At 36.5% G+C, this 72089-nt stretch overlaps 1 protein-coding gene across 3 annotated transcripts; it reads right to left on the bottom strand.

Moving 5' to 3' along the window:
• Positions 1-23321: 23321 nt before the first annotated feature.
• Positions 23322-65025, bottom strand: DNAJC10 (DnaJ heat shock protein family (Hsp40) member C10). Of its 3 annotated transcripts, XM_058549373.1 has the most exons (24): positions 64840-65025; positions 64211-64436; positions 62755-63104; positions 61165-61330; positions 59538-59588; positions 54682-54764; positions 54303-54434; positions 53628-53721; positions 52439-52516; positions 50136-50179; positions 49316-49453; positions 46140-46229; positions 45266-45379; positions 43288-43402; positions 38725-38852; positions 38308-38424; positions 34862-34963; positions 33463-33618; positions 32352-32485; positions 31333-31386; positions 30917-31064; positions 27288-27407; positions 24888-24992; positions 23322-23898 (listed from the first exon to the last, which is right to left on the bottom strand). In XM_058549373.1, the coding sequence occupies exons 3-24, from the start codon at positions 62956-62958 to the stop codon at positions 23887-23889; spliced, it is 2385 nt and encodes a 794-aa protein (XP_058405356.1). In that variant the 5' UTR covers positions 62959-63104; positions 64211-64436; positions 64840-65025; the 3' UTR covers positions 23322-23886. The 3 variants fall into 3 exon arrangements, with proteins under 3 accessions (XP_058405356.1, XP_058405355.1, XP_058405357.1); XM_058549372.1 differs by lacking the exon at positions 64211-64436; XM_058549374.1 differs by lacking the exons at positions 64211-64436; positions 64840-65025 and adding an exon at positions 64066-64161.
• Between the last annotated feature and the right edge of the window lie 7064 nt (positions 65026-72089).

Raw genomic sequence — 72089 nt, 5'->3', positions numbered from 1 at the left:
TTAATTCAATAAAACATTTACTTCAGCTGATGCATTTAATTCTAATGAAAACTGTGAAAGATTACAGCATAGAGTTTAAAGAACAATTGTTCATTGATGGTTTATATACATTTGTGAGGATTGTTGTGCACCAATTTTTTCTTTCATTCATTTATTCTCCAGATATGTATTGAATGCTGAGCCCATGGGATCAAAAGTGAACAAGATACAGTCCTGGTCTTCAAGGTTCATGCAGTCTAGAGCAGGGAAACAGGCAAGTAAACAGGCCTAAACTTACAAGGTCAGTGTTAGAATCTAATTTTCTTATTCTCTAGAATATTGTTTAGAGTTTAATTTAAAATTCATATCTTCAACACTTTGTACAATGCAACATATAATTTACAAATACTTCAAATATCTATTGTTGAAATGTGAGATGCACTTTTGACTTTTAAACATCTATTTTATACCTACGTCACAATTAATTAAAACGTGATACTAAAAATTCTAACTAGAAATCTTATTGCATATTATAATGACTAAGTTCCTGTTTTTGAAGGATCCATATTACATTTGAATATATTTGAAATATTGTGTACAATTTGTATGCCTGGATGCTAGATTTATTAAGCAGAAAACAAATGAGAAGTAGAATAAATTAGTCATTTTTGGAGCCAGGTTTCACTTGTCAAGGAAAATTTCATGGAGGAAGCCAGTTTGAAGAGTATCTTGAAGATGAGACATGGAATTGATGCAGGTTTGGTCAATATTCTGCTAACAGCTATATAATCATTATGGACAAATCTGTTGTCCCCAGCCTAGTGTCAGGACACACGTTGACTTCTAGCTGGGATGAACTTCTAAAGTTCAAGACATTTATTTGCTTTTAAAATTTTACTTCACAGTAACTCATTTGATATTAATTTGGCCAAAATGATATTAAAAAATACTGTGTATAAATGGCCACCTGAATACACTTTTCCCTTAAATTCTAACTCTTGAGGCTGGGTGAGGAGTTTTTATGTTAAGGCTTATTCACACCAAGGCAAGCTGGCTTTTGTTGCCAACTAGTTATGATTCAGGAGGACTGACAGCTAGGCTCTAGAGTTTCTTTAATTGGAGAATTACCACTTGGATTCAATTTTCATGGCTTGATCCCATAATGGATGAATTGGCCTACTTCTGAGGGAACACATTTCATGCAGGATAGATCTCTGTGTGGGTATTTATCCACTGGATTTATATAGTGCATGTTCTATCCCAAATGAAGAATGTTAAAAATATTTACTTGAAAACAAGTCAAAGTTTAAATACCAGAATAGTGAACAAGAGGAGAAAGAGTAAGCATAGTTGGACAGGAAGGGAGAAGGGAATATGATTACTTGGAAGAAGCAAGATAGAGAATAAAGCAAAGGCAAGAAACACGGCAGCTTAGCAGGCGACGTAACCGATATATTAAGCAACTGGGGATATTTGATTTTTGGTGCTGGAAGACATGATTATGACTGTTGTAATTTATTTCAAGAAAAGGGAAAACATGCTTCATTAGATAATGGCTTTTACTTTTGACATTTTATGTACCAGATTTAAACACATCTAAGCATTGTTCAGTTCTATAAGGCCAAAGTCTTCACTTTGCAAACTTCTCAAATTTCACATGCAGAAAGTCATGCAAACTAAATGAATAAGCTACCTAGCACTTAGCACCCTAAAGCACTTCAGCGACTCTTAAAGGTTATAAATATAAAACAGATTTCTTTCTAACAGTGTACGTTGCAAGACAACATATGGGATAATTGGAGAATAATACAGGGCTGAATAAAAGCTTATGCTTTCTTATAAATAAATACTAAGTTATGTGGTAGAGAGTGAGATACTTTTAGAAACTCAGAAATCTATGTGGAGTAAAGAAGTCAGCAAAGGCTTGAAGGAGGAAGATGGAATTTGGGTTTAAAGGATGAGGTGAAGAATGAAAAAGGCATTCATTCAGGTGGGAAAATACTATGAAGCAACGTATGAAAATATACATTAGCAAACTTCCCACAAAATATTTTGTTATGAAAAAAGTAATAATTAAAAAACTTTAAAAGTGCGAATCAAAACCACAAGTTATCACCTCACATTCATTAGGATGGCTACTGTCAAACAGAAAATAGCAAGGGTTGGCGAGGATTTAGAGAAATTGAGACCCTTATGAACTGTTTGTGGGAATATAAAATGGTGCAGCCGCTATGGGAAACATTATGGGATTTCTCAAAAATTAAAAATAGAATTCCCGTCTGATCCAGTGGTTTCACATCTAGGTATATATCCAAAAGAACTGACAGCACAGTATTGGAGATATTTGTACACCCATGTTCATAGCAGATTATTGACAACAGCCAAAAGGTGCAAGCAACCCAAGTATCCCTTGATGGATGAATGGATATAAAAAAAATGTGGTATATATGTACAATTGAATATTATTCAGTCTTAAAAAGGAAGGAAATTCTGACATATGCTACAATATGGATGAACCTTGAGGGCATTACGCTAAGTGAAAGAAGCAAGCCATGAAAAGAAAAATACTGTATGATTCCACTTATATGAGATATCTAGAATGATCAAATTCATAGAAACAGAATGTTAGAATGGTTGCCAGGGGCTGGGGGCAGGGGGCAAATGGGGAGTTGTTTAATGGGTTGCTTAATGATGGGCTCTACTCAGTAACACAGGGTGATGGTAAGGAAGACTGTGTGCTCCAAGGAATATGGAAGCACATCTGAAGCCAGGGGAAAGTCTGTGCTCTGCCTTAGAACACAGAAGGAAGGAGTTGAGGGGGTGAGGGGTGTATATTCCAGACTAGAATCCATGTGAGTCCATTTCACGTATTAATTATACAACTACTTATTGTTGTATCTATATTGTCTTAGGTATACCATAAATGTTTCTTAAATGAGTAATATTATTCAAAAGTCTTCAGAATCATCTGGGATAGATGCTACACAATGCACAAAACTCTCTTAAAGAGCTGTTTATAGGAAAAATGTCTAGTTTCCTATAAACAAGTTTTTGTACAGAAGCAGTACTGAGAGACTAACACTGAGCTGTTGAGCAGCAGAGAGAGAGAGATTGATTGATCCAGGTAGGAAAGAGAGATTCAGTTCAAGAATGAGCAGCCCTGAAAGGAGCAACCACGGATGGTTGGCTATTCGAAGCTGTGGTATCCATCAAGGGCAAGGGCTAGGTGCTGACAGCCAAGGAATGGCCCTTGGGAATAGCAGAAAAGGTCGCATTAGGAAAATGATGTACCCTGCCCCTTCGGGCAGATTCAGGTAGGTCATCACCCTTACAGAAGTTTGGGTACCTCTGTACATTCTCAGTCTTTAGTTTTATTAGTCTGGTCTGACTAGACAACTTCTAGTCAATTCTTTCGGTTTGAGAATTCAGTCTTATGACCTGAGTGAGGAAACAGAATCATAATTTTCCAGCATTCTGATAGTTTGACCCATTCACATAGCCTCTAAATAGTGAACTGGCTCTTGGATTCCAAGCTGGGAGGGAGTAAAGACAGCAAAATGAATTGCACGTATTCTCTTCCAAAACAGTCCTCCTTAGTGCCAACCAACTCCATTTCTATCCTGTAATTTTCCTGCCTCTCCTAATTCAGGACACTGATTCATCTGGCAAACAGATGATTATGAATTTGTAACTTGGGGTTCTGCATAAAATTTCAATAATATCTTAGTTATAAAGACAACATTTTGCTTTTTTAGAATTAAACTTAGTTTTTATAAAAACTGTATTATGGAAATTTTCAAGTAGAAAAAATAGAATAGTATAATCAACCCCTATTTATTCATTATTCAGCTTCAATATGTAATATGATGTAGCCAATCTTGCTTCATTTAACAACCACCTCCAGCCCCGGGATTATTATCCCCACCCTCCCAAACACATACACATACATCCTAGTCACTGGATTATTTTAAAGCAAATCCCAGACAATGTTATCATTTTATGAATACCATTAGCACACCTGAAAACAGTTCCCGCTCCTCAAACAATACTTAGTTAATATCAAATACCCAGTCAGTATTCTAAATATCCCCAACTGTTTCATAAAATTTTTTGCAGTTTCTTCAAATCAAAATCCAAAGAAAGTCTACACATTGCCTTTGGTTGATATGACTCGAAAGCCTCTCTTTAATTTCTCTTTTAATCTGTAGATTACCCTTCCCTATTTTTTTCTTACCATTCTTTTTCAAGAAACCATGTCATTTGTCCTGTAAAATTTCTGACATACTTGATTTTTGTTGCCTGCATATATGTTTGTTTTTGTAAAAAACCACATGATCTCATTTTATCTACATGACTACCTGATGAAGAAGGTAGAAGAGATATTTTTACCTTTTAGCAAATGAGTTGATTAGGGTAAAGAGACGAAGTAAGCAGTTTGTCCAAACTTAGAGTTAGCAAGTAGTTGAACCAGGACTAGAATCCAGGAAACCCATTTCTTAGACCAGAGAGCTCTTTTTACCCAAACAGTGGGCCTCTCATTTCATAAATTAAAGCAGTACTAAAACACCAAAAATCCTAAGACTTTTGAATAAAATAAATAAGGTATTAGTAGTACAATTTAATGTTTTATGATTTCTTAAAAGTAATCGATGTACACTAAGTTATCTAGGCACTATTTTTCACAAATGAGAATTGGTCGAGCCTCAATATACGTATATCCGTTGACATGTCTATAGTAGTATGTGTGCCTGTATGACTTCCTTGAATTTATTCTTTCATATCATTCACATTTGAGGATTTCTTTGTCTTACTTGCTACACTAGATTATAAACTTTTGGATGCAAGATAGTGTTAGTTTCTTTGCAATTTCTCATAGTCAAATGTATGTGACTGATAATCAGCATGTTTTTAGTGAAAAACAAAGGCAAACTAGTCTGCCTGTGAATTCTCATTCACTCGTGAGGTAGAAATAGCATTTTCTAAGAGTAATGAAATAGCTTCTATGTCTCTGCTTATTTTTACTGCCATCTACTGGTGCCTGATGTTGTTTCTGATTAAAATCCTGCAGAGAAGTCCATCACAGGGACTTATATAGAGAAAAAAAGAAATTATGGTCATAAAAATCTTTTGAGAAAGTTCCTTTCAAAGGAATAGGTGCTTTCTTGATAGATAAAGCTTAGATACTTAAGTGTACAATAAAAATTACTAACTTCTAAAAAAGTTTCCATAATATCTATTATAATACCCCCTAAGCATTATAAGGTTGCTGATTAAACTTATAGACCATCAGCTACAACTTTTGACTCATAAAATAATTGTAAATTATAGGCAACAATTCTTATCACAATTGAATTACTAGCAAATCAATTTTAAACAAATATAATGATATAGTATAACACTTCTGGTTGTTAATTAGAATACGCATTATACACGTATGTGCTAGGTTCTGAAAACAGAGCAGAACATAAGACACGGCTTCTATCCTTAGAGAGGATAATTGTAAATATTGGGGGGAGGAGGTGAAAGAAATTTCTTTTCATTTAGATTTTTTCTAAGTTAGTACAAAACACATCAACAAAATGAATTCTAAAATTTACTTAATCTCTGTAGTAAAATATGTATTTTTTTGCGTTTTGAGTTTATTATAGTTAATACATATTAAATTAACTTTCCAAAGCCCTAATGTGGTGATTTAGATTTAGGCCTTTTGATATATCATGTTATTGAGTCTTGTGTTCTTTGCTGACTATTTGAGAAAGAGTGAATTGCTGAGATATTTTTAAAAATTGCAATATAGTTGATCTAGTAATATCCTCAGTTTTTATACTAAGCCATCTGAGATGTTGCTGATCCAAGCCTGAAAAATTTATTATATAAATACATATATTACTTTTACCAATCATAAAAAAAATTTTCCACTCCTTTAACAGTATAAAAAGTAAAAGATATTTAAAACACAAAACTAAGGCAAGCAAGGTTAGAGACTAGCATAAGTCTAAATTTACTCAAAAACAGAGGAAAGTTGGTACAGACTTTACCTTACCTTCATAATTTTCATGCTAGCTAGAGAAAGAGAAGATAGATGTTTTGTAAATTAACTATTTGTCCTAAATACATTAAAACCACTACATTGTTTTATTTTCTTGTATTCCTGACTTTCAGTTGGCAGTGGCTCTTGATAGATACACACATATTACATACATATATATAATATATGTTTAGTGTTTAGGCCAAATACTTTACCTAATGACCTGACACAGATACTTCAATGCGTAGGTGGAGCTCTACTGGTTAATGGGCTTCAGAATCATGTTTTATTAGCCAGAGTTTTACCATTTGGTAATATAAATAGTCACTAAGCATTTGAGTTTTCTAACTATCTGAATTCATATTTTCCAAAAACCAACACCTATTCATTCTTCTTTTTTAATTGTGATGTAATAACATATAACATCGTATTAGTTTTAGGTGTACAATATAATGATTTGATGTATGTATATCGTGAAATGGTTAAACATAATAAGTTTACTTAACATCCGTCACCCCACAGAGTTATAAATTTTTTTTATTGTGATGAGAACTTTTAAGATGTACTGTCTGAGCAACTTTCAAATATACAATACAGTATTGTTAACTATAGTCACCATGCTGTACATTGCATCTCCAAGACTTACTTATTTTATAACTGGAAGTTTGTACGTTTTGACCACCTTCGTCCATTTCACCTATCCCCACTCCCTAACTCTGGCAACCACCAATCTGTTCTCTGTATCTATGAGTTCCTTTTTTTTTAATTGAATAAATTTGACATACGACGTTGTGTAAATTCAAAGTTTTACTTTGGTACATTTCTATATTGTAATACGATTGCCATTGTAATGATATTTATCACATTACATTATTATAGTACAATATTGTTGTCTGTATTCATTATACTGTGCATTAGATCTCTATGGCTTGTTTACTACTTGTTGCAAGTTTGTACCCTTAAACAACATCAATCTTTTCCTCCCATCCCGCACCCCCTGGTAACCACCATTTTACTCTGTTTTTTACGGGTTTGCCTTTTTTAGATTCCACATATAAGTGATACCATACAGTACTTGTCTTTCTCTATGTGACTTATCTCACTTAACATGATGTGCTCAAGTTCCATCCATGTTGTCGTAAATGGCAGGATATCCTCCTTTCTCATGGCTGAATGATATTCCATTTTGTATTGTGTACCTGTTGTCTCTCGTCTTCTTTATGATAGCCTTTCTAACAGGTGTGAGGTGATATCTCATTGTGGTTTTTTTTTAATTGATGTTTTAATAGTTTATAACATTGTGAAATTTTGGGTTGTATATTTTTGCTTGTCCATCACCATATATATGTCTCCCTTCACCCCTTGTGCCCACCCCCTACCCCCATTGCCCCTGGTAACCACAATACAGTTTCCTCTGTCCATGTGTTGGTTTATATTCCACATGTGAGTGAGATCATACAGTGTTTGCCTTTCTCTCTCTGGCTTATTTCACTTAACATAATACCCTCCAGGCCCATCCATGTTGTAGCAAATGGGACGATTTTGTCTTTTTTTATGGCTGAGTAGTATTCCATTGTATATATATACCACATCTTCTTGATCCAATCATCAGTCGAGGGACACTTGGGTTGCTTCCACTTCTTGGCTATGGTGAATAATGCTGCAATGAACATAGGGGTGCATAAGCCACTTTGGATTGTTGATTTCAGGTTCGTTGGATAGGTTCCCAGTAATGGGATAGCTGGATCATAGCGTAGTTCTATTTTTAATTCTTTGAGGAATCTCCATACCATTTTCCATAGAGACTGCACCAATTTGCATTCCCACCAAGTGTATGAGGGTTTCTGTTTCTCCACATCCTCTCCAACATTTGTTGTTTTTTGTCTTGGTGATTATAGCCATTCTAGTGGACGTGAGGTGATATATTAGTGTTGTTTTGATTTGCAGTTCCTCTGATGATTAGTGATATTGAACAACTTTTCATGTGCCTATTGGCCATCTGTATATCTTTGGAGAAGTGTCTGTTCATTTTCTCTGCCCATTTTTTGATCGGGTTTTTGGTTTGTTTGTTGTTCAGTTGTGTGAGTTCTTTATATATTATGGAGATTAACCCCTTGTCAGATATATGTTTTGCAAATATTTTCTCCCAGCTGATGGGTTGTCTGGTCATCTTGATTCTGGTTTTATTTGTCTTGTAGAAGCTCTTTAATCTAATAAAGTCCCACTTGCTTATTTTTTCTTTAGTTTCCCTAGTCTGGGTAGGCATGGCATCCGAAAAGATTCCTTTATGACCAATGTCAAATAGAGTGTTGCCTATATTCTCTTCTATGAGTTTTATAGTTTCAGGTCTCACCTTCAGGTCTTTGATCCATTTTGAGTTAATTTTTGTGAATGGTGATAGCAGATGGTCCACTTTCATTCTTTTGCATGTGGCTGTCCAGTTTTTCCAACACCATTTATTGAAGAGACTTTCCTTTCTCCATTGTATGTTCTTAGCTCCTTTGTTGAAAATTAGCTGTCCGTATATGTGTGGTTTTATTTCTGGGCTTTCAGTCCTGTTCCATTGATCTGTGTGTCTGTTTTTGTACCAGTACCATGCTGTTTTGATTACTATTGCTTTGTAGTATGTTTTGAAGTCAGGGATTGTGATGCCTCCAGCTTTGTTCTTTTTTCTTAGGATTGCTTTAGCTATTTGGGGTCTTTTGTTGCCCCATATGAATTTTAGTATTCTTTTTCTATTTCCGAGAAGAATGTCATTGGGATTCTGATTGGGATTGCATTGAATCTGTAGATTGCTTTAGGTAATACAGACATTTTAACTATGTTTATTCTTCCAATTCATGTGCATGGGATGTCTTTCCATTTCTTTATGTCATCATCGATTTCTTTCAATAATGTCTTGTAGTTTTCATTGTATAGGTCTTTCATCTCCTTGGTAAGATTTATTCCTAGATATTTTATTCTTTTTGATGCAATTGTAAATGGTATTATCTTTTTGAGCTCTCTTTCTGTTAGTTCGTTATTAGCATACAGAAATGCAACTGATTTTTGTAGATTGATTTTGTACCCTGCGAATTTGCTGTAGTTGTTGATTATTTCTAATAGTTTTTCATTGGATTCTTTAGGGTTTTCTATATATAAAATCACGTCATCTGCAAATAGTAAGAGTTTCACTTCTTCGTTGCCTATTTGGATTCCTTTTATTCCTTTTTCTCACCTAATTTCTCTGGCCAAAACCTTCAGTATTATGTTGAATAAGAGTGGTGAGAGTGGGCAGCCCTGCCTCATTCCTGTTCTCAGAGGAATGGCTTTCAGCCTTTCCCTGTTGAGTATGATGTTGGCTGTGGGTTTGTCATAGATAGCCTTTATTATGTTGAGGTACTTTCCTTCTATACCTATTTTGTTGAGAGTCTTTATCATAAATAGATGTTGTATCTTGTCAAATGCCTTCTCTGCGTCTATTGAGATGACCATGTGGTTTTTGTTCTTTATTTTGTTGATGTGGTGTATCACGTTGATTGATTTGTGGATGTTGAACCATCCCTGGGTCCCTGGTATAAATCGGTTTGCCAATATTTTGTTGAGGATTTTTACATCTATGTTCATCAGTGAAATTGGCCTGTAATTTTCCTTCTTTGTATTGTCTTTGTCTGGCTTTGGTATCAGGGTGATGTTGGCCTCGTAGAATGATTTAGGAAATGTGCCATCTTCCTCTGTTTTTTGGAATAGTTTGAGAAGGATGGGTATTAAATCTTCTTTGAATGTTTGGTAAAATTCACCGGAGAAGCCGTCTGGTCCTGGACTTTTATTTTTTGGGAGGTTTTGATTACTATTTCAATATCTTTACTTGTGATTGGTCTTTTCAGATTCTCCATTTCTTCTTGGTTCAGTTTTGGGAGGTTGTATGAGTCTAAGAATTTATCCATTTCTTCTAGATTGTCCAATTTGTTGGCATATAATTTCTCATAGTATTCTCTTATAATCCTTTGTATTTCCATGGTATCCATTGTAATTTCTCCTCTTTCATTTCTAATTTTATTTACTTGAGTCTTTTCTCTTTTTTTCTTAGTAAGCCTGGCTAAGAGTTTGTCAATTTTGTTTATCTTCTCAAAGAACCAACTCTTTGTTTCATTAATCCTTTCTACTGTTTTTTTGGTCTCCATTTCATTTATTTCTGCTCTGATTTTTATTATTTCTCTCCTTCTGCTGACTTTGGGCTTTGTTTGTTCTTTTTCTAGTTCTGTTAGGTGTAATTTTAGGTTGCTTATTTGGGCTTTTTTTTGTTTGTTAAGGTGGACTTGTATCGCTATGAGTTTCCCTCTCAGGATCGCTTTTGCTGCATCCCATATGATTTGGTATGGCATATTTTCATTCTCATTTGTTTCCAGATAGTTTTTGATTTCTGCTTTAATTTCATCAATGATCCATTGGTTGTTCAGTAGGATGTTGTTTAATTGCCACATTTTTGTCACTTTCCCAGTTTTTTTTTTGTGGTTGATTTCCAGTTTCATAGCATTATGGTCTGAAAAGATGCTTGTTATGATTTCAATCTTAAATTTATTGAGGCTTGCTTTGTTTGCCAACATATGGTCTATCCTGGAGAATGTTCCATGCGTGCTTGAGAAGAATGTGTAGTCAGCTGTTTTTGGATGGAGTGCTCTGTATATGTCTACCAGGTCCATCTCATCCAGTTTTTCATTTAAGTCTGCTGTTTCTTTATTGCCTTTTTGTCTGGATGATCTATCCATCGGTGTAAGTGGGGTATTAAGATCCCCTACTATTATTGTGTTGTTGTTAATGTCTCCTTTTAGGTTTGTTAATAGTTGCTTTATTGTACTTTGGTGCTCCTATGTTGGGTGCATATATATTTATAATTGATATGTCTTCTTGGTGGAGTGTCTCTTTTATCATTATATATTGCCCTTCTTTATCTCTCTTAACCTGTTTTATCTTGAAGTCTACTTTGTCTGATATGAGTATGGCAACACCTACTTTCTTTTGTTTGCCATTAGCTTGGCGTATTTTCTTCCATCCTTTCACTCTGAGCCTGTGCTTGTCTTTAGAGCTGAGATGTGTTTCCTGGAGGCAGCATATTGTTGGGTCTTGCTTTTTAATCCACCCTGCCACTCTGTATCTTTTGATTGGAGAGTTCAATCCATTTACATTTAGGGTAATTATTGATATATGAGGGCTTAATGTTGCTGTTTTGTCACTTATTTTCCGGTTCTTTTGCATTTCCTTTGTTTCTTGTCCCATTTGTTTCGGACTGCCAATTCAGTTTGGTTGTTCTGTCTTATGACTCTTCTAGTTTTCTCTTTGTTTATCATATGTGATTTTGTTTTGATTATTTGTTTAGTGGTTACCTTGAGGTTTGTATAAAAAATCTTGTGTATGAGATAGTCCATTATCTGATGGCCTCTTATTTTCTTAAACTAAGTCAATTCAATCACTTTCCTCTTCCCCTTCTAAGTTGTTCTTGTTATACCTTATTCTGTCTTGTGTTGTGGGTGTGTGTTTACAGTGATGAGGTTATATTTATTTTTGGTGAATTCCTTCCTTTGATCTTTGATTTTGGTATTTAAGTGGTTGCTAACCTATTCCGGTAAAGATCTACTATTTTTCTGAATTCATCTACCTATTTTTCTCCTTGCTCTAAGCTTTCTATTCCTTTTCTTTTTTTTTTTTCAGGCCTGAGGGCCTTCTTGAGTATTCTTGTAGTGGGGGTCTCATGGCCATGAACTCCCTTAGCTTTTGTTTATCTGGGAAAGTTACTATTTCTCCATCATATGTGAAGGAAATTTTTGCTGGATATAGTATTCTTGGCTGAAAGTTTTTGTCTTTCAGTATTTTGAATATATCATTCCAGTCTCTCCTAGCCTGTAAAGTTTCTGTTGAGAAATCCGCTGAGAGCCTGCTGGGAGTTCCTTTGTACCTTATTATTATTATTTTTTTTGTCTAGCTGCCCTTAATATTGTTTCTTTATCATTGACTTTGGCCAGCCTTACCACTACATGTCATGGAGTGGGCCTTTGCCTGTTGATGTATTTAGGCGACCTTTTGGCTTCACTTACTGGTATTTCCTCCTCCTTCCCTAGATTTGGGGAGTTCTCAGCTATTATTTCCTTGAATAGGCTCTCTGTTCCTCTTTCCCTCTCTTCGTCCTCAGCAATACCTATAATTCTTATGTTACTTTTCCTAATAGAGTCAGATATTTCTCGGAGACTTTCTTCATTTCTTTGTAGTCTTAATTCTCTCTCCTCTTCCAGCTGGAGCATATCTGTATTCCTATCCTCTATACTGCTAATTCTTTCCTCCATATTGTCAACTCTGTTCTTTAAAGATTCCAGATTCTCCTTTATCTTCTCCATTGTGTTCCTCATCTCCATCAGTACTGATTGGTTTTTCTTTATGATTTCAATCTCTTTTGTGAAAAAACTCCTAATCTCATTGAATTGTTTGTTTTATCTCGTATTTCACTGAGTTTTTTTATGATAGCTATTTTGAAATCTCTGTCATTTAGGTTATGGATTTCTGTGTCTTCAGGGTTGGTTTCTGGGTGCTTGTCATTTTCCTTCTGGTCTGGTGATTTCATGTACCTTTGCATTGTGGTTCCTGTACTGGCTTTATTTTTCCTCATCCTGGAAATATGTGGTTGTAATTTCCACCAGCCACCACTGTGTGGGGGTTAAGGGCTGTGTAATCTGAGGCCCCTGCGCTCTGCCCTGGCTGTTCGCTGCGATCTGTCAGCCACTTGGTCTGGTCTGGTCGGCTGAGCTGCAGTGTCTGGCATGCGGGGAGTGGGGGGTCTCTCTCTTTTGCCCGCTGGGTCCCTGGCGTGGGGGGCTTCTCACTCACCCCTCGTTATCTGCTCTCCTGGGGTGCTCAGATGTTGATGGTAGCCCTGTAGCTGTTCTGAGTCCTCTGTGTGGGAGTTTCCCACTGGCTGAGAGAGCCCGAAGAGCTACGGTTTCCCTTAAGAGGGCTGCCCCTCCTCGCTCTCTGGGAGCCCCGTGGACTGGGATTGCTGATCTGAAGGGGAGGGAGAGGAGTTCTCCTTACCTCTCCCCACTTCCTCCGGGGGCCCAGCACACTCCTCTCTCAGATGTGCGGCAGTGTGGATCTTTCTGATCTTGCTTTTCACTGTCTAGGAGTCTGTTGTTGGTCTGTGATTGTTCCTTTTGTTGTATCTTATCAGGGGAAGAGTTTACAGGAAAGTTCACTCTGCCATGACGCTGACATCACCTCATTGTGGTTTTGATTTGCTTTTCCCTGATGATTAGTGATTTCAAACACCTGTTCATGTACCTGTTGGCCAATTGTATGTCTTTGGAAAAATGTCTATTCAGACCCTCCGCCATTTTTTAATTGGCTTCTTTGTGGTTTTTGCTATTGAGTTGCATGAGATTTTTATATATATTGGATATTAGCCCCTTATGAGATAAATGATTTGCAAATATTTTCTCCCATTCCATAGACTGCCTTTTTATTTTGTTGATGGTTTCCTATGCTGTGTGGAAGCTTTTTAGTTTGAAATCTCACTTGTTTATTTTTGGTTTTGTTGCCTTTGCTTTTGATGTCAAATCCAAAAAATCATTGTCAAGATGGATGTGAAGGAGCTTACCACCTATGAATTCTTCTAGGAGTTTTATGGTTTCAGGTCTTACATTCAAGTCGTTAATCCATTTTGAGATAATTTTTGTGTATGCTGTAAGAAAATGGTCTACTTTTATTCTTTTGCATGTGGCTGTCTGGTTTTCCCAATGCCATTTATTAAAGAGATTTTCCTTTCTCCATTGTATGTTCTTGGCTCCTTTGTTGTGAATTAATTGACCATATATGTGTGGATTTATTGCTGGGGTCTCTATTCTGTTCCATTGATCTGTGTGTTTGTTATTATGCCAATACCATACTGTTTTGATTGCTACAACTTTGTAATAAAGTTTGAAATCAGGAAATGTGATGCCCCAGTTTTGTTCTTTCTCAAAATTGCTTTGGCTATTTGGGGCCTTTTGTGGTTCCATACAAATTTTAGGATTGTTATATTTCTGTGAAAAATTCCATTGGAATTTTGATAGGGAGTGCATTGAACCCATAGATTGTATTGTGTAGTATGGACTTTTTAACAATGTTAATTCTTCCATTACATAAGCATGAAATATGTTTCCATTTATTTGTGTTTTTTCAATTTCTTTTATCACTGTCTTATAGTTTTCAGTGTACAGGTCTTTCACCTCCTGGTTAAATTTATTCCTATTCTTTTTGATGCAATTATAAATAGGATTGTTTTTTTAAATTTCTCTTTCTGATAGTTTGTTATTACTGTATAGAAATGCAGCTGATTTTTGTATTGATTTTGTATCCTGAAAATTTACTGAATTTATTAGTTCTAAGTTTTTTGGTGGAGTCTTCAGGGTTTTCTATATATAATATCATGTCATCTGCAAATAGAGACAGTTTTACTTCTTGCTTTCCAATTTGGAAGCCATTTATTTCTTTTTCTTGCCTAATTGCTCTGGCTAGGGCTTCCTACTATGCTGATGAAAAATGGTGAGTAGACATTGTTGTCTTTTTCCTGTTATTAGAGGAAAAGCTTTCAACTTTTCACCATTGAATATGATGTTAGCTTGGGATTGCCATATATGGCCTTTTTTATGTTGAGATTTGTTCCCTCTATGCTGACTTGTTCAGAGTTTGTATCATGAATGGATGTTGAATTTTGTCAAATGTTCTTTTTACATCTATTAAGATGATCATATAATTTTAATCTTTCATTTAGTTAATGTGGTGTAGCACATTGATTGATTTTGCAGATGTTGAACCATCCTTGCATCCCTGGAATAAATTCCACTTGATCATGGTATATGATCCTTTTAATGTATTGTTGAATTCAGTTTGATAATATTTTACTGAGGATTTCTGCATCTATGTTCATCAGGGATAGTGGCCTGTAATTTTCTTTTCTTTTGTAGTGTCCTGCAGGGTAATGCTGGCCTCCTAAAATGGGTTTGGAAGTATTCCCTCCTCAACTATTTTTTGGAAGAGATTGAGAAGAATTGGTATAAATTCTTCTTTAATTGTTTGGTAGTATTCACCAGTGAAGCCATCTGGTCCTGGACTTTTGTTTGTTGAGAGGTTTTTTATTACTGATTCAATCTTCTTACTAGTAATGGGTCTGTTCAAATTTTCTATTTCTTTCCTATTCGGTCTTTGTAGGTTGTATGTTTCTAGGAATTTACTTATTTCTTCTTGGTTGTCCAATTTGTTGGCACATAATGTTTATAGTAGTCACTTGTGATCCTTTATATTTCTCTGGTATCAGTTGTAATGTCTCCTCTTTCATTTCTGATTTTGAGTTCTCTTTATTTCTTGGTGAGTCTAGCTAACGGCTTGTCAATTTTGTTTATCTTTTCAAAAAACCAGCTCTTTGCTTCAGTGTTCTTTTCTATTGTCTTTTTAGTCTCTATTTCATTTATTTCTGCTCTGCTCTTTGTTATTTCCTTCCTTCTACTAACTTTGGGCTTCGATGGGTCTTCTTTTTCTAGTTCCTTGAGGTATAAAGTTAGGTTGTTTGTTTGAGATCTTTTTTCTTAATGTAGGATTTTACTGCCTCTTAGATAAACTTCTTTCTTAAAATTGCCTTTGCTGCATCCCATATTTTGGTATGTTGTATTTCCATTTTCATTTATCTCAAGGTATTTTTTTTTTGTGAGTAACATCAGCCCTGAGCTAACATCCGATGCCAATCCTCCTCTTTTTGCTGAGGAAGATCGGCCCTGAGCTAACATCTGTCCCATCTTCCTCTACTTTATATGGGATGCTGCCACAGCCTGGCTAGATGAGCGGTGTGTAGGTGCACACCCAGGATCAGAACCTGTGAACCCCGGGTCGCCGAAGCAGAGCGTGCGCACTTAACCGCTGCGCCACCAGGCCGGCCCCTCAAGGTATTTTTTTATTTCTCTTTTGAGTTCTTTTTTGACCTATTGATTGTTCAGTAGCATGTGTTTTATCTCCAAATATAAGTGATTTTTCTAGTTTTCTTCTTGTAATTGATTTCTAGTTTAATACCATTATGGTCAGAAAAGATGCTTGATATGATTTCAAATGTCTTAAATTTATTAAGACTTGTTTTGTAGCCTAATGTATGATCTATCCTGGAGAATGTTTCATGTGCACTTGAGAAGAATGTGTAGTCAGTTGCTTTTGGATGGAATGTTCTGTAAATGTCTATTAAGTTCATCTGGTCTAACATGCAGATTAAGTCCAATGTTTCCATATTAATCGTCTGTCTGGATGATCTATCCATTGATTAAAGTGGGATTGAAGTACCCAACTATTATTGCACTGCTGTCTATTTCTACCTTTAAGTCTGTTAATCTTTGATTTATGTATTTAGGTGTTCCTATGTTGGGTGCATAAATATTTACAAATGTTATATCCTCTTATTGGATTGACCCCTTTATCATTATATAATGACCTTCTTTGTCACTTATTACAGTCTTTGTTTTAAAGTCTATTTTGTCTGGGCCGGCCCTGTGGCTTAGCGGTTAAGTGCGAGCGCTCCGCTGCTGGTGGCCTGGGTTCGGATCCCGGGCGCGCACTGACACACCGCCTCTCCAGCCATGCTGAGGCCGCGTCCCACATACATCAACTAGAAGGATGTGCAACTGTGACATACAACTATCTACTGGGGCTTTCGGGGAAAAATAAATAAATAAAATTATAAAAAAAAAATAAAGTCTATTTTATCTGATATAAGTATAGCTATTCCAACTTTCTTTGGGTTTCCACTTGTGTGGAATATCTTTTTCTCTCCCTTCACTCTGAGCCTATGTGTGTCCTTAAAGCTGAAGTGAGTCTCTTGTAGGCAGCATATGGTTGGGTCTTGTTTTTTATCTATCCAGTTATTCTATGTCTTTTAATTGGAGAATTCAATTCATTTACATTTAGATTAATTATTGATAGGTATGACCTTATTAATGCCATCTCTTGTTTTCTGGATGTTTTGTAGTTCCCTTGTTCTTTTCCTCCTCTCTTGCTGCCTTCCTTTGTGAACTGATTTTCTGTAGTGATATGCTTTATCTTTTGTGAATCTACTGTAGGTTTTTGCTTTGTGGTTATCATGAAGCTTACATAAAACATCTTTTAGATATATCAATCTATTTTATGCTGCTAACAATTTAACTTTAGTCAACTACAGAAACTCTACCCTTTTACCATCCTTTTATGTATTTATGTCACAATCTGCATCTTTTTATCTTGTGTATCTATTAACAAACTATTGTTTTTTACTACTTTTGTCTTTTAAGCTTCATAATAGATTTATAAGTGATTAACCCATCAGCATTACAACATTAGAGTATTCTGAATCTAACTATATATTTACCTTTACCAGTGAGATTTATACTTTCATGTTTTCTCATTACTAATTAACACCCTTTGGCTTTTGCTTAAAGAAGTCCCTTTAACACTTCTTGTAAGGTGCGTCTAGTGGTGATGAACTCCTTTAGCTTTTGCTTGTCTGGAAAACTTTCTCTCTCCTTTGATTCTGAGGGACAACTTTGCCAGGTAGAGTATTCTTGGTTGGCAGTTTTTTTTTTCTTTCAGTACTTTGAATATATCATGCCATTCCCTTTTGGCCTGCAAAGTTTCTGCTGAACAATTTGCTTATAGTTTTATGGGGGTCCCCTTGTACACAACAAGTTGTTTTTCTCTTGCTGCTTTTAAGATTCTCTCCTTGTTTTAAACTTTTGATGATTTAATTATAATGTATCATGGTGTGGGTCTCTTTAGATTCATCTTATTTAGAACTCTTTGGGCTCCCTGGATTTTGATGTCTGTTTCTTTTCCCAGGTTAGGGAAGTTTATAGCCATTATTTCTTCAAATAAGTTTTCTGCCCCTTTGTCTCTCCATTCTCTTTCTGGGACCCCTACAATGTGAATATTGGTTTGTTTGATGGTGTCACATAAGCTATCTTTACTCTTTTTCATTCTTTTTCTTTCTGCTGCTCTGACTGGATGAATTCCACTGCCCTGTCTTTGAGTTTGCTGAACTTTTTTCTGCTTCCTCTAGTCAACTATGGACACTTCTATTGAATTTTTTAGTTGTTATTGTATTATTCAGCTCTGTGATTTGTTTAGTATTCTTATATTGTTCATCTCTGTGAGAAATTCTCACTTTGTTCATGCATTGGGAGACTTGACCTCGATGAGCATCTTCATGACATATTTTGAACTCTTTATTGGATAAATCACTTATCTCCATTTCATGAAGGTCTTTTTCTGAGTTTTATTTTGTTCTTTTGTTTGGAAATATTCCTTTGTTTCTTCATTTTCCTTGACTCTCTGTGTTGGTTTCTATGCAATAGATAAATAGCCACCTCTCCCAGTCTTAAATGAGTGGTTTCATGTAGGAGATGAACACTATTATTCAGCCCGGCCCCACCCCTTGTCTGTTTCTCAAACCTTTGTGATTGTCCAAGCAGCCTTCTTAGTTCTTAGTGGCTCTCAGAAGTAGTTGAAAGTGTGCCAAGACCTGCCAGTGTCCCAAAGGGGAGGATCTCAGTCAGCACCTAGATGCAGGCTGATTGGAAGCCAGACCCTCAAGCAGCAGCTTTTAAAGTAGCAAATGTGTCTCCTTCAGGGGAAGAGTGGAAGATGGGCATTTCTCTCTGCTCCCTCTGCACTGAGCCCTGGGAGGATAGCCACTTAAGAACTGTTTCATTTTTTGCTACAATCCTGTGGTATCTGCAAGCTTAATCACCACTGGCCACCACAGCCTGGAGATCAAGGGGTGTACCCTGGGTGGCAGTCACAAAAGCCAGGGAGCCAGATGTATGCACAACCTCCTTCCTGGGAGGTAATGGCAACCTGGAGCGAGGCAGAGGGAGAGCATGAAGATGGTGCCCTCTAGCCTCTATGGTTGTTGGCGAGTACTGCAGTCCACCCCTAGATGTGTGTTAATTAGGAGCCTGCCTCTTAACCTGAAGTATTTAAGATAAGCAAATGAACCTGTTTCATGGAAAGACAGGGTGACTTTCAGTATGTTGCCTCTGTGCTGGGCCTTGGAGGTGAATCCACGTGAGCCTGTTAAGAACTGTTTCTTAGGCCGGCCCAGTGGCGTAGTGGTTAAGTGCGTGTGCTCCGCTTCAGCGGCCTCGGGTTCGCAGGTTCGGATCCTGGGAGTGCACCGACACACTGCTTACCAAGCCATGCTGTGGCGGTGTCCCATATAAAGTGGAGGAAGCTAGGCATGGATGTTAGCCCAGGGCCAATCTTCCTCAGCAAAAAGAGTAGGATTGGCATCGGATGTTAGCTCAGGGCTAATCTTCCTCACACACACACAAATCAAACAAAAAAAACTGTTACTTACGTTGCTATAGCCTTGTGGGTCTTATGGACACAAGTCCCACTCCACTGCTTTTCAAAGCTAGATGTTTTGGGGGCCTGCTTCTCAGCTCAAAGTCTTAAAAGCTAGGGCACCTGATATGTGATCCAAACCTTTCATTCCTCAGGGAGAAAATGGGAGTTGGGAGTTCCCTCCTGGTTGTGTCATTGTACTGCGTGTGGGGTTTATGGCAAGATTGTGTCTCAGCCTCTCCTACCCATTTCAATGTGGGATTTTTCTCGTTTACCTGATGCGTTAAGAGTCACTCAGCTAGTTTCTGGATTTCTTTCAGAGGGAACTGTTCTGCATGTAGTTGTAGATTCAGTGTGTCCATGGGAGGAGGTGAGTTTCAAGAGCCTCCGACATCACCATCTTGTATGGGAACCTATTCATTCTTTTTTAAAAAAATATTTTACCTCTCAAATAAAATGTTTGGAATAGTAGTTGTTTAATGAAGGGTTCTCTATCAGTAGTTAGTTAACATGCAACAGCTTTTTGTGGACATTAGCACAGACTTTTTCCAGTATAATTACTAACTTTCAGGACAGCAGGCTACTAAGCAATTCACTCAAGTGACTAGATAATGCAATCAGTGGTCAAGATACCGCATTCTTGGATTGGATTCAATACAGATACGGGCCAGTTTGGCATCCGCCTCCAGCCCTAATTCTGGTCACTAACCTCTCACAAAATATATCCAACTGCTAACAAAGGGACTGGGTGACAGTACAAGAATCTAAGTGCAAATCTAGTGTTAAATATAAAAACAAATGACTCAACCCAGTGAATCACTAATATTTTTGTAGATGATCAATAACACATTTATACTTAGCTTGGTAGTTAACCTAAATTTTGTCATTACTCTTACTGAAAACAAGCTTATTCACCTGAAGAATCTGGGCATGTTGAAAAGCTTTGGGGCCAGCCCTGGTGGCCTACTGGTTCAATTCGGCACACTCTGCTTCGGTGGCCCAGGTTTGGTTCCTGGGCGCGGACCTATACCACTCGTCTGTCAGTGGCCATGCGTGGTGGCAGCTCACATGCCAAAAAAAACAGGAAGATTGACAGTGGATGTTAGCTCAGGGTGAATCTTCCTCAGCAAAATACCCCCAATAAAACAAAACATAAAAACAAACAAACAAAAGTTTCGGTCTACATGTAACGTAGTGTACTACCAGAAAGGTTAATTCCTTTTCATCTTCAGAATCAATTTTATCCTGTAGGTATCATTATAGAAGATTTAAAAGGCATTTTGTTAATTTAATCTTTGTACTATTTCTTAACAGTCATGATGGACTGAATATGTCTAATTTAAGACATCTATCTGCATTTGTTGGTAGACCTTAGGACTAAGACTAGATTAATTATTATACAAAAATTCTGTTAAATTGGCTTAAAAATATTACCTCCTCATTAAAAACTTATACAAAGTGTCTTTGTAAATGCGTCCCACAAAAAACAATGTAGTAATTCTTTTCTGATAATTATACTGTCAGAAAACAAAGAACAAATTTAAAGAAAACTTTCACATATAAAAATAGTTATTATACAATAATTACCTCATTTTATTTTTCCTTTACCTTAATCATATACTTTAAAAAAGATATGAAAGATGTTAAATAAAATTTGGGAATTGGAATAAAGCATCATAAATGCCAAAAACACAAACTCCAAGTGGTTTCACATAGCCACATATTTAAATATACCTAACTAACTTTCAAATCTAGCTGCCTGATACAATGCACTCTGGTCTGCTGGAAATGGTGCTGTGACCCAAGGCGAGTTGCACACAAAATGGTGTCGCTGAGAGAAAGGGCCTGTTTTACCCAGCACTCTTTAGAGGGGCTCTACTGCACTAACATGGCTGTTAAAAGCTTTAATTCTGCCAGCTATTTTCGAAATACCCAACGACACTAATAAGATTGCAGAAAACAGCCTCCTGATGTGCATTACTTATGATACAAATTACTTTTTTTTTTTTTTAGATTTTATTTATTTATTTATTTTCCCCCCAAAGCCCCAGTAGATAGTTGTATGTCATAGCTGCATATCCTTCTAGTTGCTGTATGTGGGACACGGCCTCAGCATGGCCGGATAAGCAGTGCATCGGTGCGCGCCCGGGATCCGAACCCAGGCTGCCAGCAGCTGAGCGCACGCACTTAACCCCTAAGCCACGGGGCCAGCCCGATGATACAAATTACTTAACATGACTCCCAGTAGCCCTGACTTTAGAGCCAATTCCACAGGCACATACTTAGGCCACGTTACAGGATACATAATATTTACTATTTTATTTACCACCCAAGATGTTTCTCAACTAGTAAGTTTGGAATTATATTTATAGGTAGTAGTGTAGGTACCTATAAACTTGTTTATGGGGTCAGTGTCAGCACCATGAATTATAGACACTTGGGAGACATGGACATGCCTTGGATTCCTTTGGTACACTCTTTAGTCTCCAGCACAGTGGTGTTCATGTAACTGGTACTTTCAGTAAATATTTACCAAGACTTCTTTAAGCATTCCATCTGGGGATTCTTGTAGAACCAAGCCAACTTCAAAAATTTCCTAGGCTTTGAAAATTTAATAAATGAAAGGCACTTGATGTTAGTGAACATAATTCAAAAAGGTGGTGTTAAATTAACATTAGAAGTGGTGATTGTTCTGTATGTGCCCATGTATGTAAAGTAGAATCCAAGAGAAGGAGTTAAAGAATACACTAGAAACAACATGGGACAGAATATGAATAGGGTTAGACTTGAAAATGAAAAAAATCTTTCAGCTTTTGTATTATAGATTATAAAAAAAGATTATAAAATAATCTTTATGAGGAAATATTGGGGAAAGGGGTAAAGTGGTATTAAAAAAAAACAAAACTTGGGGCCGACCTGGTGTCACAGTGGTTGGATTTGCGCACTCCGGTGGCCTGGGGTTTGCAGGTTCGGATCTTGGGTGCAGACCTACTGACCGCTCAGCAAGCCATGCTGTGGCAGGTGTCCCACATATAAAGAGGAGGAAGATGGGCATGGATGTTAGCCCAGGGCCAATCTTCCTCAGCAAAAAGAGGAGGATTGGCAACAGATGTTAGCTCAGGGCTAATCTTCCTCACCACAAAAAAATCCCCACAAAACTCTTCCAATATAATAAAACATAGTCCTAATGGGTTTTTGGGAAAACTGAAGCTTTTAAAAAATTAATTGACCTCTTTTGATCAATTGGATTTTTACTATTGCATATGCTCTGAATTGTAACTAAACAACTACATGTTATACACAATGTCTTGTGTAAATGCAAGGAAAAACCTTTTGGATTCTCTGAGTCTGAATAACTGAGAAACTAAAAGATTCCATCTTTAGATTTATATACTTGATTTTCTTACAAAAATAACTTTAGTTATTATGCTAATATTTACGTGAAAATGGCAGTCTCCAACAGTAAACTACTAATGGGAATAACCACAGTATTATTATGACAAATAGTGAAACAAACTTGCAAAGTTATTTTTCCTATTTGAATAATGAAGACATGGGACAAAAGTGAAAAACCACAACTATAAAGAAAAAAAGGCAAATATAAATAAAGGATACACATCAAAAAAGAAAGTCCAGAAGGCAAAACCATAAATAGTAAAAAGAGGCTTCAAAAGTCAATTACTACTACAGGGAAAGCTTTTATGAAAGCCAATTCAGAAAATAAATGAGCACATATCTTTAAAACATAGAACTCTAAATACCTGATATATTTGGGATACTCTACAATGCCCAGTTAATTGCTGTAAATATTTTTTTCCTCAGATGTTTCTGGATGCTATAAAAATCTATAGGATTTATTTGCTTACTGTCACAAAAAATTTTTCTTAATTGTGAAAAATTAAATCTATTCTTCAACTTTTAGTAAAGAAAGAAAATGAAGAATCTCTTCACTATAATAAAGCATGAAAATAAGATATCTGTTTATTTTGTCACATAGTGAGTGTTTTTTAAATAAAATATGTTTTCAGAAAATTTTTAGGAAAACAGGTGACTAAAAACCAAGTTATCTGCTTTCAGGCCAGCCATAAAACTTGAAGTGATAAAGTCCACTTTGTACAACTCAGACATGCATGTAGACAATAGCAGAGCAGGCTCATGTCTGAGCCAGCCAGACCAAACGTTTCCAGGGGTCAGCAATCTATGGCCCAGGGACTGAATGTGGCTTGTGGCCTACCTGTATATGAGCTGAGTGTGGCCCTGAGCTAAGAATCGTTTTTACATTTTTTTAAAAAGTTGAAAACAAAACAAAACAAAACGAAACCAAAGAAGAATACGTGACAAAAAACCATACATGGTCTACAGACCTTTCCTTTACAGCAGTGTTGTACAGAATTCAGACAGTGCAATTACAAGTCCAAGATAATGCTGATTTATTCCCATCAAGAATGTAACACTCTAAAAAGATGTCTTCTGAGGTCATTTGTTAGAATTTCTTTTCAATTGTTTCTTCATCCTCGACATCATTAAAGTTCATCCTACAATAATAATGTACAAGTCATTCAAAGACAAAGGCAGCATGAGTTTATAATGTTGAAAACAAGGTAAAGTAATATAAACTAACCAAAATTTTACCTTTTCAAAAATAATTACTCAATATTTTTCTTTAATGGATCATCACATGAAATATACCTTGCTAATTATAACAACAGAAAAGAAAAGGATATCTCATAGTTCTTATGTGCCCACAACAGATAGTACCAATTACAGTTTACACACTTTCAAAGTCATATCTTGGTATGCTCTTTAACTTAATATCACTTATGATATTCTGATATGTGACTAATAATGTTTTCTTTTTCAAGTGTTTAACTTGGGATGGAAGTCGCAATGTGGTTCTGTAAAGCCAGATGTCTCTAGCCCTCTCCAGAGTCTGCTGTTTTTGTCCTTCTTTCACCTTATATGGAAAGAATACAAAAAACCTCATCTGTGATTGTATTAAACGCCATTCAGAAAGCACTCTAGCATTCATGGACGCTTTGGTCTGTTTCTAAGTATGTCCTAGAATTTAAAAAAGGAAAAAATGAACAGCCCTTTCAGAGAATAGCAGTAAAGAGGTTGCACTGCTTCTTCATAGATTAAAAACTCAAGGAAGGGCCAAGAGGAACATAGGTTCCAACACATCTCGACTATACCAGGAACAAAAGAAAATTTGCTATCCATAATGTGTTATGAGACTCCAGTATATTTATTTCTAACAAGTCAATACTTTATTTACATTTGAACAAAATTTAAATAATTTATGGCATAGTCACTATTTTTTGTTAAATGGTTTTACTCATCTAAATTTCTAAGCATTTCAGTATGTAGAGGCTATATTCTGATTGTCATATTTTCCAAAGAAGAAATTTCCAACTACCTTACTAGTTTTTGAAGCTTCATTTTACCTGTTTATTCATAGATATAATGTATAGTAAGAAAAAATTTAATAATGTTTGCCAAAGTCAGCTCTACACTTAGTTCTTACCTTATTCCTCTTTCCATGGCTTTGGAGATTTTCCAATTTTTCATATATTAAGGTAGCAATCTCTTTTGCATCTCTGGCTTCTATTTGCTCTCCCCAGGTATTTCTCTAAAATGAAAAACACTCTTCTTATAATCTTTTTTTTTTTTTTAATTTTATTTATTTATTTATTTCCCCCAAAGCCTCAGTAGATAGTTGTATGTCATAGCTGCACATCCTTCTAGTTGCTGTATGTGGGACGCGGCCTCCGCGTGGCCAGACAAGCGGTGCGTCGGTGCGCGCCCGGGATCCGAACCCGGGCCGCCAGCAGCGAAGCGCACGCACTTAACCGCTAAGCCACGGGGCCGGCCCTCTTATAATCTTTTAAACATCTAATCAAAACATGACATTGCCATCTAAGAAACTTGACTAAATATTCCTTAAAGTTCCAAGTGTTTGAAACTCAAATTTCTTCCAAAGAAATAATGCTGCAAAAGTACAGTTAACCCATAATTTACATGAAATACTAACAATACTATTACAGGAACATGTAAAATAATTCCTTGGAAAAAATGCATTGCTGACTCCAAATGTCTCAAAACATCTAAATTGTATAAGAAAAGATGTCCCCAGAGGACCAAATCACTCTAATCTAATATAGTCATTGGCACAGACAAAAGCCTGACCAACTGCAACAATGGAAAGCAATGTATATCTCCTTGTTCTCATCTGCCCACAGCAGGAAGGTGGCTGAAAAGTAGGGGAGGGGCAGGTCAATATACCCAGGTCTGCTTATTTTGGATCTGGAGCCACCTGTTCCCTTCTTCCTGGTGGGAACCCCACACTGTATGCTAGCATTTTGTTTCTGTGTATAAAGTGCCCACCTGCTTGGATTTCTGTTTACTCCACTCATTATTCTGCTTTGGCCTTTTCATCTGGCCTGGACTTCTGGAGGCCAACTCTGTCTTTCAGTTTGACAGGGATATTCTGAGTCCTATTCTTGTCCTCTGGGCGAATGGTAACATCATCTTTTCAAACAGTTCCCTCTATGGCCTGGTTAATTTTGTGGCTGCTCATTATACTGATACTTCCCCAACATCATTCTACTGGAATAAGACTTCTATTTATGTCACCCATTTCTCGGCTGTTCTGAGAACAGGGAAGTAGAGCTAGTGATCTCAAAGGAATGCAGAGTCAGGCTGTGGTACAAGCTCCTTTACTCTCACTGAGTTCTGCTTACCCCAGGCCGTTCTTAAGACAGAGATAGCCTCTTGACAAATCAAAAGCTTTCACTGAAAAATTTACATGTCTCACAATTCTAGATTTCTGAAATTCATCATCTAAGTTCTTTAATTCTTTTTCAAAGTGTATTATAATTACCAATAAACAACATGAGATCTTAATCGGATATTATTCCTCAAAAAGTATGTATTAAAATATTTAATATTATTTATTTCAAATGTTTTACCAGAAAACACGAATACGTGGCAAATATTTATTTTATCACAATTCTAGGGTCAAAAATGTCATTCTTTTACCTGAGAAGAGAGCAAAGGTATGAGTACTTTCTGTCAGCAATTATACTGGCTGAACGACATATGCTTTTGTATCAATGATCATAGAGGTTATCACCTGAATTTTAAGACCCGTTCTTAGATATTTAGTTTTCTTGTTGAAAAAAATAAAGCATGTTGTCAGTGGCCCAAAAAAGGAATTATGACCGAACCAAGGAACCCTAAATTTTTATTTCGTAGCCTAAACCACTAATAAATATTCCTCAAGATAAATGCTCAGGGACTAAGGCTATTTTAAAAGTATTATGACAGTATTCTCTTAATATTTTTTCTTTCCTCAAAAATTAATTATAAAGGTAATATATGTTAATTCTATAAAAGCAGGAAATACAAAACTTCACACAAAATAAATAATTACCTTGAATTCTATCACCCACAGAAAACCACTACAGTCATGAGTCACTTAACGACGGGGAGGCATTACGTGATTCCACCAGTGCGTCAACATCATAGAGTATACGTACACAAACCTAGATGGTATAGCCTACTACACACCTAAGCTATGTGATAGTAATCTTACGGGACCACCGTCATACATGTGGGCCATCATTGACTGAAATGTCGTTACGTGGCACATGACTGTAGTAGTATTTTGGTATATCTCTTTAGTAGTTTTCCTATTCATGGTTATAAAAATTTTAAGGCAATGGAGAGATCATATCAACTGTGAGACAGAAAAACCTTTTAAAATCACTTTTACTTGTAAAAAGAAGCTTGTTTTAGTAATACGCAATAAAACAAAAAATGACAAAGGGAGAAGAAACTAGAAAAAGCATTACTCAGACTAAAAATAAACCTTTTGCCCTGGGCCTGCTCATGGAAAGGAACACAGAAGAAAGCCTGTGCGTACCTTTGCTCTTTCGTAGGGATAAAATTTAACAGTCGGGTAGGCTCTGATCCCGGCTTTCTGGCAGGTTTGAGCGTGAGCCTGACAGTCTACTTTCCCAGCTTTCACTTTTCCTTTAATCATCTGAAAAGAGAAAAATACGGTTTGCCATTCTCTTTGGCATAAACTATTTTGGCAACCACAAAGCAATATGATACTAAAAACTTCAAATCTTTATAAATCTAAGAATTTGTTATTTAGAAAAAACTTAGTTTTAATCCTTTCCATTCCTTCCAAATTCTTACTGGCTCTTTTTAAACTCCTATTTACTGAGTACCACCTCTCCAGCAGCAAATAGCCTCTCCTCTGCCTTAGCGAGAAAATTGAGAAGCTTAACCCCGACTTCCCTCAGCTTCTTGCCGGTACCCACAGCTGGTCTGTCACACCCCAAACATCTCAATTCTGTCCTCACCCTTCCCCCCCGCTCTGGTCTCACGTGCCGAGGGCGCACTCTGTCTCGTGGAGGCCGACTCCTCCACCTCCATCCCCCAGTTCCTGCCCGTCAGGTCTCTTTCTTGCTCTTCAGCACTGTACACACAGGATCAAAGAAGGATTTCTTCTTTGCACTGATTCCTCTAGCTACCACCCTGCTTCTCTTTCTTTCTCTCTTTTTGAGTGGTTTACTCTTTTATCACTTTTTCTCATCATCTACTTATTTATTAGCAGATTTTAGTCCAGCTTCTGTTCTTCCTGCTCCCTCCACTGGAACTGCTCTAAGTTCACCAACGACCTCTGCTTCGCCCGACAGAATGCACGCTTTCCAGCCTTGTTAATGGGCACCTGACAGCGCTGGCCACTCCTGTCTCCTCTCTCTCTTTTCCCTTGGTATTTATCACTATTCTCTCCCGGCTTTCCCATCCTCTGGCTGTTCTTCCTCACTTCTAGCATGGGGACCTCCTTCTACACCTGCCCCTCAAACTATAATATCCACTCACAGTTTCATCTGTGGTTAACGATTTTTTCACTGTGAACAATCTCCCAGGGAGGTTTCATCTACCTATATGCTGCAGAGCCCCGAGCTCTCCCCTCGACTTCAGTCAGCGATGTGCTGGCTATAAGCACCTTAACCCCAATGTTTCTAAAATGAATCCTCTCCCCTCAACTTTCTCTTCCTTCCGTCTTACTATTCACTCACTTGAACTAAGCCAGAAACTACAGCCATCCTAGATTCTTTTCTTTCCCACATTTATCACGAACAGTAAATCCTATTCTTATGTCTCTCTTATATTTGTCTCATTCTTTCTAACACCACTGCCCTAATCCTGGTTCAGGTTATCATTTCTCACTTCAGGACAATTAAAATATCTTTGCTGCCTCTAGTTTTGTTCCCAAGGCTGGGGTACCCAATAGGTAGACTAACTTGTGTTAGGGCACCAGCAAAGCTGCCTGCAGAAGCATGTACACACACGCACGTGCACACACACACACTCACACTCACATTGAAGGTCAGAGAAATCTAGAAATGTTACTTTAAGTTTTAGGTCATTTCCAAAATGTTTATATATTAGTTGGCTTGTATTTTCAGTTACTTATAGGAGGACACCACACTGTTTTTGGTGCTCTAAATATCCTTCTGGGCTTGCTGGCCTGTGTTCAGTACATCCAATGTGATCTTTCTAAAACGTAAAATGGATCCTGCCATATCCAACAGTTCTCCTCTAATTCTTATATAGAACACATTCTGGACACTATGAAATCCCTGAGGAAAAGTGTGCAATGGGACTAGCGTGAGGAAGACGACCGAATCTCCTCCTCCTCGCCTATTAATATATTGAACCTCAGTTTTTGCGATTCCCCTTCTGTCTTTATTCTCTGGTAATACTGGACCAACAGCGGAGAACCCTGAACAGGCCCCACTTTCTCGTGTCCCTGCATCTTTGCAAATATTGTGTTCTGATTAGGGGACTCTCTAGCCAACCCCTTCAAGTACCAAACTCCTAGTCATGTTATAATTCTCATCTCAGACACTAACTTCTGTGGAGACTTTTGTCTCCTCCTGGCATGACTGACATGCTTCTTCCCATGTTTTTGCTTCACTCTCATTTCACTAAAGCAATGATCCTGTTGTATTATATTCATTTATTTGCGTTTTATCTTCCCACTAGAACAAAATCTTCTTAAAGACATGGAACTTTTGTCTTTCCATTTGTGTAGCCCCAGTATTTAGCAAAATGCTTTTCACTTGGTAGTTTACATTTGCTGAATGAATGCTCTTTTTCGTGTTTAATAATTTTCTGCTATATTCAAGATATAGTTGCATTAAAAAATATACAACTAAGCTAAGTTTTTCAGTACATGAGGGAGTAAAACATTTTATTAGAATTACTGGGGAAAAAGGAAGTATAAGAGGAAAAGAAGATATAATAAGTGGAAAAAATGAATAACCTTTTATCTGAAGGACCAGGCAATAACTAAAATAATCTTTTATGACTCCCAGGAGCTTTGAAATCCCTTTGCTAAAAAATTCCCATGGCTTGGGATGTTCAGCTTTTGTTTGAGACTGGGGAAACTGGAGGTGACTTTCTCTTTCTAATGAGTGTTCTGTAGCCCACAGCAAAGTTCCTTGAGTATAGAGGCAAGGAAGCTATCAATCTGGATTAGGTCATTAACAGGTCTGTTATGACAGAAACACCAAAAACTCTGACTGCATTCAGTTTAATTTTATAAGCATTTACTGAGTTAGACACTGGGGATATAAAGATGGATAAGACATGTGCCTTGCCCTCAAGCAGCTCATAGTCTTATGCAGGAGATGGATATCTAAATAATTAACACATATTGATAAGTACACTGAGGGAGTACAAGATACCAAAGTGACATTGATTAACTGAGAAGAGCAGAGAACACAGAAGTGCTGTTAGAGCAGGGTTTTGTAGGATAAGGAGAAAAAAATCCTGATGACCAAGGTAAGGGAAAGGAATTTTAGAGAGACGGAACAGCATGTACACAGGGGTACTAGTTCAATGAACCTGGAGGACTTCGTTGTGCCTGGGGTGTGAAGTGTGAGGTGGGGGACAGAGATAAAGCTGAAGAGGCAGGAAGGGAGAGATGAGAGACCTGTAGGCAAGGATGCATGTCAAGAAACTTGGTTAACAGGAAGCCAGAGAAAGCAATATTTTAGGAAGATCATCAGGGCAGAAGTCAAGAAGGCAGACTGCCAGTATGAGACTAGTTAAAAGCACATACGACATGCTTAGGTGAGAGATGATGAAGGCTTGAACAAAGAGGCTAGCAGGGGGATGGGTAGATGACAGATTTGAAAGGCATTTAGGAGACAGAACTAATAGGACGTAGTGATTGCCTGGAGGGCAGCAGAGTAAGGGGGAGGGAAAATAGGAACAAGCAGGACAAGGGAGGTTTCTGGCTGTTAGGGATAGGTAGATGATGTCAACCAACACAGAGATGATGTTAGCTAAAAGCTTTAATAAAAAAGGAAGAAATCTACTGCAAAGATTACAGTCATAGAAATGGAATAGAGTTTTTTAAAATTCAAAGTAAACTTTTAAGAAAAAAAAATTGTATTTGCAATGTTTTTTCTAGTTACAAAACATGCAAGTGACCAAAACGTATTTAACTAGATAGACAAGACTTACCCTAGCCAAGAGCTCAAACTCCGGAGCAAAGTTTTGGCAAGGTCCACACCAAGGAGCATAGAAATCAACCACCCAGTGATTCTTCCCTTGTAAAACTTTTTCATTGAAAGTCTGAGGTGTTAGATCTATGGATGCTTGAGGTAAAAATCTGTGGCAAGCAATCAAAATTATGTTTCATTATACAAAACCAAAGCAAACATCTACAATGTAATGTTGCAAAACTTTCTAAGTTAAAAATGACTTCAAAGAATGACAATGTAATAAACCACAAGCATAACCTGGTAAATTATAATTCTTTAAGTACTTTAAAATGCTAGAACCTTAAACAACCCACAGTAAATTTAGCTATAGACATAAAAGAAAGATAAATAGCATTGCAACTATTTTACACAATAATACATATTTTAATTACTCACCCTAGACCCCAGATTCTTAGGGAATAAGCATCTCTATTCCAACCATTGTAACTACTGAAAGAAGAAAAAATATGTAAGGTGTAAATAGTATTTTCTATTATTGCATTAAGTTGAGAAAGCAATCTCATTGCAGCAATTTAAAAGATAAATTTAGTCTACTGACTTCATCTAGCATCTCTCTTCTCAAATACACCTATCTAAAAATACTGCTTACATGGCTTCTCAAATACATTTTTCTCTAGTTGTGATATTTTTTTGTGCTCCAGACAGACCTAAATGTCTAGCTGCCTGCTGGATATCTCCTACAGACACATTGGTAAGGCAAAACTCAAAATGTCCAAGGCTTTAGTTTCTGAACCTTTACTCCAGTTATCATTGTCTGCCACATTCCTACCCACTTTTTAAGACCCATGCCAAAAGCCACCTCGTAAATGCAGCCTTTCATGATGTCCTCTCGTAGTTGTGATTCCTTTCTCCTTTGAAATCCATGATTCATTTTTACTTTAAATAATATGCATTATATTCTGCCTTGCATTTGAATTTGCAACCTGAAATATCAAGTGGTGTTGTGGAAATGGCATAGGCACTGAGACAGACCTAAGTTCAAACCCAAACTTCAAACCTTAGCAGCTGTGAGACTTAGGAAAGTTACCTAAGGTCTGTGAATCAGTTTACTTATCTGTAACAGTAGGAAGGGTAATAATCCTTATTTCTCAGGATATATGTAAGGACTAGTAGAAATAATGTGAGCCAAGTATCTAGTATAGTACCTGAAACCAAATGGGGACTTAATAAACGTTAGTTCTTCCTCTCTACTAGACTGTCAGCTTCACGAACAGGAGGACTGTTCAATTCACTTTTCATCTTCTCAAGTTCTCATTAGCACACTATCGTAAACATGGTGGGCTCCCAAAAAATATCTGTTGGGTTAACTTTTATTTAGTTAGGATAACTTTTAAATTTTAACTGTATAAATAAATGATTATAATAAATGTCTTCAAATTTTAGAGAACACTTACTGATATTGATAAGCTTTATTTGATTTTTGCGGAAAAAGTCTTATCTCGGGGTATCTCCGAACATTTTCTTGGGCACAAAAAGAATGATACTGTTGGCAGTCTATACTGCCCACGTTGATCAGTCCAGTTAATGTCTATAAAAGAAAAAAAAGGAGATAAATAGATCAAAGAGATTAGAATAAAATTACCTCCATAACTATTTATATGTTTACAATAGAGAAATCATCACTATGGATGGTTTTTATATTATTTATCAGTGATTTTCACCAAATAAAAATGGGAAAGGGCTTAAAACATAAGAGAACATTTGAAGTAATGAACTAGAAATCTAATTTAGTAGTCAAGAACGCACTACAATTATTGCAGATTAAACAACTGATTTTATTCATCTATTACATGGGGAAAATTATGTATTTCTAAAATTCAAAGTGTTAGAAACCAAGAACTAATGAAGGTCTTCGCAATGGTATTTCAAAGAGTTACCTTTTCAAATGGAGACATAGGTTGCAGGTAGCATATTGACTCATGCCCGAATTTAAAAATTTTATTGAAAAAAGCACAAAATTGTATTATCATAAATGTTAAGACACTAGAAATCACTTTAACTCTTAGATTTGTTCATTTTGCATCTTATAAATAAATATAAAACAGTGATTACATTTTTCATTCTGGTATTAAATAATCTGTTTCCAATCTTACATGATTTATAACACTATGTCTATTGGTAGGAAATTTTAAAAATTTAAATGTCTTATTGATCAAAGCTATTTTTTTCTTATTTTTAAGTCCCATAATATTGTGAAGAAACTATATCTCTAAGGTCTAAAAATAAAGAAGTAGAAAAAATTTTAATAGCAAATACAGTGGATCTTTGGGTGATGTTGGCAGAAATTTGGTCAAATATGTACCAAGTGACACAGAAAAAAAGAGCAGATTATTCTATACCATTCACATACGAGACAGAAACAGAGCTGAAATCTAAGTGCTATGATCAGAACTGTTACTAAATGATAATCTAGAGGTGGGTTCACTCATACCAGTTTTGAAATAATTCTGTTAAGTAAACATTCTTAGTAAATACTAAGATTTAAAATAAACAATTTTACTATACCCGAGCCATTCTCTTCCATTCTGGCATTAACACTTGACATGGATGACACCATGGAGAATAGAAATCAACCATCCATACTTCATCATGTTTTCTCTGTGTAACTAGTTCATTGAAAGTGGTGGGTGTCAGGGAGATCACTGAAGGATTCATAAGATCCTAAACAGAACACAGCTTTCATTATAACAGATATAAACAAGAGTTGTTCATATATTCTTGGCAAATTGTTGGTATATGTCATTTAGAAAAGTTCCTGTTTTTGAATAATCAGAAGATACTTAAAGATATTTAAAGAGAATCTATAGTGAATTATTTTAAACAGGAAGAAATGATCCCTAATTTATTTTTTAAGTTTGGATTTTGTCCATCAGTCTTCTTAAATTAAGGTGTATTTTCTTCTTATTTCTATGTATCACCAGTCATCTTAAGTAGGGAAAAGAGGCAACCTTATTCAAAGTTATAGGGAGATAAGGCAAGAGTTCTAAGAGCTGCCCAGATGTCTACATAGGCTATACAGTTCTTTCTGGAACCAATGGTTCATTTGGAAATAACCCTTTAATTATTAATGGAAAGCCTACTATTCTATTTTTCTGACACTCTGACTGGAGATACTGCACAATCTCTCTACAGATCACGTGCTCCAAATACTGTTCTAACACAGAAATGCCCAGTCCTTCAGTCTATCATGATTGGGAAATACTAACAAAGATGTTAGCTTCGCTGGGCAACAATCAAAAACAAAACAACACAAAACAAAAAACTATTACCTTGTAGGAGGAGGAAGAGATGAGTAGAACAGAGAGCAGAATGGTCATTACATGGATAATAAACTAGAATTTTTAATTTCTTTCCTAGGAGGCACCTGTAACTATTTTATTCAGTCCAGACTATTAGTGAGAAAAAAGGAGATGTTATAGATGTAGGGTACTTCTGTGTTACTAACACAGCAGGCTTGGCATAAGCTGCCCAGGCTTGAAGAGGCCCTCCACTGGGGGTGGGGTAAGACTGCCCTCACCCACATATTTCCTGGAAAACAGTGGGCTCACTCCTATCTCATCTATATGAGACCTAAAAGAAATAATCTGTGGTGGTTCTATCAGAGAAAACAGGGAAGGGGGTGACAAAACTTTATGTAACAGCATAATTTCACATATTCAGTAAATAGTGGTGTCTATTAAGTACAAGGCACTGTACTAGGAAACAAGTAAAACACAGACTTATTCTCAGAGTTTACAGTAGTATATAATGAGTAAAACATTAGAAAAATTAAAAAAATTCATTTTCTTAGAAAATAATGTTTTGGCATGAAAAGAATAAATCTTGTTGTTAAACGTTATTAAATAGTCATAGAAAGTGTACACACACAGAAGGATTTACAGCCACAGGCTGTAATTTAAAATACCTCTATGAACTCCAAGATCTGTTCTGCAGAGTGATGTCCTTCATATTCATGAACGTTGGACTGGTTGAATACCACTGTTGTTGGATAAGCCTGAATGTTATGCTGTTAGGAACAAGAATACAAATTGAACAAAGATTTATACATTTTACCTACTGCTTTCAAATTCATAACCAGCTTGCCTTTAAGTAACAGTGACAATAAGATTAAAAAAACTCATTGCTAAATTGCTAGTAACTGAGAAACTTTAGCCTGGCCAAATTTAGCAAAGGAAATGGATTCACAGTTGTACTGATGAGTACCCGACCCTTATTTATAGCTACTCCATTAGCCATAAAATCCATAGGCACTGAAACACTGAGAAGTGATGATGGGCAATTATGAGCTTGGTCCCTTTTTACTCTTCTGAACCAAGGTGGATGTGGCTGTACAGAGCAGGCTAATCTCAGATTGAGTCTTTTTTTAAAATTATAATAAATACTCCAATTTGTCTAGAAGTAGAAGAAAATCAAGGAAACAAAATAGCAAGAATATGAAAATAAATTAATAAAGTATACATAACCATATTTTAGGTTAAAGAAATATGAATCATGCCCGAAGAACGTGGTCATTTATTATTCTTTATTCAAGATAGCTTTTATGGTACAAAATACTATAATTTCCTTCTCAAAATTAACATGAGCACTAGCCCAGGAAGCATTCCTCTAAAGTTTTAATTTTAATTTTAGTTTTTTAAAAGTTATAATGAGATCTCTGTCCGTGGATTTGCTGTAGCTGAACTCTGCATCCTTAAAGTTGACAAGGACTCATTAGCAAATTGGAATCATTGGCTAAGATTCAAAAATAATTTTATTTTTTTTTATAAAGCTGTTTTCTTTTTTCTTTTTCTTATAATTTTATTTATTTATTTATTTTTCCCCCAAAGCCCCAGTAGATAGTTGTATGACATAGTTGCACATCCTTCTAGTTGCTGTATGTGGGACGCGGCCTCAGCATGGCCGGAGAAGTGGTGCGCTGGGTGCGCGCCTGGGATCCAAACCCGGGCCGCCAGCAGCAGAGCGTGCGCACTTAACCGCTAAGCCACGGGGCCAGCCCATCAAAAATAATTTTAAAAAAACAATAGGAACACTTATCAAACTTCTGTAAAATGAGTGCAAACTCAAATCTCTGATTAGATTAACAAAACAGCAATTAGACCTGACATTTAACAAATGCTTACTACATATGAGCACCTTTTTAGCACTTAAACATGTATTTTCTCACCTGTTTCTCACAATTCTATTGAGAAGCTAAAATTACTAAGTCAACTTTATAGATGAGGAAACTGAGGTATTGAGAGACTAAGTGACTTGGATCTTTTCAAAGTCACATAAAAGACATTCAAAACAAAAGGTCTTATTTCATTTTTAAAATTTATTTTAATGAAATTTCAAACATAATGAAAAGATGAGAGAATAATCTAGTAAATACCCACATATCCCTCCCCTATATTTAAGGAAAATTAACTTTTTTGCCATATTGGTAGATTGCTGGAAGTTCTCTTTCTTGCTCCCATATCCTTCCCTCCCTGACATTAAGGGCAACCCAATATCCTACAGTCAGTGTGTAGCCAATCCATTGATGTTTCTATAGTTTTGCTACCTGCATATGCATCCCTAAATGGTATACTGTAGTGTTTAAGCATTTAGAAACTTGCTGAAATTTTATCATACCCTCTATACTATTCTGCAACCTCCTTTTTTATTTTACATTGTATTTCTGAGATTTACCCAGAAAAGAGGTCTAGTTTTAAATGCTCTATGGTATTCTACTATGTGACAGGATAATGAATTTATCCATATATTTGCTATTGTCAGATTTCTAAATTTTTGTTAATTTGATGGATGAGGAAGGTATGTGACTATTGTTGTAATGTGTACTTTCTTGATGACTAGTGAAGTCAAACATTTTTCATGTTTATTGGATTTCCTCTTTTACGAAATGTCTGTAAACTTTCTTTTTATTTTTAAAGACTACAAAATTGATTTGTGGTCTTTAAATGTTCTGGACACTAAGGTTTGTCAGTTATATGTGCTGCAAATACTTCCTCAGTCTGTTGTCTGTCTTAATTTTATAGTGTCTCTTTCTTTGGCAATAGTTTTAACGTTTAATGTAGCCAGATTCATTAATTGTTTAATCCTTTGTTTGTATGTGTGTGTGGAGTGAAAATTATTCCTCACACAGATGCCATAAAGATCTCAGCTTATACCTCCTTCTATTATATTTTTAAAACACGTTGCTTTCTTTCTTTTCCCTCTTCTTTTTTCTCTTCGTCTCTTCTCCATTTATCTTTTTTAAAAAGTTTGTTTTTATGAATTATTTAAAATATACACAAAAGCAGAGAGCAATAAACTCTGATGTACTGTTGAAGCTAAAAGAATCATCCACTCATGGCTACTCTGATTTCATCTATACCCCCTGCCACTCTATCCTGCCCCAAGATTAATTTAAATATGGATGACTTATCATTTCATCCATAAATATTTTAGTGTATTTAAAATATAAACACTTCGCCCAAATATAACCATACTATCATGTTGACTCCTAAAAATTAACAGTAATTCCTGAAAATCATCAGATAGTCTGTCAGTGTTCAAATATCTCTAGTTATCTTGTTTTTTTTTGCAGTTGGTTTGAATTTCATCCAAACAAGGCCTAAAACACTGCATTTGAATGATATGTCTTTTAAGCCTCTTTAATCTCTTTTTCCCCCTTTCACTGGATTTGTCCAATAAACTGGCTGTTAGTCCTGTGAAGTCCTCTACGTGCTGGGATTCGCAGCGTGCACGCCCATGGTACCACTCGTGTTCCTCTGTCACTGGATTTCCTATACACTAATAGATCTGGAGGCTAGATTTGACTTAGGTTTGATTTTTTTCCCCAAGAGTATTTTATAGGTGGTATTATATACTCTCATGATGAGATATATAATTTCTAGTTCTTCTTGGAATTGAAGAGTAAATATTTATTAAGCTCAGAAAATATTTTTATGTAGATAAAGATTTCAAAAATCTCATTCATTGTTTTAATTTCCTTCTATTAACTATACTTAGAAGACAAGTATGAGGGTAGCCAAAGAATAAAAACTATAGACTGCCCAAAGGTAATATTAAGTTAAAAAAAAATAAAGATCTTAAATAATTGAAAAATCACGTATTTCATCAAGTCAACTATTTTCCTAAGTTTAGTAAGTGAGACTACATCTACATTCAGCCATATATATTATCTATTCATGTTTTAATCCAATCATAATTTTCTATTATTTTGTTGAAATTACTTGTTTAAATAATTTGTTACTACTCTAAATATAGATGTACATTTGAATGTTATTTTATCATTTTAATACTAGACTGCCAAAAGCTATTTTATAAAAATATTAATTAGAATAAATTTTTTATACTTTGCCTTACCATGTTACAGAGTCCCTCATGAACTGTACAATCTAGAGTACCAAACTTAAGCTGACCATAAAGATGCTTTGATGCTTTCCGTAACTCCGGTAATAACGCTTGACATGGCGGACACCACTACGAAAGAAAAAATATTCATAAGCACCAAGCCAAATGAAACAAAAACACACATCATTTTTGCAACAAGCAATATGCTAAGTAAGACAAACCACACTTAATTGCAAATCTTATGTGTTTATATACTTAAATCTCAGAGGGGCAAGTACAGCAGCACTCTCTTAGAAGCAATATGTGACAGTGGACAAAACTGAGGAACAGAATTCTCATATTCATGGTTCAACGTTATCTAGAAAATGTCTTTTTGCTGTTACAAGAAAATCTGACAATATTGAAATTTGACAGATAAAAATAACTTACAGGGGCAAAAAAATCAACAAGCCATGGTTCTTTGTTATTGGCAGGAAAATTTTGAGGTCCAAGTGTGGTAACATGAGAATTAACACTTTCTTTGGCAAAGGCAAGTATATCATATAGAATCTTCTTTCCTTTGAAATTGAGGAAGAGAAAAATTAAAATCCACATTCTGCCTTTTTATCCATAGAAACATTTCAAAGTTTTCATGCTTAAGAATATTAAAGGAACATAAGCTCATGGACAAATGGAGTCTGGTGAGGTTTCAGTGTTCTATATACTACGTATACATAGGTTTGCTCTGAGAGGAGCACCCTTTACTCTTTTGTGCCTTGGAGGACCAGTTAAAATGTCAAGATCTCTTTGAAATGCTCCTTCATCCTCAGAGGCAGAACAGTAACTTCCTTGCAGTGTTCTTTGAATTCCTCATGCTTACCTGAACTCTTACTATGGCCTAACTCCTAAATCTGTTTCTTCAACCTAGACTTCTCTTGTGAATTCAAAACCTGTATTACCAACTGCCTGCCCATGGAAATATTTACCTGGGATGTCATATATACATTTCAAACATAATATATCCAAATCAAAGTTGAGTTATTTTCCCCCAAACTTGCTCCTTTTCTCACCTTCCCTATCTTGGCAGTGGCATAATCATCTGCTAGGTGCCTAAATAAGACATCCCCGAGTGACTCTTGCCTTCTTTCTTGCCTTCTTCTTTCCTACTGCAATAACCAAGCTGGTCTTTCTGCCCCGTCTTCCTTAACTAATCCATTTTCTACACTGTACTACAGTCAATTTACAAAAACATTAATCTGATTACGTTGTCCCCTTGCTTAAAGGCCTCTCATGATTTGCCACTGCCTAAAGAATATACTCCTTGGCTTGGCAAATGTAGCTTTCTCAAACAGCACATAGTCCATTTTCCCACGGTCCCTCTGACTTACTCACTCAATAGTCAATACTAAGTCAAGCACCCATTATGTGTCAGACCCTGTTTTACATGCCAGATGGCATGCAAAAATAAAAACGACATAGTCTTTCTCCTTGAGCTCATAGCTCAGTAGAAGAGAGAATTTTCACAACTATTTAAATATAGTGATAAATGACACCACATTCTCCTGTTTTCTTACTCTTTAGCTGCTGCTTCTTGAATTGCTTCATGAATTCCTCCATCTTTAACCACCCCTTAAAAGTGATCCTTAGGGCCCTGATCCTATCTATCTCTGTATTCACTCTCAGACAAGCTCATCCTCAATCAAGGCTTCAATTACCATTGACATGACGATTATTTGTATCTACATTTTCAGCCCAAATTCCTCTCCTGAGGCCCAGGCCTATACTCAACTGAGGCCTATATTCAACTGTGAACCAGGAGTGTGTACTCCATATCAACTCCTCCCCCGTGTTCTCTTCCTCACTGAATGGCGCAGTCAGTCACTCAATTACCAATTCACCAGTCAGAAACTTGGGCTTCCTTTTCTTATTCTCTCACATCTAAATAATCAAGTTACATTGATTTTGTATTCTTGCTATTTTAAAAATCTGTCCGCTTCTTTTCATCCACATTACCATGATTTAGATAAGGCAGCCATCTTCTCTTACATAAATGACTGTAACAGGATTCTACCTCTTTCCCTTCCTCCAATCTTGCTTCTATCCATTCCAGGCAGCCAGTCACCTTTCTAAAATGTAAAACTAGTTAAATCATATCTCTGCTTAAATCCATAAATACCTTTGCTTTGAGGATACAGTCCAAATTCTTTTACCTAACAGATGAAACACATAATTTGGACCCTTGGTGCCCTCTCCAGGCTCAAGTCTCATTCTTTCCTAACTTTCAACACTGAGGTATCCTGAAATTCTTGCTTTCTAAGAATAAATGAAGTTCTCTCTTATCTCAGAGTCCATGAATACATTTGCTGGTTCCTGTGTTTGGAATGTGTTTGCCACCTCTTTATTTTGGTAACCATTACTTATACTTTAGATCTCAATGGAGAGATTGCTTTCTCTAACCTCAGAAAATTATTCTTCCTAAGTGTTACCCATGCTTATCTCTTCTAGCAGTCAGTCTCCAAGAGAGCTCCCAATAGTCCTTACCTCATGGACTCAAACCATTATTGTACCAGGGCTGGTGTATGTGACCAAGAGAATATGGTGGATGTGATGGTCTGTCTCGTCTGAGATTACAGTATAAAAGATACTGTTGCTTCTTTGTGTGGGTGTGTGTCTCTCTTTGATCATTCATTCTGGGAGAAGCCAGCTGCCATGTTGTGAGCAGCCCTATAGAGAGGCTCACGTGGTGAGGAACTAAAGCTTTCTGACTGGCCCATGAGTCAGCTTGGAACCAAATCCTCCAGCACAGTCTAACCTTGAGACAACTACAGCCCTTGCCTACCTTGACTGCAACCTCATGAGAAAACATGAGCCAGAACCACTCAGCTAAGCTGTTCTCAACTTCCTGAACACCAGAAACTCTGTGAGTTAATAAATGTTCGTTGTTTTAAGCAGCTAAGTTTTGGGGTAATTAACTACTCAAAAATAGAATCATACTCCTCACTTCAGACATTCTTAAATTTGTCCAAGTGGTTGTCTGTTTTCCCTACTAGTCCATAATATTCTATAAGGTAGAGATTAAGTATAGTTCACATTTTTCCCTACTCCCTAGCATTGTACCCGGCACATGTAGATGGCTCACTATTTAAATCCAAAGAAATAATACAAATTATGCTATAAAGTTAGTGGCAGTACACAAAAGGAAGTACTTGGAGATTCATGGTATATTTCTCAAGATAGAAAATGCTTTAGCTAAGTTTTGAAGGGTGATTTGGAGTTTGCCAAATATTTTGAGGGGCAGGAAGGAATGATCACAATGCAGGAGGAAGAAAAATCTTGTGTGACGGCACAGAGGAGTGAAAGAATATGGTATTTTCAAGGATCCACAAGTAGCTGGAGCTAAGATTATTTGCAGGGGCAGAGGTGAGAGAAGTGGCTAGAAAAATGAGGCAGATCATGAATGTACCCTATTAATTTAACAACTATTTACTGAGTTCCTACTACGCACCAGGCACCATTCTAGGTCCTGGAGATAGAGTGGTGAGCAAAACAGATAAAGTCATTGCTCCTATGCTAAGGAACCTGAAGTTTATTCTGAAAGAAACCAAGAGAGTCAAGGCAGAAAAGTGACAGGAGAATACTCTAGGGTAATAACTCTGCAAATAAAACAAGTAATCAATTATAAAGAGGAAAGGCTACCAGACGGGCAATCGTATCAGAAGATATAGTAGATGAAGGAGATGATGGACCTGAAATAAGGCAGCAACTACAGAGAAGAGGGGGAATCTGAGAAATATATCAGAGGTAAAAAAGAATAGAACTCTATTATTAAAACTTGGTCATTTCTAGCACTTTTCAGGAGGTGGCACAGTTTAGTGCTGCTATAATAAGCCTAGGCTTTGGAGTCAGACATATTTGGATATAAAAGCTACTTTAACCAGTTACTAGTTGTTTGTCGTGGGCAAGTTACTTAATCTTTTGAGTCTCAGTTTTGTCCCTTGCTGGATTGTTGTGAAGATAAAAATGGAAATGCAAAAGTATGCAAAGCCTTTAGAAAAACATCTCATAGAAAGTACTGAATAAACAGTAGTTACTGTTAGGTTTGTCTTGCCAAGCCTTTGCTCACATAGTTCCTTCAGCTAGAGGGCCTCACATCTTGTTTTCCTGTATTTGCTTTGGGAAATGGAGCACTCAAATGTCATCGCAATTCAAATATCACCTCCTGACCATTACTATGCAGAAGTTATCTTGATTTCATCTTGCAATTTATACATATGGCCATTATAATGTTTTTCATCTCTTCTTTGTAGATCTCCCTCCTCTTACTCCCACTAGATGACATTTTAAACTACTTGAGAGCAGAGTCCATGTCTTACAACTTTGCACTCTTAACACCTAAAATAGTGCTTGTCACATAATAGGCATAACATCAATATCTGTTATCCACTTAACTATGTTACAGTTAGTAGTCTGTGTGTCTGTTTTGCTGCATTTGACCTTTTTCAGAATAGAGACTATGATGTATCCTGAATCCTAGGAATTGGAACTGTACTTACATGAATGGAGAGCTAAAGTTGCAAAAAGCTGAAATGCAGAAATGTAATTATAAATTCAAGAGAGATAACATAGCAGTTAATGGAGATGTTTAGTAGTCTTGTGGAGGAAAAATTCAAAAGAATGCCTGGAAATTGCCCACAATGGCTGAAATGCTACACACGGCACACTGGAATGGAAACTGTAGGTGTTGCTTACTTTTGTCAACAAGCAAGAACCTTAAATTCTTCACTAGCCTGACATGTCACCAGAGTTCTTGCTGAAACACTGATCAAAAGAAGAGTAAAGAGGATAAAATAACTATATGTAATGCAAAATATCTTTCCCCATAAGAAACTTACTAATAAATGAGAGAAAATTATTTACAATAAGCATGTCCATAGAAAACAAGGTAAAAAGTACAATGAAAAAATTGCTATTTGAAAATGAAGATAAATTTTTATCATTTTTTTCCCTTCTTACCATGATGAATTTCATATTCTTTGGTTCCTTGTCCTTTAAATACTGCTAGACATGGCTGAAAAACATAGAGATTACTACAGATGTCTGGTGCAGAGGAACAGTCAAACCTGCCAATCTGAAGTACAAAGAGAAGGTTCAATTTGATGAAAACAAAATCTTATCCATTCAATTAAATATTTATAAAGATAGTCCAAAATGAAATTGCTCTAACAACACAGTTTCTAAACAGAGGTTAATGGGCTATGAAAATAAGAGAGAGAAATAATTCATTTACATTTAACATTGAAACTCAATTTAGCTAAAGAAAAAAAAGGGTCCTAGAGAGTTCAAAAATCTGAGAGGAAATTTCCAAGAAAATATGATGTTGTTTAAGAGCTCCACCCTTCTAAAAATATAGAGGATATTTATATAACCTTGGGGTGGAGGAGAGAGAGAATTTTTTTTTTTTTTTTTTTGCTGAGGAAGATCAGCCCTGAGCTAACATCCATGCCAATCCTCCTTCTTTTTTCCCCCCTTTTCTCCCCAAAGCCCCAGTAGATAGTTGTATGTCATAGTTGCACATCCTTCTAGTTGCTGTATGTGGGACGCCGCCTCAGCATGGCCGGACAAGCAGTGTGTTGGTGCGTGCCTGGGATCCGAACCCGGGCTGCCAGTAGCGGAGCATGCGCACTTAACGGCTAAGCCACAGGGCCGGCCCGAGAGAGAACTTTTTAAGTAAGACCCCAGAAGCAGAAATAATAAAAAGTTTGACATTTTCATACAGTGTGGAAGAAAACTAGTAGACAAATGATAAACCAAGAAAAAATATTTGTAGCATTTAAGACAGAGGATCCGTTAAAAAATAAACAGATAAACATCCCATCAAGAGAAATAAAATGAGCCAGAGACATACATAGAAAATAATGTAGAGAAGAATTATGATTTTTTAATAATCTTAAAAAACTTTTTTCAACCTCATTAGAAAGCAAATAAATGAAAGTGAATATTAACCTATCACTTTTGGCCTATCAGAATGGCGATGATTATAAATAATGATAATACCACAGTTGGGATAGGTGTAGAGAATGGTCACTCACATGCTGTCAGTAAGAATATAAACTGACATAAACTTTCTGGAGGACTCTGGTAATGAGGATAAAAATCCTTTAAAATATATAAAACTTTGTTTCAAAAAATTCTTCATGCCGCATTTTTGCAGTATATATCTTTGATATAAAAATGAATGGCTACAACTTAAAGTCATCAGTAACAGATTTGTTAAACAACTACAGTGTAACCATATAGTGAAATACTTAGTCTTCAGGGATGATGACTGATACCTACATATACATGTACATATATACACACACACACATACTGGCATGTGGAAAAGTTCATGATATTGTTGAATGGAAAATTTTACAAAAGAGAATATAGTGAATCCATTTTGATTAAAAAGTCTACATATAAATTTACATGTGTGTTTATTACAATGGCCATTACAATATGGATATGCGCATACACATATACATATGCCCACACACACACACACACACACTTAAAAAGTTTGCCAGGTTATACATTAAATTTTTAGTAGGGTTATTAACTAAAACCCACTAGTAGGTGAGAGTATTGGTAATTTTTAGATATTTAATTCATTTTTGTGCTTATTTATATATCCCAATTTTCAAATAATGAGCATGAATTACTTCCATAAAGAAATAAGAATTAAAAAAAGGGAAAGATACTTTTCTATAGTATGCACTCCAGAAAAATTGTATAATACAGATTTATCACATGCCAGCTACTCAAGAGAAATGAAGGTTAACCACTTTTAAATAGTGTTTCAATTTTTAACAGAAAACAGGAAAACACAATAAAAGAACAAAAACAATTAGGGCTTTTTTAACCTAGAATTTCAAATAAACATTTCTATGTTATTTAAAATATAACTTTACATATTAATAAGAAAGCATACTGCAGAAAATATTTTTCTTACTTGAATATGTTCATTTTTAAGTAGAGTTTTTAGTTTCTTCAACTCAGGATCATTTGAATTTTCATTTTTTCCAAAATGAAAAAATATGAGCCACCGATGATGAGCCAAGCGATCCTTGAAAGTGATTAAAAAAAGTGATCCAGGAAAAGAAATGTCAGAGATGGGAAATTCTAAGAGTTCTAATCTTTATTTCTTTGACTTGAAGTTAATTTTAACCACCCTACCCATTACTTCAAAACATTGTCTAAAATTCAGACCCATTCATATTCTTATTTTGTAGTTTATTGGGAATAATGCTATGTAAATCAATTTTATAATATTATAGATGGATGAGTCACTAAATCATAAAATCTTATAGTAGATGACTGTTCCAAGAAAAAAACATGGCTTTAACAACATATAGCTAAAATGTTGGGAGGTGGGGAAGTCAGCTTTTTCAGGTTTAACAAAAAGTTTTATAGGGACATAGACTTAGAAAACTTTGGGATCAAAAAAGAGAAAAAAATAATTCATTCTACTACAAACTGAGTATTTCTAAAGCTGCTTCTTAATTCTCAGTGACAATAAAGATAGTTCTGTAAGCAAGAACATAGAGTTCCAAATCAGAACCAAAGGTGCTTTGTGATCAAAATCTTGCCTTTCCTGATGCTCCTCCTGAAGCCCACCTTTAGGATTGGTTAGGTTTTCCCAAACTACAGATCCTCCCTGAAGTTGCAACACCAGCAACTCCAGCAATTAGACTTCAACCTAGAATTGACGGATATACAATCTTTTGAAACTGCTACTTTCTCTCTGGCGATGAATAAAACAAATGCTGATTTTAAAATGTTAAGACTTGAAATGTTACCAACATTTATTATTATAAAAATATTACCTCTAGTGTGTTTGCTGAAAGTAGTTCAAAATCTGGAAGATTATGCATTATTTCCACATATATTTCTTTAGCATCCAATGAATTAAGAAACTAGAATAAGAGAAACATATTGTAATCGTTTTATTCAACATCCATTCATAGAAGAAACATATCTCAACATAATAAAGGCCATATATGACAAGCCCACAACTAACATCATACTCAGTGGTGAAAGGATGAAAGCTTTTCCTCTAAGATGAGGAACAAGATGGGATGCCTGCCCACTCTCACCACTCCTATCCAATATAGTACTAGAAATCCTAGCTAGAGCAATGAGGCAAGCAAAGGAAATAAAAGGTATCAGAATTGGAAAATGAGGAGTAAAACAGGATCTATTTGCAAAAGACATGGTTTTATATACAGAAAATCCTGAAGACTGTAACAAGAAACTGTTAGAGCTAATCAATAAATTCAGTAAAGTTGCAGGATACAAAATTAACACACAAAAATCAGTAGCTGTTTCTATACACTAACAGATTTTCTGAAAAGGAAATAAAAATATCAATCCCATTTACAATAGCATCAAAAAATACAATACTTAGGAACAACTTTAACTAAGGAGGTGAAAGATCTCTACTCTGAAAACTACAAGACATTGATGAAAGAAATCAAAGAAGACACAAATAAATAGAAAGGTAGCCTGTGTTCATGGATTGGAAGAATTAATATTGTTAAAACGTCAGTATTACCAAAAGCCATCTATAGATTCAATGCAATCCCCATCAAGCTTCCATTGGTATTTTTTACAGAAGTAGGAAAAAACAGTGCTAAAATTTATCTGGAACCACAAAGACCCAAAATACCCAAAGAAATCCTGAGAAAGAAGAACAAAGCAGGAGGCATCACACTTCCTAATTTCAAGATATACTATAAAACTATAGTCATCAAAACAATATGGTATAAAACAGTATGGTATAAAACTGGTATAAAAACAGACAAATAGACTAATGAAGCAGAATCAAGAGCCCAGAAATAAACCCAAGCATTTACGGTCAACTAATATTTGACAAGGGAGCCATGAATACTCAAAGGAGAAACGATAGTCTTCTCAATAAATGGCACTGGGATAACTGGATATTCACATGTAAAAGAATGAAATTAGACCCATATCTTACACCACTCACAAAAATTAACTCAAAATGGACTAAAGACTTAAATGTAAGATCTGAAACCATGAAACTCCTGAAAGAAAACACAGAAATAAAGCTCCTTGACATGGGTCTTCGTAATAATGTTTCAGATGGCACTGAAAGCACGCAAAACAAAATACACAATAAACAAGTGGGACTATATCAAACTAAAAACTTTCTGCATGACAAAAGAAACCATCAACAAAATGAAAAGAAAACCTACAGAATGGGAACAAATATTTGCAAACCATATATCTGATAAGGGATTAATATCCAAAATATATAAAGAACTTATACAACTCAATAGCAAAAAAACAAATAACCCAATTAAAAAATGTGCAAAGGACCTGAATAGACATTTCTCCAAAGAAGATACATGACAGGGAACAGGTACATGAAAAGATGCTCAATGTCACTAGCCATTAGGGAAATGCAAATTAAAACGACAATGAGATATCACCTCTTGCCTGTTAGAACGGCCACCATCACAGAGACAAAAGATAAACGCTGGCATGGATGTGGAGAAAAGGGAACCCTTGTGCACTGTTGGTGGGACTGTAAATTGGTAAAGCCACTAGGGAAAATAGTATGGAAGATCCTCAAAAAATTAAAAGCAAAACTACTATATGATCCAGCAATTCCACTTCTGGGAATATATCCAAAGGAAACGAAAACACTAACTCAAAAAGATATCTGCACCCCCATGTTCATAGCAGCATTAGTTATAATAGTCAAGACATGGAAACAACCTAAGTGTCCACTGATGGGTGAATGGATAAAGAAGTTGTGGTATATATATATATACAATGGCATATTATTCAGCCAAAAAAAACAAGGAAATCCTACCATTTGCAACAACGTGGATAGATCTCGAAGACATTATGCTAAAAAGTCAGACAAAGAAAGACAAATACAGATGGTCCCTGACTTAATGATGGTTCAACTTAAGATTTTTCAACTTTACAATGGTGTGAAAGTGACAGGCATTCAGGAGAAACCATACTTGAATCTTGAATTTTGATCTTGTCCCATGCTAGTGATATGTAATAGGATACTCTTTTGTGACGCTGTATAGTGGCAGTGGTCCACAGCTCCCAGTTAGCCACGTGATCATGAGGGTAAACAACTAATACACTTACAACCATTCTGTTTTTCACTTTCAGTACAGTATTCAGAGATATTCAACACTTTATTATAAAATAGGCTTTGTGTTAGATAATTTTGCCCAACTATAGGCTAATGGAAGTGTTCTGAGCACATTTAAGGTAGGCTGGGCTAAGCTATGATGTTCTATAGGTTAGGTATGCATTTTCAACTTAAGATGGGTTTATTGGGACATAGCCTCATCATAAGTCGAGGAAGATCTGTACTGTATGATCTAACCTGTATGTGGAATCTTAAAAAACAAAACAAAACAAAACTCATAGAAAAAGAGATAAAACTTGTGGTTACCAGAGGTGGAAGGTGTGGAGGAGAGGGAATTGGAGAAAGGTGGTCAAAACGTACACACTTATAGTTATAAGATAAATAACTACTAGGGATGTAATGTACATGATGATTATAGATAGCTAACAGGGCTGTATGATACATACAGGAAAAGAGAGTAAATCCTAAGAGCTCTGATCACAAGGAAAAAAGTTTTTCCTTTTTTTCTTTCTTTTCTTTTTATTATATCTCTATGAGAAGATGAATGTTAGCTGAACCTATTGTAGTAATCATCTCACAATATATGTAAATAAAACCATCATGCAATATGCCTTAAACTTATATAGTGATGTATGTCAATTATTTCTCAATGAAAATGGAAAAAAAAAAAAAATCCTTATAGGAGACTTTACAAACTGAACTATGTATTAAGCAGAATCCCAGAAATTAAATATCTGTTCTAAATAATTAAATGTTCCAAAATCAAATGATATAAACTGATTCATTTTCTTGCTTATTGTTTACAAAACAATGTATTTTAATGTGTGCATTTATATGTAAATAAATTAAAATGATTCATACTAAAATATTGCTTTTCTCTTTGTTACTCAAAGTGGCTCCAGGAGGAAAATAGGCAGTGGTACTTGTTGTGATATCCAAACTTTTACAAAGGTTTTCCTGTATGGCGCAGTCCATCCATCCTACATTAACAAGACCATCCTAAAATGGAAAGAAGCAAAAAAATAGGTTGGTTGTAAGTGGAAAAAAAAGTTAAAGGGATTTAGTTTTATTTAGCAAAAACACAACTTTTCTACTGTAAATCAAACATTTTTTAAAGAACACTCAAAAAATGATACACATTTGAATAAATTAATAAATTTAGTCTAATAGATGTCAAAATTATACCTAACATACACAGAAAACCTATTACTTTCAAGCACACATAGAACTTTCAGAATTTTCATATCTGGCAAACTCCCAACCCACACCTTCAATAGTATTCAAGTATTAACAACACACACAGACTATATTCCCAACCATAATATGATGAGGGCTAAATAAATAACAAAATAACAACAAAATAACACACAAAAAAATAAAGTTTGGAAATGACAAAATCATTAATATATATTAACTCTTTAGTTAAAGAGGAATTCATAATTAAATTACAGACTACTTAGAAGTGAATGACAATGAATGTACCACATGTCAAGATAACACTGAACACAGCTAATTAGTTAGACAGAAACTTATAGCTGTGAATACATTTATCAGAAAATAAGAAAGATTACAAATAAGTGAGTTAAGTGTTCAAAAAACTACCAAAGAAAATATCTGGAATCACTTTTAAAATGTGTTTCTTAACGTGGCGATACAGTTTTATAAAACAATTGATGCTTACCAACATGCCACTAAGCCTGAGACGTGTCTGTGAAGTCAAACAATCTAGGGGGAAAAAAAACTCATGAGGCAATTTCAGCTTTATTAAGTCTATACTTTCATTTGCCTTTCCCCCAAACTATCATGTTGATTCTAAGACAATTAATTGGGCTCTACTGGTAAATATTGAGACCTTTATTTACTATGTAGATACTGAGGTCAAAGTCTCATTTTATGCACATACATACACACACACTCTCACTCATTCTTTTATTTCCTCCCCTTAGTTTCCCAGGATTTCTAGCTAAAGAGAAAAGGAGTTAATTTTTTCTCAAGCATCTCTTTAGTACCTTACTCTCAAATCTCTCCTCCTATCAACAATCCCCTTTATCCAAGAGACCTCATGATTTGGGGGAAATAAAATATAATGGACCTATTTGATAAAGATATGTAAAGAATCCTTAAAACACAATACCATCTTAAAATAGATTCTTCACTATTTTTATGAACGTTCTGTAAATATGAATGCTAGGATACAATGAGACAGATGGTATTAGAAGGAAGGGAATTGTGGCATCACAGAGCCTATAGGGACAGGTAAAATCAATCTACCTGGGGTAAAAGTAAAAATGTCAGCAAGTTTTAAAAGTTTTCTTCAAGTGTGGAATGGACAGAAATCTGTGCATTAGGCCAAAATGAGACAAAAGCCCTAGATGATAGACTTAGTTTAAAGCTAATTTTTGCTGCAAGGGAATACCTTCCTAACATAGGTCTTACAGGATAGGATGAATGGTTGATTTTAGTTTCAAGGCAATACCTTCTCAACATAGTAGCAAAAACGCTGAGAGATGAAGTGTGGGGAAAGATCTATGTTGGCATTAGACATATGGAAATGTATTAATGAATTAGAATATATATATATTTTTTGTGAGGAGATCAGCACTGTGCTAACATCTGCCAATCCTCCTTTTTTTTTTTTTTTTTTGCTGAGGAAGACTGGCCCTGGGCTAACATCCATGCCCGTCTTCCTCCACTTTATATGGGACGCCGCCACAGCATGGCTTGCCAAGCAGTGCATCGGTGCACACCTGGGATCCGAACCGGCGAACCCCGGGCCGCCGCAGCGGAGCCCACGCACTTAACTGCTTGCGCCACCGAGCCGGCCCCTAGAATATTTTGTAATACTGGGACCAATTTTTAAACAATCTCATTGTTTGAATACAGTTTACAGTTTGGTTCGGTATGTAGAATATTGAATTTTCAACTTAATTTACCAGGGGGAAGATTTCTGGAAATGGAAAGTTGTCATCTTTAAATACATAATTTTATGAGGCAAACGTATACATTTTTTTGTGTGTGTGTGTGAGGAAGATCAGCCCTCAGCTAACATCTGCCAATCCTCCTCTTTTTGCCGAGGAAGACTGGCCCTGGGTTAACATCCGTGCCCATCTTCCTCCACTTTATATGGGACGCCGCCATAGCACGGCTTGACAAGTGGTGCATTGGTGCGCGCCTGGATTGGAACTGGCAATTCCCGGGCCGCTGCAGTGGAGCGCGCGCACTTAACCGCTTGCGCCACCGGGCTGGCCCCAACGTATACATTTTTGATATGTGTAAGTATGAGGCAAAGTTAGTAATTCCAAAAAATTATTGTTTGGGGAGGGTAATATCTGTCAACAACTAATTATTTTTGCAAACTGTCAAATACATCTGAGGCTATCTGAAAGTACAATTTATCATGAGTATGATTAAGCTGAAAAACTCGCCACCGAACATAAACCATAAATGATACTTTAAGACATTAATAATTTTATAATTATGTGTAAAATAATAAAATAACTCTTATGTGTAAAATAATACAAATGGTATACACTCATGAAATAAGAAATCGTAACCCTGGGTAGAAACTGTAGTTTAAAGTCCTGAATAATCAATTATAGTAATGTACTTAAGATTATCACCTAGTCTAAGGGTACATACTTCTAGTTTAAGATTAACAAGTTATGGGGAGCTAATGTGCAGCATGTAGTGATTATAGCTAATAATACTGTATTATATACTTGAAAGTTGCTAAGAGAGTTTATCTTAAATGTTCCCACCACAAAAAAGAAATGGTTATTATGTGACAGGATGGAGGTGTTAGCTAATGCTATGGTGGTAATCATTTTACAACACATAAGTGTATCAAATCAATATGCTGTACACCTTAATGTTACACAATGTTATATGTCAATTATATCTCAATAAAGCTGGAAAAAAATGATTGTCACCTAAAAATTAAATGTCACCATTTCTTCATCATAACAAAATAAAGAATAAAATTACCTCCTCCTTTGGAACAAAAAGTGATCAGCCAACCAATACCAGCAGCAAAAGCAGTTTGTATGGAGTTAACAAAATTTCCTTAAAAGAAAATAAAGCAAATTTCTGATCACTTATTACTTGATAATGGAAAGTTTTCTAAATGGTTTTTCCGTTCTAATCTCACCCTCTTCCAATCCATTCTGAGTAGTATTCAGGATTTCCTAAAAATCTTCGTCAGTATGTCAAATTCCTTCACTGGCTCTCCATTTTTTTCATCACGTAAAATCTAAATTCATTATTTCATTAAGAAAGAAACTCAAATTGGCAAGTAAGGCCCCTTGTGATCTGAGCTTTGTCTACCCATTCAGCCAGCCGTATTCTCCCCATCCCACTCCATCCCATTGCCTGTCTTTTTCTTAGATTCATGAAGTACTGCCCGTTTCCCAAATACACAGTGATCTTTTAAGGCTTCCTCTTCACCTTCATGGCAGATTGGGTCTGACCTGGTTCAAAAAATATTTTCTAAGCCTTCCTCTTTTCCCCACCCGAGTTCTTTCATATCCTTTATGCTTCCCCCTAAGCTTACCTCTATCATCATAGTTACTACTTGCATTTTAATGGTTTACTAATGTCTTTCACGCTAAAATAATGAGGTCCCTGAAGGCAGGGATTATATATTATATCACTGCAGCCCTGGTGTTTACCAGTTTCAGAGACATTAACTGGTATTCAATGAATGATATGAGCATCCCTTTAGATGATGATTTCATGGTCAGTACAGAGTAGTTAAATAACCTGCCTAGAGTCACCTGAAATAAAAGCCTAAGATTAGAAGAAAAAGTTTTTAATCTTTAAAATTAAATTGGATAGGCATGAATTTACTGCCTGATATAGTGTACTTATGAAAGCAATAAAACACTAGGGAAACATTTAGTTGCACCTTGAAAAGTTGCCTTTTCCCCTAACCGTATCTCATATTCATTTCCCAATGTTAATTGTTTTAGCTTCTATAAACTATAATTCATTTGTTAAATGCCTACTATTTAGTAGAGGTCAGAACAAACAACACAATTCCTTTCTAAGAAGCATGGAAAAAGACATTTTAAAATTTCGATATTATGATCAAAATATTAATATTGCCACTGAAAAACTTAAAATACCAATTTCAAAGTGTCCTTGAAAATCAAGCAAATTAAGAAAATAAAATTACCTGTCCACAGTTCTGTCACTGTGCTTCTAACATGTTGCATGGCGAAACTCACTAAACTTTCCTTTGATCTGTCACCATGGTATTTCACTGCAGCCTATATTTTTTTTTTATAAAAAGAGAAACATCTTTTACTTTTTCTTTTAAAAACTCACTAAAAATAATACGAAGTACTTTTTATTCCACATTATTTTGCATAATACAGTAAGATCTGTCTCCCAATAGCACAGTGTATTTCCAAATGACATGCTGAGATTCTTGATTGCACAGATTCCACGTAAGACATTTTTAATACTATTTATAATAGTTTTAGTCTCAGTATTACCACTTAAAACTGGAAAAAAAAGGGATATTAGAACTTTATATTCAATGAGACAATACCTGTAAAATACTTTGTAAACTATAAAGTACAGTATACATATTGGTTACATTATGTTCTTTAAGACAGAAACTGAAATTGGCAAACATTTAATTTTGAAATGGAGCAAAGTCAAAGTAATGGCATCTAAAAGTATTCATAATATAATCCAAAATGTTTATTGTGACTAAAATCTAGTTAGCACCTAAAATAAGACTTAAAAACCAAAACATTCTGTAAATTCACATATTATGTTTTCTCTAGTACTTCCCTTGTTAGAAAGTTTCACAGCTTTAAAAAATGCTAAGTTTATCCCTTACCATTCCAGATCTAAAAATGAAGAGGCTGGGATAACTGCTGACTCCTTTCATTCGGCAAAGCATTCTATCATCACCACAGTTAACAGCTCCAATTCGAAGTAATCCATCTACTTCTTTAGCAAAGTCTCTCCACTATGAGAAAAAAGGAAAATTTAAGTATTTCTCTGATAATTTTTCTTCCCTTGAACACTTCAAGCTATACATTCTTAAAGGAGAACACTTTTATCAAATAAAATCATACATATGTGAAAATACATAATTATTTCTGATAGTTAGAATTATTATTAATAGAAAAATCCTAACACATTAAAAAACAAACAAATGACATATCATTTAGAAATAATAAATATTTAATAATCAGGATGTAAAATATACATACCGTGGGAGCTAAATCATGGCAGTGTGAACATCCTGGGGAGTAAAAGTTCACAAACCACAGTTCTCCAGAATTAACAGCAGCATCTGAAAGTACATAAAACCGAAACAACTTAGAATTATTTACTAATTTATTAAAAATATTGTGCATATTTTAGTTAAACGATTTTTGTTGAGATTAGAATGAAAAAAATACAGTCATATATCTTTCATACTGCCTTTATCATTTTCTGTACAATTTTTTCTATAGGAAGAAAACATAGTATTTCAACTATCAAACTAATAATACCTTTTTTTTTGTGTGAGGAAGATTAGCCCTGAGCTAAGATCTGATGCCAATCCTCCTCTTTTTTGCTGAGGAAGATTGGTCATGGGCTAACATCTGTGCCCATCTTCCTCTACTTTATATGGCACGCCGCCACAGCATGGCTTGACAAGCGGGGCATCAGTGCGCACCGAGGATCTGAACCTGCGAACCCAGGGGTGCCGCAGCAGACTGTGCACGCTTAACTGCTATGCCACTGGGCCGGCCCCTACCTTTTTTTTTTTTTTTTTAAAACTCTTCTAAGCATCCTTGAACTGCATGGTGTATGTCAACATGAAGCTGTAAAAAGAAAGGAAGCAACAGCCAAACCTCATGTAAGAGTTTGCGTGGGTGAGAGAAAAAAGAAGACAAACAGCGAGAGAGACTGAGATCTAAACATTTCTACCATCTGCAGCTTAGGTTAAACATGTGGCCAATCAATTCTGACTTCAAATTCTGAAAGAATGAAATAAGAGACCTACACAACATAATAAAGACTGTGGGGATTAAATTTAATCTTTTCCCTTAATAAGACATTTACCTTGGAAGACTGTTATTTTAAAACTATTAGGTCAAGGTTTTTAACAATTCAAAACATGAATACATATTTGCTAAAATAATAGATCTGAACACCATAATGTCTAGCTAACAATACATTATACATTACAATCTATAAGATGATGATGCAGCTAAGCGAAATTTATTCGTTTAAAAATTTTAACATTGTAAGGATGTGCTCTAACATTCAAGATAAAAAGGTGAAGACAATTTGCTTTTAGTTAGAGTTTCCATATAATTCCATATCAAAATCAGTTATTAGTAATTTTTAAATAAAATTTTCACAAGTTATAGTAAGTAAATTATAATAATACATCAAAACATGCATACTATTCTAAATATGTGTAATTGATTCAGGTTATTTAGTTAACCTGACTCAGTGTTCACCTACATTTCAATTACAAGACACACAGATCGATGGGAAAAACAGTTAATCTGTACACCACACGCAAAGCGTATAATTTAGGAGTTTATCACTTGTTCTTTTGCAATGTTTAGAAAGTCTGACAAACAGACCATTTTGTCCAGGTGGTTGAAATAACTGCCATGTTGACTTAGACCACCAACTGGTGCTAATTGAGGTAAAATCTTAATAGACTTAGTGTAAACTTCAATAGAAATGGGATTATTTTATTAGCTATAAACAAGTAATGAGGTGTTATTTATATATAAAAAGAGAAAGCAATAATTAGACAAGGTATTACTGATCATAAGTCTTAAATAAAAACATGATGTACAACAAACCTGAACAGCATTTAATTTGACACAAAACCTTATTTACAGTGAAAAAAATGTCTCCTATCTTGGTGCTTTGTTTTCAGAGAGCATTATTTGCCCAGTTCCCACTGCTGGTGAGTAATAAGAATAAGGTTGAAAATACTTTTAATGCCATATTATCAAAGCTCAAAGGGATGTTTTTTCATAACCTGGTGACCCAGAATAGAATGAGTATGTTTCAAAATGCAATTTTCGGTTTCTAAAATATACAACTACAGCTAATAGCTTGTTAGCCTAGAAAAAAATGTAAAAATAAGGCACAGGTGCTTAGAGTTCCTCTTTTACTTCTTGAGCCTGTCTTCAAAAGGATGCCTGTATTGTGTGGGTACTATTCAGAATGACTAGGATAAGTGTGAGATGTTCTCTGCTTTTGCAGATACTATCCAGAACTTGTTTATAATGACTGATATAATACTTTTCTGTGACATATAAAAAGATAATATGCACTATGTAAAATGGGAAGGATGAGGACTTTTTTTTAAATTTATTTTATTTTTTTTGTGAGTAAGATTAGCCCTGAGCTAACATCTGATGCCAATCCTCCTCTTTTTGCTGAGGAAGATTGGCCCTGGGCTAACATCCATGCCCATCTTCCTCTACTTTATATGGGACGCCGCCACAGCAAGGCTTGACAAGCGGTGCGTTGGCGCACGCCAGGGATCCGAACCTGCAAACCCTAGGCCGCCGCAGCAGGGCACGCACTTAACTGCTGCAGCACTGGGCCAGCCCTGATGAGAACGTTTTTAAAGCTTTCAGAGTGGAGTTTATTAATCGCATTTTCTCTTCTGTACTATAATTGAACATTCTAGAGTTCCACTCCTGATAAAAGTAAACTATGTAATTTGTACTAACTTTCCCACTACAACTGCAGAACTGGAAAAAATATAAAAAACTTCTGTTGAAAGCAGCAGAGAATTACCAATGCAGGGAAGAATTACCGGGCCAAGGTATGGGAGGAGGTGGAAATCAAAGGGCCAATGTTTGCATCCTCTAGAAGAGGTAGTTGATGGGCAAGAAACTGAGCAGAGCTTTCAATAGACCATGAGGTGAGGACAAAAATGGAGCTCAGGACACATGGAAGGAAGGGTCCTGTAAATAAAGTTGAACTGGAAAGTGACCAGTCCTCTCAAAGTCCAGGCTCAGCTTTTGAATCACTTCAATTTCTGTGTGGGTAAAGCTGCTGCGAGACTGTCAGTGACGCTAGCCAGAAGAAAACATAACTCCTCTCTGGAGGAAGAGAACACACGTAACTTTAAAATAACTCCATAATTAATTATACGATTAGTTATACAAAAGACAAGAGTTAAGTAACCCAAACCAATAGAAACAACTGGTAATGGAAAGAGACCCACAACCAAAGAGGCTAATGTGATATTCTGTAAGTACACACTGATACTACGAGCCACACCTCCCATCTTTCCTCGGCTTCTTCAACTAAAACTACAGGATCAGCTCATCTTAGACATGAAGAATAGTCTTAGAAATCATATAGAATGGTGGCAACTCTGCATTGAACCTATCAATATTACTTACTTCTGAAAAACTATCTGTAAGGTTTTGTGGCTATAATTTATTTTTAACTTCTATTTGGGGTCCTATATGAACTATTAGCAGTTCTTAACCTTTTCTCCATAGTGACACATCTGAGAAAGTTTTAACGTACATGCAGGATAACCATCAGGAAAGTCTTTCATTCTGGGTGGACTCATGGATTAGTCTGCTTGCAGGTTTTATTCAGTTCCTCCAATTCTATCTCTAATTCCAAAGTTTTCTGCCTCACTGGACCACAAAGCACTTACTGATAGACTAGGAGATGAGAGACAATAATGACAGGAAAAGCAACAGATTCATATAGCTACATGCAGAAAAGTTATGATTCTGCCAGCTTGTGACATGGGTATCAGTTCTGTCTACCAACAATACAAATGAATCAAATTTTCTTCCATTTCCTTTGTAGGGAAGGTATGTTTTCTATTCATTTTCTTTAGAACTTGTTCAAGCGTTCACGTACACTTTTAACAAAGCAATATACTGAATAGCTACTTTGTAGGCCTGAGCTCACCCACATGATGTAGAAAATAAGAATAAAATGCAATTCTTGCTTAGAAGAAACTTGTACAAAATTAAGTGACTGTAATATATCTTTTATAATAATATGAAAAATTACATATATGTATATTTTGCAGCTAATATGCTATTTTAGTTTTCTAAATTAAGATTGTAACAGCAAAATAAAATTGATTTGAGGTAAAATGTATCGTTTTGAAGTAGAAAAGGAAGAATAAATCTATTTTATTATACATGTACAAAGTTTAAAAGTATAAGAATCTAATCAAATATTTAAAGTTTTCTAAAATGCAATGAAAAATGCAGCAGAACTGTATTTTTATATCCATTTTCACACAAATCACAGATCAAATTAAATCTCCTTCCAAAATAACCACATACTTAACCAAAACTCTGAAATTCAAAAGCTCTGAAACTGGAAGGCTTTTCTCGAGTTTGCAGCAAGCTCACCTGGCATTCACATCTGTCCTGAACTGATATCGGGCTGTATGTTATTTTTACATTTTATTTAGTATATATACTTATGAATTTTGCTGCAGAAATATTAATTTTTTAATAGTATACTGCCCCACATTCTGCTAAGGACTTTACCTCTTATCAGTGCTGGTAGTTTTATTTTGTTCTCGTTCAGCTTTTATCCTCTATGCATACATGTGTATACCTTTTCATGATTTGTTTTACACTGCATATGCAATTTTGTATTAGGCTTTTTTTCACTTAACATTCTCTTAAATGTTGTAAAAACTTTTTAATAATGTGGAAAAATACTTATATAGAAAAAAGAACAGACACCGGTTCATTATTATTCCAAATGTGTCAGTTATACACAAACACACATGCACAGAATGTTGAGGATGTTGCTTAGCCCTTCTAAGGGTTCATCTCCTCATCTGCAAAATAAGAGGAATAACTACAGCTACTGCATAAGAACGTCATAAAAGTTCATTAAGATAATGGAAGGAAAGTTGATGATGGTAATAAAAAGAAACTAAGAGAAAATCTTAACTATAGTTTTAGAATGTTATTTAATACACACTATATACATATTACCTTGCTAAAATCCAAAATATTTCTAAATGCTAAATCCATTTGTCCTCTAGAGTTTTAGAGAATTTTAGGACTACTTTTAGAAAATCATATGAACACAGACTTACCAAATTCTCTTCTATCCAATGTTATGATTTCAGGATCATCATCATAAATACCTTATTTTAAAAGTACACAAAAATTATAAAATTAAAACTTCATCATGAATTACCACATAAAAATAGGTTACTCTTGTTTTAATCACCAAAAATCAGATTACTATACTAAATCTCAAAGTTGAAGAATATGCAACAAATTAAGAGAAAAGCCAAGAGTAAATGATACCACTGGTGATACATTTAAAGAGTGATCAAAAGGTATCAGTTTCCTGATATGGACTATCACGGGTGTGTGTGTGGTGGTTCCTAAAATTCACATAATTTCATCTCCACAGAAAATTTCTATTATGTTTTCTAACTTTATTCTGAAATAATTATAGACTTACAGGAAGTTGTAAAAATAGTACAGACTCCCATGTTCCTTTCACCCAGTTTCCCCTAATAGTGACATGTTATGTAGTTTTAGTACAACATCCAAACCAGGAAACTGGCACTGTTACATTACTGTAAACTAGAGTACAGACCTCATTCACTTTTCAGATTATATGTTTTTTTTAAATAAGTGGTATTATTTAAAAATATTTTCTATTGCTAAAAGTCTTGTAATTAGAATATGTGCAGAGGTAGAGACAAACTTATTAAGTAACTAGAAATTTTATTTACCATAATAATTAAAACCAATGTGAGAAAATTTCTCATTACTATATAAAACACCTAAATAATATTAGTGATGGATATAGACCAGGTATCAGCAAACTTTTCCTGTAGAGGCCAGTTAGTAAACATTTTAGGCTTTGTGGGACATATGGTTTCTGTTACAACTACTTAACTCTGCCCCTGAAGCGTGAAAGAAGCCATAGACAATATGTAAATCAATGAGCATAACTGGATTTTAATGAAACTTTACAAAAGCAGGTGGCAGGCTAGATTTAGCCTGTGAAATGTAGACTGCTGACACCTGATATAGACTATCAAGCTGTCGTGAATATACCTGAAAATACTGTTTTGAAAAGAAAGTCAGTCTTGAGAAACAAATACTCCAGATATAAATTTAAAATATTTTATTTAGTCTGATATAAAAGCATGCATCAGTTCTTAGTCTGCATTCGAGGCTAATTAATGACTAAGAGAAATACTGGCTATCTGAACACTCCCTCTTGCCTTGATACCTGCGTTTACTTTTTCCCTCCCTTGGTATCTTGAATGTGTTTAGTCCCTCTGCTCTTGCCTCATTTCTTATTCCTGTCAACACCATTATTAAACCATTATTAATTAAGAAGGATGGCATTTCTACTGAAGTGATCACTATTAAACCTAAAGGAAACTTGAGCCCTTTTTTGAAAATATGATGCTCTAAAAATATTGAAAGGCTTCAATATTTAACTTCTAATGCAAATATTTTTAAATAGCAATCCTTATTTTAAAAGGAACGAGACTATGACCAAAACCCCTTGCTATCTGTGCAGATAACACCTACATACCACTGACTTTCCTTCTGAATTCTGCTCCCATGTTACATTAAAACGAGTCAAGGTGACACATATGAACTATATACGCTAAGTGGTGAAACAAAATTAGTTTTCTAAATTTACTCATATAAAAAAAGAATTTCATAGGAAATATCATATCATCTTACCAAAATCGTAGCGATAATAATTCCAGCTTTCATACTGGCCTCCTTCTTGATTGTCTGCAAGTCCCTTTTCTCCATATTTGTCATACTTCTTCCGCAGATCTTCATCTTTGAGTACTTCATATGCTCTATTTATTTTTAAAAAATCACTATGTGCATTTGCGTTATTCTATTAAAAAATATTAGATATAACATTTGTTTCAGATACACAATCAAGTGTCTTCAGAAGTTATATGTAGATTTAATTTAATTCTGAGATTTCTGGGAGAATACATACCCAGATAAGGAGTAGTAGTACAATATGAAATGGGTTATCATGGGTTGAAATAGAAAAGGATTTTTAAAGAACTACAATCTTAAAAAAAAAAAATTAGAAAAGTAAGAGAGAAATGAGAATTGATGCCTCAAAAGGCTGACAGATGTGGTTATACAATGTAAGTCATTCCTTCTAAGAAATGCAACTGAGAAAAAACTGACTAACGAACCCTTGGAAACCCTTAACGTTGCAAATATTATGTTACTCCTAAAACAATTACAAAGAAATTTGTGGGTTATTTTTCTATTTGAGGCAAAACCAACATATTAACTAAAAAAAGTATGTGCCCCAATCCATCACATATTTAAGAACTAATATCAGAGTAACAACTCAAAACTGGATTAGAGATATTCCTCATTTGCTACTGTTTCATAGAATTGGGTTTTGAAGAATGCTTTCATCTAAATAATACTCAGTTGTTGAAAGTCTACCATCTTTCATATGGAAACAAAAAATCACATTCTGAAATTTTAAAGAAAAATCTGAAAAAATAAAAACTCTATAATAGAACGAAGATATCAGGGAAAGATTACCAACTAACAAGAGAAATAGTGATTCTATTGCTCAGCTTTATGCAATCAAAATAAAATAATCCAATTTAAAAAATTCTATCCAGAAAATAGAAAATTATAACATAACCATATCTTTCTCCTTGATGAGTGTCAAATCTCATTAAGAATAAATTAATTAGATAAATTATAAAAATATCATAAAAAATAAAACTAATTTAGTTTTGAAAGACTACATTATTGAATACATAATCAAATATTTATGATTGGAATTAACTGAATTTGGTTGCTCTCAAGTTTTAGTTTATAATACTTTCTGACTGGTCTTAGACTTGTACACGGGAAAAAATGGTGAAAGTTGAAGCATGCTATTATTAGCAATTACTGCCATTTTTAGCAAGATATACCCTCTAAGTTGTAAGGAAATAATTTTTCTGTTACTCTTCTACAATACTTGATCTTAACCTACTTTACTAAGAGAACTGCTTCACAGACACTATTCTCTCCTTTGGGATTAACGTCTGTACAAGAACTATTGGAAGTTAGTTTTCAAATTAAGAGAGAATTGCAGTTTTGGTATTGACATTCTTTTACACTGTTCTAAACTAGAACATTTTGCTTCTTCTGTTTTTAGTAGAGAAGTTGAATTATTATTTTTGACATGTAATTGTTCTTAAGCATTTTGAGCACTTATTTAAAATAATTTAAATATATAATAAAACTTACTAAAATACCTTAATCAGATATTAAAAAGAAATTTTTACCTACCGGGTTTTTATCAGGATGCAGCTTCAATGCCAATTTCTTGAAAGCTTGTCTTATTTCTCTACTGCTTGAAGTTTTGGATACTCCAAGTAAACTGTAAAAATCCTGATCTGTGGCCACCAAAACAGCCACATACACTAGTAGAAAACAGACAATGACCCCCTTCAAGTCTCTGTCACCGTCATCTTTATTTAACCAGATTCCCATTCTTTTTTTTATACAAGTTCTGATTTAAGGGAACATTAAGATACGCCGTTGGTTCCGTTGATGTAATATGCAAGTTTGAGAACTTCTGTCCACATTATTCCAAGGATGACTCAAGCATCATGAAAACTGTCTCCCAAAATGTTAATCTAAAGAGAGGAAACCAGGTAGTCAAAGTACATTAAAAAAACACAAAACCCAGCAATAACATTATTTATTAAATAACATGGTTAGCAATACAATCTCCATTAAATGGCAAATCAGGGTGAGTGCCCCAGGCTCTACTCTTCGGGGGTCCCCTTCACTGCTTCCATATCCAGATAGCCAGATTTGAGACATCACTCAAGATATCAGATAGAAGATAAAGGTAGTGTGTGGTTGCAGCTAGCTACAACACTTTAAAAACAAACAAACTCATCGATTTGCTCTGATCAGCACCAGAACACAAGGGTGGGTGTTCTTCCTTTTTCTACCCAGCTTAAACATTGCGCTTTTGTAATACTGCTTCCTTTTTGGCTACTTCTTCATCCCTTTAAGGCTATCCAGTTCTCATTTTAATTAGATTTCACTTGTAGAAAATATCCTTTGGGGAGAAGCACAGGGTTCCTTCCAAAAAGTCTGTATTTCTCATATAACCCTTCCAAAAATCGCAGTGAATTGATATTGTTATACCAGATAACTCATCTAGTAGGCCGTTTTTTCCCCCGAGTCTTCTCAGAAGGCGCTTACATTACATCTATAATTTTTTTTAATAATTTTTATTTATTTATTTATTTTTCCCCCAAAGCCCCAGTAGATAGTTGTATGTCATAGCTGCACATCCTTCTAGTTGCTGCACGTGGGAAGCGGCCTCAGCATGGCTGGAGAAGAGTGCATCAGTGCGCATCCCGGATCCGAACCCGGGGCGCCAGCAGCGGAGCACGAGCACTTAACCGCTAAGCCACGGGGCCGACCCCTTACATTACATCTAAGTAGAGACTATTTTATAAAAACAGCAGAATAATAACTGCAAGTTAACACTGTAATTTTATTGCAAAGTTTATCTTTGGTATAAATAAAATAGAAAAAGAAACACAAAGAGAAGGGAATCAGTTATTTAGACACGCTCACCTTTGTAGGACGAAAATAATCTCCACTTCATCAGAAAACATTTAAACTTAGTTCCAAAGATCTCATAATGCTTTGAAAAATCTAACCTTCCCAGAAACTTTCTTCATTTAATTCTAAATGACTATTTAAAAATTTTTCTCCTTACCTGTGAATAGGCTTTGGCTAATATCTAATCCCTCCTTTTCAAGCCACCAAAAAATACCTTTGTAAATACGGTGATGGAGATTAACAAATATCCAGCCTAGATGATAAAAAATGATTAGAAAAAAATAGAGAACATATTCTCAAACATCACTTTGGGACAAGTGGCATTTCCTGCCTAGCGGTGGTTCTCAGTCCGCGTGGGTGTGGCTGAACTGCTCTGCGCCGAGCTGCGGGGACAGGGGGAAGCTGCAGGTAAATGCAAATCGAACGCCTTCTCGCTGCCATCACTCCAGAACCGGATGCGGGGAGAGGGGAAAGGTGGAGACACGGGGTGAAACAGACTGTCAAGTATACCAGTGGGTGAAGTCTCAGGTTGGACTAAGGGAAAAAGGAGCCTGAGTAACTGAGGCTCAAGTCAGAAACTGGAGCAAGAAGAGGGGAACCGCTGGGCGGAGGAAGGGTGGTGTAGGTAATAGGGAAGACGACGACGGGGAACGAGAATACAACAAACCGGCCGCAGGAGCGGAGAAGAGGGGAGAGTCAAGCGCACAGGCATTTCGTCCCTCCCTTCCCGGAGGGCCAAGAAGGCTGCCGGCTCCAACAGAGCCCCTGTCCCCGGCCTATGCCCACCTCGGTGTTGCGGGGTCGCCTCCTGCAGCTACTGCCCCATCCTCAATCCCCGGCGTCTGACCCCACCGGCCGAGAGCAAGCAGTGCGTGCGGGAGGGAAACACGCGCTCTCCGATCGCCGGGCCGCCGCGCCCGGGACGGGGGAGGACAAGCCGCCCCGACAGCAACGAGCGCGGCCACCTCCGGTCGGCTCCTGGCGCGCCGGTCTCCCTGGCGAGCCGGGGCGGGGCCTGGCGCGGGGCATTGTGGGGAATGCGTCGAGGACGCGGCCCGGGAGGACGGCCCGCAGGCCTGGCGGGTGCGGCGGCGGGCGCGGGCTGGGGAGGGTGGCGTAGGTTTAGGTTGACGTGGCCGTGCGCGCGGAATCCGGCTCCGGCTCCGGCTCCGGCTCCGCTCCAACCCTGAGCTGAGGGACACGCTGTAGCCGCGAAGCCCGCGCCCCCACACCAATGCGGAGGGTGCACGCAGCGGGCCGGACGCAGGGCGCCGAAGCCCGCCCCTTCCTGCTGCCGTTGCTATGGTGACGGGGACCCCCGGAGGGCGGGTGTAGGCGTGCCTTTTGCCTGTGACCCTGTTCTTAAAAGGAAGGGCTGCAGGGGATATTTCTGGTGGGTGGGTGGGGCAGAAGGGTGAAATTTTGCAGAAAAAGGGAAGCTTGACTGAAGTGGCATTGATTCTAGTGTCAGACTATAGGGTTGAAGAGGCAGTAGGAAACTGGAGAGAAATAAAAATATTCATGAGCGTGTGCGTGTATGTGTGAACAACCATTTGAGCATTCTACAGTATTACCTGGCTTTCTAGTCATCCAAGCTAGAACCGGGGAGTTATCCCTACTCCTCTTTGTCTCCCACCTTTACATCTAAATGACTTGGACGTGTTTAAAAGCTGATTAGGAGCCAAAAAAGACACAGGGAGGCTGCAGATAACAGGAGAGAGGGACAGAGTCAGGGGCACAGGTGGATGGATTGATCTTAAACGGTTCATTTATTCATTAAAATTGTTTACCGTCCACTGGGCTACTTGGCATACTGTGGTGAGCAAAGACGGAGCTCTGCCCTGAAGACGTAGGATAACAGTTAATCAATTATTCAAACAAATCTATGATTATGAAGGGAAAATAAATAGTGCTGTGAGAATGAATAACGGGGAACTGACCTACTCCTGGGGGCAAAGGTTTCGAAAGCGGTATTACCAAAATGAAAAAGAAATTCAGCGTATATGGGGAAGGAATTAGGGAATGTTGCTAGTGCTGTCCCCTCCCTTGTGCTGTCGCCCTCCTCATCCCACTTGGGTTCCCACAATTTCTACATGCTCTGCTCACTTCACTCAGGTTCCAACCTATGCCGGGCTGCCCTCCCACAGGGACACCCACATCTCCCTGAAAGGGCTCCAATGTGTACTCACTCACCCTCCGATGCCTCTACCCCTGCCCAATATGGACACAACTGCACCAGCCCCAGCTAGTGGCTTTTGGGCTGAATTGTTCAGGATGAGGAAGGGCCATGATTATTTTTTTAATAATCATTTAGCTATAGTTTGAAGAATGTAATGGAGGAGAGCAATAGTAAATATAGGAAAACCGGCTAAGTCTATTGCAATGGTCTATGTGTTAGATGATGATGGCTTGGATTAGGGTGGAGTTCCTGCAGATCTAGAGAAACGAACAAATTCGAGCAAAATGTCGGAGGTGATATATATAAGATTTGGTGATGAATTGGTCATGGTGGGGAAGAGAGAGAGATGCTTTGAAGACACATCTCTACTTCAGATAATTGATATCAGGGATGACCACTTGCGTCCGGGAAACCAAAGCCTTGTCAGCATCGGTATGATAAATCAAAACTTGATACAACAGCTCCATCATATATGCATGCGGTGTGTTATAACAAGGGACTATTTTGTTTCATTTTTAGTTCCACCTGGGGAATTGCTACTCATCTTTCAAGACCCAGTTCATGTTTCTTCTGAAAAATAATTTTCTGTGAGCCATTCAAGCATATTTGATCACTCCATCCTTTATTATTGCCTTTATCACACCATATTATAGTTATATTTCATTGGTTGGTCTGCTATAATGAATTCTTTGAGATCAGGAATCAGATTTTATTTATTTTTTTCCTCAATGCCTAGCTAGAACAGTGTTTGGCATCTGTTCAATACCTGTATTATGATGGAATGAAGAATCAATATTTATTATGTGAAAAGAGGAAAGAATGGCCCTTTGTGTCTAAAGTCATTATTGTTTGGCCTGGAGGGAGGTGCGTGAAGAACACACATTCACATGTAGAAATATAATGTAGTAAATGTGCAATGAGTGATATAAACAATACGTTCCGTGGGGACTTAATTTTGAGCTGAAGTGCTTAAAGTAGAATTAGAGGACAGTATAGGTGTTTCCAAATAAAAGAAGAATTCCTCAATAGATTTGGAATTTTAGAACCAGGGAGAATTTTTTGAGATCATGCAGTTCATTTCTTAAATTCATAGGGGAGGAAACTGAAGCCCAGAAAGGTTAATGAGTGACTTGCCTAAAGACATTCAAATGTAAATGGATGAAATGGAAGTATAACCTGTTCGCTATTTTTTTAGCCAGTGTGAAATGATGATAATCAGAATAACTAAAACTTACATATTTATTATATGTCTCAGGCACTGTTTCAAGCACTTTACTTATATTAACACATTTAATTGTCACAACAACTCTGTGAGGTAAGTGCGATTATTATGTCAATTTTACAGGTGAGGAAACTAAGACAAAGGGAGGTTAAGCTACTTGCCCCACATTGGGTAGTTAGTCAGTGGTAGAATTTGGAGTGCAATCCAGTCTAGATCTGGAGTCCATAAGGAACGCTGCAATCAGTTAATTGAAACATGTTTGGATTTTTTTTGTGTGTGTGTGAAGAAGGTTAGCCTTGAGCTAACATCTATTGCCAATCCTCCTCTTTTTTTTTTTTTTTCTGAGAAAGATTGGCCCTGGGCTAACATCCGTGCCCATCTTCCTCTACTTTATATGTGGGACAACTGCCACAGCATGCCTTGATAAGTGGTGTGTAGGTCCCTGCCCGGGGTTCCTAACCTGCAAACCCTGGGCCCCCCAAAGCGGAGTGCGTGAACTTAACCACTACGCCCCTGGGCTGGCCATGGAGTATTTTTGACAGCATTTATTTAAGCTAAATAAGGTATTGTTTTCGTAGCATTTTTTCTTAACATACTAACCTATCACAAGTGCTTGATTTTGGGGGGTTAATTGTAATATTTTATTAGATCACACCTAATTTGTAAAGACAAATTGGTTGATGTCTTTAAAGTCACCTACAGCACCTACTAATGGAGTTGGCATTCAATATATGTGTTGAATTAAGTTGAATTTGCAATGTTGATTGTATTTCTATGATAATTATAATTTCATATTTTCATAACCAATAAACAGGTCTACGTTTAGCTGTAACTGACTGTTCTTTTATGCTTATTTCCCTAAATCCCAATTATTTTGACACTATAATCTTTAGTGTTAAAAAATGCTATGTGGTAATGAAACACTTTAACAAAAGTCAAAGTCCAGGAGACATAGGCTTGTATACACATACATATATGTGTATGTATTCCTTGTATACACTGGCTTTCCTTGGCACTAACTCCTAAATAAATACTTACTAAATTGAATTGAGAGCGAACAAAAAGCAAATATGAGTTGACAGTCCTGGTAAATTTTTTTTTCCATTTTACTGGATAAACAAGAGGGACCAGGAGATCAGATTATAAACTGATAAAATGTGCCTGCCAGCCTACTCACATCCCAAATCTTTAGAGATGATAGAGAAGTTTATTTTTTTTATTTTTTGGTGAGGAAGATTGGCCCTGAGCTAACATCTGTTGCCAATATTCCTCTTTTTGCTTGAGGAAGATGGTCCCTGAGCTAACATCTGTGCCAGTCTTCCTCTATTTTGTATATGGGACACTGCCACAGCACAGCTTGATGAGCAGTGTGTAGGTCCGCACCTGGGATCTGAACCTGTGAACCCAATTGCTATGCCACTGGGCTGGCCCCAGAAAAGTTATTTTCTTAAAAACATAAATACAGTTCGTTGTCACAGAGCAAGAAGTGCCCTCAATGGACTAGAAATTTTGAGGCATCCCTGGAGTCTGGGAGACAGAAGGTGTTGAATTGGCAAAAGAAATCACTGAGCAAATCACAAAGGAGAAGAATGCTGCAAAAGATGAGAATGGCTCAGGATGTTTTTAAGTAAAGAAGAGAATGACATGGGAATGAGGTAACTTGGAGATGTTGGTTGGTTGAGGCACTGCCTTGAGGGTAGCTGTGCAGGTTGGCTCCTGTGTCAGATGTCCTCAAGACCATGTCCAGGCTTGATGATTCACTAGAATGACCTATAGGACTAAGAATATGATTGTATTCATGGCTAAGATTCATTACAGGGAAAGAATACAAAGCAACATCAGCAAAGGGAAAAGGTGCATAGGCAGAGTCTGGAGGAAACCAGGTGGAAGCTTCCAAGAGTCCTTTCCCAGTGGAGTCACACAGGACACACCACTCCAGAATTGAGTTGTGACAACATGTACAAAGGGTTGTGTACAAGGGAAGCTCATTAGAGACTAAGTGACTAAGATTTTTATTGGGAGCTTGACATGTAGGCATCCTCTGCTTAGCAGGCACCAAAATTCTAGACTCCCAGAAGGAAAGTAGAAGTTCAGCACAAGCCAAATTGTTTTAAGAGTTAAGGCACAGTGAGACATTCTTGTTATGTAAGGAAAGTTTTTTTTAATCAAGAAATTGTTTACCAGCCAAGTTCCCAGACACTAGGCAAGGACCAACCTTCCAAACAGGACTTCCCAGGGATAGCAGTCTCAGATTTGCTATTTTAAAAGGAAATATAAAACGGAAATATATTATGACCAACTGGATTTACTCAAGGTATGTCTTTTACTGAGCTCCGTGGAAATCAGCTACAGCTGAGAATTTAAGGACCTCAATGCTGGTAGACTCCCGGGGTGATAGATCAAGCCACTGGTCCAACATCTGCAGCCATAAGACTTCAATCCAGAATGCTGATCATGACAGAGAGGGGCTAGTGTTTTCCTAATCAAAATCCTCATAGCATTAGGGCCAGGATGCTCTTTCTGAGTCTGATGTCTGGCCTTCTAAATGCCTGGGTCATAGCCCAGAGTGTGATAGGCACTGGAGGCCCTGCCCACCTACTACTACTTCCTCAGGAGTTGTATCAAAGGCCTGGTGTGTTTGATGCCTGGTTATTTGACATTGTTCGCTTAACAACTGGTGCCAAAAGTAGGGCAGCTGGCCCAGCCTACCAAGGTACCAGAGATCAAAGACCTACTCTGGAAGTGGAAACAGCCCAAAGAGGGCAGAATGACTAGCTTCAAGGATTGGGATGGGTAATTACTAAGTGGTTGCAGGAACTAGTGCTTTGAAGTCCTAAGTTTCTTAAGCAACACATTTGCTAAGAATATCAAGACCTGGGGAGATATCGGTTGCCAATATTGCATGGCTGTTATTAAGGCTTTTGAAGGAGTTGCATAGGAGGTGAAGTAGAAGTGAAAGGGTAAACTGGAACTGTAGGTGAAACCACTAGTTGAATATTCTGACGGGTGGAAAGTATAAAGAATTTAAGATAAAGTAAGACCAAATAAGTGGACTATTTCTCTAATCTACTTCCTATAACCAGAGCAATGTAAGTTGTCATGTAACCAGGGTATATAGTGTTCTGCCAAAACTACATAGTATGAGACAGAGAATGTTGTTAGGGGCACTATGTAGAGCAAGAAGAGGGGTAAGTATAAAGTGTGTGGCTCTTATGATCACCTCCCCCCGCCATGAAGGTGATAACCTTATGATAACCTTAAATCAAACCAAGGGAACTGACAGAACTGCTGGGTGGGCCTCCACAATGAGGCCACCTCTTGGAAGGCTATGTAGTTATGGCATTTAAATAAAGGGGCCAGGGGCCGGCCCTGTGGCTTAGCGGTTAAGTGCGTGCGCTCAGCTGCTGGCGGCCCGGGTTTGGATCCCGGGCGCGCACCGACACACCGCTTATCCAGCCATGCTGATGCCGCATCCCACACACAGCAACTGGAAGGATGTGCAGCTGTGACATACAACTATCTACTGGGGCTTTGGGAAGAAAAAATAAATAAATAAATAAATAAAGGGGCCAAACAGAATAGCCTTGAAGTTGTCCCCAACTATATTCTATAAAAAAATTAGGATATAGGGGCCCCTTCCTGCGATAATCAGATTGAGTGCTTAGTGTGTGAGATAAAGGGAATATTAGGGGAGAGCCCAGACAATTTGGAGGATGAGAACAAGAAGGAACTAAAAATTATATCCCCTCCTATGACATTTAAATAATAAAATGGTTTGTCTGATAAGGTGGGTGTCCTCTGGGTAGTTGCTAACCACTCCCACCCCACCATGACCCCAGAGTCTTCTGATGATTCGTATATTAAAGCAGAGGCACTGGCTGTCCAGTTGCAGATGCTCACATAATAGTTAAAGCACTGGAGGTATGATGCTGTTTAATTTGGGGCTGTCCAGGGACCCTCCAATGAGACAGTAGATTACACTTCATGGCCCAGGAAATAATAAGCTGGGCCTCCTAGCGTAGGATTCTATGGCTATTCCAAGCACATATCACCTCAAGAGTGTGTGGCAATAAAGTGCTGAAACAGGTCCCTTAAAAAGACAAATTTCACCAGTCTGCTCACCATCCCGTTGGTAGACTGGCTGGACCTCCTGCCTAATGCTGTATCTGCTGTAAGATATCTCCTTAGTGGTTTATCTGTTCTTAACCATCTTTTAGTGATCCAGAAAATTGAGGGTATGGAAGTGTCTAGAGTGGAACAGGTACAGTTCAGGACCCAAGACTACATATGACTTTTCACAGTCTCTCCTTTTCTCTCCTACCCTGACTTGATCAATCAGTGAGGAAGCCCAGACTGCATCCTGTGCCAGTGGGTGGGTGGACACCAACCTGGAGGCACTGCTATCTCCTGACTCACTGTTGTGGCCACACAACCAGAGCCATGTCTACCCTCTCTACCTTATCCCTTGAAATATTGCACTTCCAGGCACAGACACTCCATTGTGTGGACACTGCACTTATCATTTTTATGACTCATGCATTCATTCTTATCTCTATGAAAGGTGGGTGAGTGGTGGCAACAGGGGAAGTCCTAGATCCCAGAGAAATTGGTTTATGGCTTGGTAGATCAGATAAC

Source organism: Diceros bicornis, chromosome 10 (assembly GCF_020826845.1).
Source record: "Diceros bicornis minor isolate mBicDic1 chromosome 10, mDicBic1.mat.cur, whole genome shotgun sequence".
In the NCBI taxonomy this organism is placed as follows: domain Eukaryota; kingdom Metazoa; phylum Chordata; class Mammalia; order Perissodactyla; family Rhinocerotidae; genus Diceros; species Diceros bicornis.
Note: the sequence above shows the minus strand (reverse complement) of the source record. Positions and strands in the feature narration are given on the sequence as shown.

Excerpts from the sequence above, each read along its gene's own strand:
- DNAJC10 (XM_058549373.1), bottom strand. The coding sequence starts at position 62,958 with ATGGGAATCTGGTTAAATAAAGATGACGGTGACAGAGACTTGAAGGGG. Across the intron at positions 50,180-52,438 it reads TTTTTGTTCCAAAGGAGGAG|ATTGTTTGACTTCACAGACA; the intron begins GTAATTTTATTC and ends TTTTCCCCCTAG. Across the intron at positions 24,993-27,287 it reads ATCCCTACGAAAGAGCAAAG|AGAAATACCTGGGGAGAGCA; the intron begins GTACGCACAGGC and ends TTTTCATTTTAG.